Below are 61,067 nucleotides of genomic sequence, written 5' to 3' on the forward strand. Positions count from 1 at the left end.
GCTCCTAAAGGAAGAGACCCTTCAGTGTGTATTGTCTGAAATATATTTATACTTTGAATTCTGTTTTGCTACTGATTTGTGATAATTGTATTTCTTTGACATTTGCTATGTATGTCCATTGAAGCTTGAAGCTAAAAATCATATCCCCTAAAAGGGAGCAAATTGATGTAATTAATTATTCTTTTTTAAAAATTTACCTTCTTAGAAATTATTTTAGGTATAGATTCATTTGTTTTTATTATTACAAAATTTTTTCCAGATTACATGTCAATAAAATTTTTAAAATATTTGTTTTATGATAATGTACAATTCATGTTCTATCTGTCTCTCCCACCTATCCTCCCTCCCTAAGAATGCAGGTGATATGATATTTTACATATGTTATCATATAATGCCCATTTCTATGTGTGTGTAGATAGAATCCACTCCCCAAGCTTGTCACTCCCTAAATTTGTCCTACTTCAAATCCTATTTTGCGTGTGTACATTGTGGGATGTAGGGGCAGGAATAAAAGGTATGGGGGCGGAGCTCTCTCTCTCTCTCTCTCTCTCTCTCTCTCTCTCTCTCTCTCTCTCTCTCTCTGTCTGTCTGTCTCTCTCTCTCTCCTTGACGACTTTGCAGGCTAAGCTGCTTGGTGGGCTTTGGATTCTGGTTTAGAGTATTTTTTTAGATAGGTGAGATTTTCTGTCCCCTTCCTACATTTCCCTTTTTTCATATATCTACATTTTTAAATTAAAAACTTAATTGTTAAGAGCTATTAATGGACTCCTGATTTGAGAGTTAATTTTTTAAATGTCGACCACAATTCTTTTTTAAATTAATATTATATTTAATAATAATATAATTAATATTATATTTAATAAATTTCACTTTCATTTATTAAATATGTTCATCTTGTGAGAGAAGGTACACACACACACACACACACACACACACACACACACACACACATATATATACTTCAGATAGCTTCTTTCCCTCTATCCTTAATCCCTTTGGGATCTGGACCTAGTAATGGTATAACAAAGTCAAAAGGTATGGGCTGTTTGATGTCCCTTTAGGTATGATTTCAGAATGCTTTCCAGAAAGGTTGCATCAATTCACATATCTACCAATAGTGTATTTGTGTTTCAATTTTTCCACATCTCCTCCAACATTTATCATTTTCTTTTTTGCTTATGTTAGTCAATCTAGTGGGTATGAGATGGTACCTCAGACTTAATTTAATTTGTATTTTCTCTAATCAGTCCTGATTTTGAGCATTTTTTCATATGACTAAAAATAGTTTTATCTTCTTTCTCTGAGAATTGTCCATTCATATCTTTTGACCATTTGTCAATTGGGGAATATTTTGTATGAGAGAGACATTCTATAAATATTTTTCTCTCCAGATTGTGGTTTGCCTTTTAATCTTGATTGCATTTTTTTGTTGTTTGTATAGAAACTTAAATTTAATGTAGTCAAAGTTATCCATTTTATATGTCCTTTTTACCATTTCTCAACTGGGAAATACATAAATTTTTGAGAAACGGAAAGTTTATTAGGGAAACAGGATAATTTCTACCCCTGACACCAGTTTTCTGTTTTTCTTCTAGTTTTTTTTTGTCTTATTTATGAAAAAAAACCTTTTTTTTTAATTTCATGTAATCATAATAATTGATTTTATATCTGGAAATGCTCTCTATCTCTTTTTTGGTCATGAACTTTTATCTATAGATTTTTCAGGTACATTTTTTCCATCCTTCTCTAATGTGTTTATGATATTCTTCATGTGCGAATCATTTACTCTTTTTAAATTTATTTTGATATAATGTAGAAGTGCTAATCTGTACCTGGTTTCTGTCAGACTGCTCCCTAGTTTCCTCATAAATCTTTTTAAATGTTGAATTTTTATCTCCAAACTTGACCCTTTGGGATCTTTAAATTCTAGATTAATATGATCATTTATAACAGTATACTGGATTTGTTGGTAGTATATAGAAATGCTGGTATTTTATATGAATTTATTTCCAAATCTGAAATTTGCAAAAGTGATTGATTGTTTTAACAAGTATTTTTAGTGATTCTCCAGTGTTCTCTAAATATGCCATCATATCATCTGCAAAGAGTAATAGTTTTATTTCTTCATTAACTACATTCATTCAATGTATATTTTCTTCTATTACTATAGTTAGCATTTCTAGTACAATATTAAATAATAGTGGTTATAATGGACATCCTTTCCTCACCCCTTATCTTACTGGGAACATTTCAAGTTCATCCCCACTACAGGTAATGCTTACTTTCATTTTAAGATAGGTATTAATAATTTAAGAAAGGTTCCATTTATTCCTGTGCTTTATATGTTTCTAATAGGAATGTATTTTGTACTTTTCAAAGGCATTTTCTGCATCTATTGATACAATCATATGATTTTTGTTCTTGATATAACCAATTAAACTGTCAGTTTTCTTAGTATTCAACCAAGTCTAAAATTTTAAAATAGATCCCAACTGGCAATTATGTATAATTTTGGTGATATTTTGTTGTAATCTACTTGACAGTTATTTATTTAAATTTTAGCACCAATATTCATTAGGGAAATTGATCTATATTTTTCTTTTTCTAAATTTAACACTCCCTAACTTAAGTAGCAAAATTATGTTTTTGTCATGAGTAATTTAGTAGAGCTCCTTCACCTATTTTTTCAATAGTTGATATAGTATTAAAATTAAGTTTTCCTTAAATATTTGGTAGATTCACTTATGAACTCAGGTGCTAGGAATTTGTTCTGAATTAGTACATTGATGACTTATTTAGTTTCTTTTTTTCCAAGTCAGAGTTACTTAACATTTTAGTTATTATTAGTCTCTATTTAATCTGGGTAGTTTATATTTTTCAAAATATTCATATATTTCACTAAGATTTTCACTTTAACTGGCATATAATTGAGCAAAGTAACTCCTAATAATTGAGCTAATTTCATCTTCATTGGTGGTTCATTCACCCTTTTTATTTTTGATAGTGGTAATTTTCTTTTCTTCTTTAAAAAATAAAATTAATTGTTTATCTACTCCTTTGTTTTATCTCATAATATCAGACCTCAGTTTTATTTATTATTTCAATGCTTTCTTTCTTTTTTCAATTTCATTAATCTTTCTTTTAATTTTCAGGATTTCAAATTTCGTGTTTAATTTGATTTTTTTCCTGTTTTTTTTTTTATTTTTATTCTCAGTTGTGCATATAATTCATTGATTTGATCTTTCTCATTTTCATTAATGTACGAATTTGGAGATATAAAATAGTCTGTATCCAACAAATTCTGAAATGTTTTCTCATTGTCGTCATCATTGTGATGAAATTATTGATTGTTTCAATGATTTATTATTGAAGATTAGATTATTTAGTTTCCAATTAGCTTTTAATCTGTGCCTCCATAGCCCTTTTAAAAATATGTCTTATTGTATTACTGTATGAAAAGGACATAATTAATATTTTTGCTTTCTGAATTTGCTTCTGAAACTTTAATGCCTAAATATATGGTTGACTTTTATGAAGGAGCCATGAATAGCTAAGATAAAGGCGAACTCCTTTTTATTCCCACTCAATTTTACTAAACAATATCTTATTCATCATCTTGACTTCTTTCTTATTTTTTCATGGTTAAATTTATCTAGCTCTGTTAGGGCAAGTTTGAGTTCCCCAAACAGTACAGTTTTTTTTTTCTTTTAATTAATTAACTTTTTCCTTTAATAATTTAGATGCAATGTCATTTGATGCATACATGTTCAGTATTTCTATTACTTCATTGTCAATTTTTTTAATGTAATTCCCCTGCTTGTTGCTTTTAATTAGTTCTCTTTTGTTTGTTGCTTTGTCTGAGATTAGGTTTGCTACTCCTAACATTTTTATTTCAGGTAATGCATTGTAAATTATTATCAAATCTTATTTTAACTTTGTATGTGTTCCTTTTTCAAGAATGTTTTTTTTAAACAATATATTGTTGAATTCTGGTTTTTAGACAATTCTTCTCTCCACTTCCATTTTATGAATGACTGAATTCCATTTATATTCAATTTTGATTGCTTACTGCTCACTTTCCTCCATCCTATTTTCATGTTAATTCTCAATCTCTTTTTATCCAGTCCCTCCTCAGGAGATTTGTTTTGCTTCTGACCACTATCTTCTTTTATGTCCCCCTCCCTTTTGTCATGCAAATATCAAAAAAATTTCCCTTTGAACCAATTTAGATGTAATTGAGATTCAAAAGTTGGCTGCTTGATCCACCACTTAACCCTCCACAATAAAAACTCTTCCTTCTGTATCCTTTTTATGTAAGATAATTTCTCCTATTCTTCCTTTCCTTTCCTCCTTCTCTCAGAGAATCCTACTTTCTCACTTGTCTAGTTTATTTTTTGTACATAATTCCAACCTAATGAACTCATCCCTATATCTTCTTTCTATGTAGAATCTGTCCAATTGCCTTAACGTAAAATTGCTTAGAATATATATGTCCCATCTTCTCATATAGAAGGGTATTGTGCTGTTTAAAATTATTCTAAGCCCCAGCACTTCCTGCTACAACTTCCTCCAACACCTCTTGCTTCCTTTGTGGGAGGTGTTGGAGAAAGTAAAAAAGAGAGAGTTTTGGTGCCTTTAGGTCTCTCAAACCAGAGGGAGGGTTCTGGGAACTCTTTTGGCACTCCAGGCACTCTCCTTCCTGGAGGAGCTCTCTCAACCCTGGAGGCTCTTCACCCTGGAGGAGTGCCTACCAGAGGAGACCCTTTTTCCCTACCTAACATTTCCCCTTTCCTAATCTAAATAAAACCTAGCTATTCTAACAATAAGTGCTACCTGATCTTTATTGAGCTCCAAAGAGTTCTGGTCAATTTCCATTCCTGGGACTGGGGGCTACCAACTGGGCTACCTTCCTTCCCTTCTTCTGGCTTTCTACTCTTCCTTTCCCTTCCTTCTCCTATCCTACCTTCCTCCTATCTCCCACACTCACAGTATCCAATTTAAATTTATGGAATTCTTTATGACTTTTCTTTCTTGATTATTTTTCATGGTTGTTTTGAGTCTTGTATTTCAGATTCAACTTTTCTAGTCAGCTCTAGTCTTTTCTTTTTTTTTTTTTTAAACTCTTACCTTCCATCTTGGAACCAATACATAGAAGGCAGAAGAGTTATAAAGGCAAGGCAATGGGGATTAAGGGACTTGCCCAGGGTTACATACCTAAGAAGTATCTGAGGCTAAATTTGAACTCCCTTATCTGGGCCTGGCTCTCAATCCACTGAGACACCTAGCTTCCCCCAGCTCTAGTCTTTTCATCAAGAATGTTTGAAAACATCTATTTTGTTAATTTCTATTTTCCCTGTGATAATGAGATTAAATCTACCCTGCCCATCTTTAGATTTAATCACCAAAGGTGAAAACATCTCCACTTAACTCACAAATTGGGTGGTTTGTGACCCACATGTGCTAGAGTGAGTGACAAATCAGAATTTACTGACTGCCTCCTGGTCAGTCCTAAGAAAAGCATCTGTTGTGATTAGACACACAGACTAAGAGGAAGGCACAGGAATTGAAGCAAAAGAGGCCCCTTTACAAAGAGAGTTCAGTGAGCTGAGGGCTCTCCTCTGGTTCTTGCAAGGATGTGGAAGAGCTTTGGACCAGGGACTCTGAGACCTTGGTGAGACTGCTCTTAAATCTCTCTCTTAGAACTACAGGTGGTGAGTGAAGAAGGCTGACTCCTTTGACTTCTCAGGAGGTACTAGCCTCCTGGAGGCTCCCTTGATTGGGAGAAGCCCCTCTGGTTAAAACCCTTGTTAATTGACTTTTAAGCTCTGACTGGGCCTCTGAAGCCCTGCCAGAGTAAAGCCCAGACTTGAATACAAATCTCTTACTCTATCCTTTTTCATCTCTCTACTTCCACTCTCTCCTAAAAGTCATTTTGACTTGAGGTTATTCTTTAATTGGAGATTGATAATTATTCAATTCTTTTAATATATTCAACCAAAAGACCCTTTTCCCTGCTTACTTTCCCTTGAAAGTTTTGCTGACTAGGTTATGCTTGATTGTAATCCCATTTCTTTTGCCTTGCAGAATATCATCTTCAAAGTTTACCATATGTGTTAATTGCTAAATCCTTTGTGGTCCTGATTATTTCTCAATGATATTTGACTAATTTCTTTCTGGATTTTTGAAATATTTTATTTTTAACCTCCAAGAGTGGACTTTGTCTATAAGATTCTTTGGAGTTTTCATTCTGGAATCTCTTCCAAATAGTATTTTGTAATCCAGCCATACCACTGCTGGGTTTATACTCCAAAGAGATAATAAGGAAAAAGGACTTGTACAAAAAATATTTATAGCCATGCTCTTTGTGTTGGCAAAGAAAAATTGGAAAATGAGGGGATGCCCTTCGATTGGGGAATGGCTGAACAAATTGTGGTATCTGTTGCTGATGGAATACTATTGTGCTGAAAGGAATAATGAACTGGACAAATTCCATGTGAACTGGAACAACCTCCAGGAATTGATGCAGAGTGAAAGGAGCAGAACCAGGAGAACCTTATAGAGAGAGATGGATACGCTGTGGCACAATCAAATGTAATAAACTTCTCTACTAGCATCAATGCAATGATCCAGGACAAATCTGAGGGATTTATGAGAAAGAACTATCCACATCCAGAGAAAGAACTGTGGAAGTAGAAACACAGAAGAAAAAACAACTGCTTGATCACATGGGTCCATGGGGATATATTTGGGGAGGTAGACACTAAGCCATCACACTAATGCAAATATTAATAATATGGAAATAAGTCTTGATCAATGACACATGTAAAACCCAGTTGCCTATGGGAGGGAGTGAGAAGAGGGGAGAGAAAGAACATGAATCATGTAACCATGGAAAAATATTCTAAATTAATTAATTAAGTAAAAATTTTCAAATAAAAAAACAAATATTATTTTGTGGATTTTTTGAATTTCTATTTAACTCTCTTATTTGAGGAAATTGGGACAATTTTCCTTGAACATTTCATGAAATATGTTGTTTAAACTTTTTTTTTTATCATGGCTTTCAGATAATTTAATAATTCTCAAATTATCTCTCCTTGATTCATTTCTCAGGTCAATTTTTAAAATGACTTATTTAACATTTTCTTCTATTTTTTCATTCTTTTGACTTTATTTTATTGTTTCTTGACGTCATAGAATTATTACCTTTCTCTTGTTCAGTTCTAATTTTTTTTAAAAATTGCTTTATTCAGAATTTATGTTAATACAAGGCTCTATTCCTAGTGTGGTAGGGGTGAGGCATGTCTCAAAGCTTCAGACTTTTTTACATTGCTGTTTTCAGAGTTACTTCTGGGGATTTGGAAATTTTAAGTGCTTACAAGGTAGTTCTAGTGGGTACTCAGGAAGGACCCTTTAATCTCTTGGGATTGCAATAGACACTTCTCAGAGTCTTTGTTTCCTTGGCACCAGAAACAATGATATTCCTTGGGATCGCTGACTGGTTAGGACTTGAAGTGACACTTTCTCAGGCTTCCATCCCCTCTTCAGCAAAAGAGTTCCTCCCTGCCCTTGATCTCTGACCCAGAAATGGGCATGGGCAATGAAATTACCCAACAGTTGCCCCTCATTTTTCCTGCTTCTGATTGACCTGAAAGTGCTCCTCTCTATCCTTGAATTCTTAGTCAGAAGTGGGTATAGATATTGCAGTTGACAGTGTCTGGTCTGGTGTCCAATGCTAATACATGGGTAGCCTATAATCTTTCTTACTAGTCACCATGTCTCATTGCCATCTCCCAACTTAAGAATTTCCCAAGTTGCTATTGCTTCTGTCACCACCCCAAAGTTCTACTACTGGCATTTTGTCAAAGTTGGATCCAGTTTAGTCTCCTCCTTTGTGCTATAGAGCTCTCTTTCTGACTATGTTTTCTTGGGATGGAAAAAAAAATGTCTTACTTTGATCTTTTGTTCACTCTACAACTCCAGAATTCAATTTGAGGAATTAATTTAAAGTTGTTTAAAGGGGAGAAGTGAACTGGCTACTTTCCCTACTTGTCATCTTGACTTTGCCTCTGGAAGTCAAAAAATGACCTATGCTGTAGACACTTAGCAGGCTTTACCATGTGACTAATTTTTACCTTGTCAGAAAGCAAAAATATAAAAGATTCTTAGCTAGGATAAAAAGTTTGCTTTAGGAGCAGGCATTTTTAAAAATGATATCTTGTATTTATTGCCTACACTGATTTCTAATTTAATCATATCTTTAGGTTTGACTTCTAAATCAAGTTCATGAGTCACCCCCACAATCCACACTCCCATCTTCTACCTCCTTTGGGTTCTTGATTGCTTCTAATGAATTTCACACACACACACACACACACACAAACATACCTAGCTAGTATGTCCTGGTCTCAGATACTTGCCTGTCTGCCTAATTTGGCCAAAGCTGTCCCTTTAATTTCAACTCGAATATGTATATCTCAAATCTTGGCTTACTGACTGTTGGTTTTAGATGTATTGCCTTGTTTCTACCTCTATTTTCTATAAATCATGCTACTCTTATTATGGCTGACTAAGAGATTTCAGACTTCATCCTGGATCATCTCACAGTTCTCTAAAATAAAATTTGATGCTACTGCTCTCACAGAATCTATGAGTAAGTAAAATTCACTTCAATATTGTCAAGAGATAGCCCATACAACACAACCTCCTTAGTCATCTGCTCTTCTAAGGAAAAAGTAAAATTCTCCTTAACAAGGTTTTTATTTAGAAAAAAGATGTAGGCCATGAGTAGATAGTTTCCATTCACAGTTACTAACTTTAATCCTCTCACGTGTTTTCTTTTTATTCCCAGTGTACACTTAATAATCCATACCTCTCTGTTCCTTATCAATTACAAATCTATGTCTCCTAGGCACAAAACATCCAGGAAAGGAATGACAAATGAACTTGTCTTCCAGAGGTAATATACTGCCTGGTTATCAGAATATTCTGCCTTTATACAATGCATACTGATTACTCTCAGCTCATTGCTATACAATTTTCTTCTGGAAAATACCACCAATGTGTCTATATTTAAAATTATTCAAAGGTAATCAATTCATTGGCATTTATGTGATATATACATATATACAGTATGAACATCTCTGCCTTCTTTTTGATCCTATATCATTGTTCCAATAGGAATAGAGTTTCTCCAATATTTAATGGACCACATTTTTCCCACTCAGGACCCAGAACTTTGGGGAATCATTGGTTACAAAGGAGATATCTGTTTTCTCATCTGGTAGCACATATTTCCAAATATTTTATCATTAGTTTATGTTTTAATTATAGTCAATCAATTGGCCAATAAATAAGCATTTAAAAGCTTAGTATATGTTAAATTTTTTTAAAGTTCCTATACATATATAGTTATTGTATGCATATGTATACATCTATTATGTTTACATATATAGTTATTAACTTTCAAATCCTTTCTATTGCTCAATTCCTTTTAGGAATACATTTTTAAAAGTCCCTTTTAAAAGGAAAGGATATTCAACTAGAGGAAGAAAACCTAATTTCTCTTCCTGAATCTCTTACTCAGTTTTTTACCCTTATATCAAAGGTGGTTGGATTAATTTTTGTTGTTGTCATTCAGTTATTTCAGTCATGCTCAATATTTTGTGATATCATTTTGAATTTTCTTGGCAAAGATACTATATTGGTTTGCCATTTCCTTTTCCATACCTTCTCTAGCTCATTATACAGATAAGGAAATTGAAGATATAGGGGTTAATTGACTTACATAGGTTCACGCAGCTAAGTGTCCCAGGACAAATTTGAACTTAGGGAGATGAATCTTCCTAATTGAAGGCTTGGCAGTCTATCCCTAGCTGCCCCTTTTGATTAGACAGATGATTTGTGAAAGACTATTAAAGTTCTGATCATTTGATCAGTATTCAAGAATTTATTAGATCCTTACAATCCATTAATGTGCTGAGAATATAAAGAAATGAGGTAAAAAGTTTCTTCTCTCAAAATGGGACAGAGGCAATAACTTGTTAATAATTAGATATATGCAAGATATATTACAAATATATGAAAATTAATATTAGAGGGAAAGGTACTAGCATCTTAGGAGTTCCTACAGAAGATTGGCCTATAATCTTGAAGGAAGTCAGGGAAAATTTAGAGGTAGAGATGATGAAAAAGAGAATCACAGACCTGAAGAAGGAGCATTTGTGAGAAGTAGTAAGTATGTCAACTGGATTGTATAGTTTGTAATGGGGAATAAAGTGCAAGAATACTGGAAAGTATGAGAGGATCATATTGGAAAAAGCTTTAAATATCATAAAATGATAAGTTAGATGTTACAGTTAAAAGAAAATACTGAACATTCTGTTGTTTTATAATATACAGTGCCTAGAACATAATAGGTGCTTAATAAATGCCTATTGATTATTGAATTCCATAACAAGTAATACACACAACAATATGATCTCATAGTAGATAAGGCTTAAATTCTAATACAGCCTCTGACACTACGTTGTAACCCTTGCCAAGTCAATAGACCTCTCTCTGCTTTAGTTTTGTCACAAATAAAAATATTTTTGTACTTCGTACATTTGTACTTTGGAAAATGAGGGAATGAATTGTATTAAACTCTTTCTTCTTCGATGCCTCTATTGTAAATTATAAATGCTTCTTTTATTTTATCTCCTATGTTGTCCCTATAGTGTCTGGCTTGCCAAATATGTGTGGATAGTTTTCTTCATTATCTTTATTTATATGTGTAAACCAGTCTTGGTCAACTGCTTAATGTTCTAGAAAAATTAATCTTACTGGTCCTCCTTAGGTGAATTCAATCCTTGACTATGAAACTATCTTTCCTACACATTAAACTCTGGTAAGGAATTCAAATAACATTGTCAGATGTCAAGTTCCAGTCTGTTAATTCCTCAAATGCAGATTTGTCTCTTATGAAGTCCTTAATATATTTGAAAATATGGATGAAAATGTCACCTTAGCCCCAAAGGGCTTCAATTTCTTACTAAGGATGTCATAATCATTAATAATAATGTTATATGTCCCTTAGAATTTTTGTCCATGCAAGAATCATTTGAAGTTAGAATCAGTTCTAATATTTGTCACAACTTAGGATGTCCTCGGTCATGCCCCAAATAACCATGGTTCCAGAAAAACATCAGTCTTCAAATTTTTATGTGATTGTAACAAATACTTGCCTCTGTACATCTTATTCAATGGCTTCACCATTTATCTTCTGTGCTAATATTTACTACATGACCTCTTTCCTTTATTGCATCCATGAGTTGTTGGAAAACAAGAAACTTATTTTGCCTGAGATAATTCAGCTATCTCTTTTAGGAAAATCTTGTCTATTCTCATAGATAATTCCAAATCCAAATGTTCATCAAGCTTTTTTGCCTTTGTTCTCTGTGTTGAAAGGGGATTTTTGGAAGGACATAAGTGACTCCATTTTGCTCTATATTTGATTTTATTTTCTTTACCTTTCTGCTAATACCTCTTTATCAGGGATTGAAAAGTCTCCTTTACTACCTTGCTTCCTCCTTACCCACTTCAAGAGTACTAAAAAAACAAAACAAAACAAACAACAACAAAAAAACTAGTGGATGTTGAATAGGTCCAGGAATTCACATTTTCTTCTCTTGATCCTATCTAATAAAATAAGTAGTAGAAGTAAGTGGGGTGGGGGTGCAGCTAGGTTGTACAATGGCTAGAGTGCTGGGCTTAAAGTAACAAAGACTCATCTTCCTGAGTTAAAATCTGGCCTCAGATACTCACTAGCTGTATACCCTAGGTGAGTCATTTAACCTTATGTTCTTCATCTGTAAAATAAGCTGGAAAAGGAAAGTCAAACAATTCTAGTATCTTAGCTAAGAAAATGAGTTAAGAAAAGTCTAACAGGATTAAACAGCAACAAAAGAGGACTTTATTAAAAGCTAATTAAGTAACTAACTGATAAAGAAGATGTTTTGTTTTGTCTAGTGTAAATGAGTATGCTAAAGGATACATCCTTTGATAAAAATCTAAGTGTCCTCATAAGTAATAATATAAATTAATAACAAATAAAGTATTAGTTAAATAAATTTAAGAATCTTATTTCCCTATCTACTGTATTTGATCTTACCCAAAATTACTTTGTAAAAAACATATCTCTTACGTTACTCTCTCTGGGACACAGTTATATAAGAGAATTTTACATGTATACATACATAATGTGTGCATAATACATCTACATATGTGTATACATGTATGTATGTCTTGCTATTTTTATTCATTTATTTCAGTACAAATAGTGATATACATACATACATATATACATACATGCATACATATATATAAAATGCCCCTTGAATTGCCTCAAATTCAAATGAATTTTTTACATCACCTGCTTGTAGGAAACAAATGATTTGCCAATAAGATGAGTCTGGGATTGTTAGCATATTTTTTTAAATAAATATAAATATATTCCTTTTTCCTGTAATTTGTAGCATAAGTCAATACCTCTGGGTTAGTTCTCAGAGTCACCATTAAATGGAATAGAGTGCTGTTTCCTACTCATTTCTCTTTTGGTTTCCTCTAACTATACCCCATAAGAAATCAACATTTGTACACTGCACAATTATTTTCAAATGAAGAAGAGGAAAAGGAGTTGAAAACCTCTCCTTGGAACATATACTTCCTCTCAAATCTTGAAATTAAAATTTATATAGACACAGGAAGGAAGAACAGATTGAGTAATGCCTACTTTCTTAAGTGTCTGTATCTAGAGAGTACAGAGGTAAAATAATCAGAATTTACATCCCATAGGTAATTAGAAGCTGTCAAAGTTTAGGAATTCATTATGAGTCCAGGTAATCTACATGATAAAGATGATCTGCTATGAGTATGAATGCAAATACAGCATAATAAATGGCAATCAGGGAGTTCTAACAGAGGCACTCCCAACAGAGCCACAAATAAAAAACTAAAATGACTTTTAACCATACCATTATCAGTTTAAAGAGTAAATTATTTCTAGAGTGCAAGGTGTAGAGTAGGGAGTCATAGCCTGAGATCTATTTTTTAATGCTAACCTTAAACTATATTAAAAATAATATATCCTATCTTCTTACAAGATTCCTATAAACGTTACCTAATATCATGGGGACACTCTACCAATTTAGACATTTCTCTCCAAAAAGAAATGGCTTGTGAATAGAATGATGATTAATTAAGTCATTTGTGGTGGACTTGTCTCAAACTTGGAATACATTTTTTTTCTTTGACAACATGCACCATAATGACTACTCAAATGGGTTTATGTTCCTAAGGTCTCACATAACATGCCTGAAGTGTATATTGAACCAACAGATAATCCAAAATATTTCTAGAAATCAACTGCCTCAGTAGTATGTCCTCCCCTAAAATATAAATGATAGGTTTGCTAGAGTTTTAAATAGCCAAACTAACTTCATTAAGTTGGCATTTATGTGAGAGTGACTGAATCTATTGTATATAATAAAGCCTATTTGAATCAAGAAAGTGGTCAAATTTTATGAAGTATACAATCCCCATGGATATCTAGGGAAGTAAGAGAGAAGGTTACTTCTTTCTAAGAACCCTTTTTCTCCACTGCTATTAGTAGGTACAAAAGGTAGGTACACAGAGAAGAGCACATTTCTGAAACTTTCTTTATACAAGGTGTTTTGCAAATAAAAAACAAAATGACTTTTGGCATTCTTATTTAAATTAGAGCCATAGATTCCATATTTTGTTTTTGTTTTTTTTAAGGACTGATTAAAATATTTATTTTTAAAGGTTCCTTTTTCAGGCAAATACTCTGCACTCCAAACCAAATTGGATGAAGGGAGTATTTCTACTCATCATGTTCAGAAGGAGGAGGCACTCCAAATGCCTGGCATTTTTTATTTTATCACAAATAATTTCTATTTGCCCACATCATTCAGTAGTTTTTCAAAATCTATTTATGGTCTCCATTTTATGTTGATTTAATAAGAAGCTCTCCCCCAACCCAATAAAAATGCTGCTTGGGGAGAAATATCAGGAATAAATTCAGAAACATATTTACCTCCTAAGAAATAGCTCACAGAATAAATGAAAAGAAAAGGGACCTTTTCTCTCTAGTGATAGTTATACTCCCCCAAATTTTACTGAGACAAAAGTGAATGTTCCAAATGTATACTCTCTTATTTAAATTCCAACTGAATTCAGTTTAATTCAGAGCTCAAATATTTGTTGAATGCTGACTAGGTAGTACAATGCCAGATATACATGGTAGTACACAAAATTAATATGAAGAACAGTTTCTGACCTTGTGAAAGAAACTTAATCTAGTACTTATAAGTCATGACACAGACAGGTAATTATAATAAAACATTTGATATGAAAAGTACATTTATAGAAGTCCAAAAGAAATTGGACCTCATGAGATTAGAAAAGGAGAGGAAAATTTCTGTGGAGGGCTTCCTATGCTCTATAACATCATTTTCAGAGACTCAAGAGAGAACATTCTCTCAGAATTCCATTTTTTAAGCAGTCAGTTTGTTCTTTTATTCTACTTCAGTAATTTAATAGCTGGACCTTGTAAAGAAACAAAGAGATTTTGCATAGATTAGTAAAGTACAAGACTAGAATCCTAGGATACCTGGTTCAAATCCTTTACCTGATATTAGCTGTGAAGGAAAAGTCATTTGAATATCGTTTTCCTTATTTGTGAAATTGAGATGATACTAATAGTACCTAGCTCCCAAGGTTATTGTGATGATCAAAAGAGAGTGCATCAATAAACTTCTTTGAAAATCTTAAAAGAATATACAAATGCTCACTATTACTTTTATACAACTGATCAGGTTCAAGTCTCAACTCCATCATTTTTAATAATAGAATTAAAGACAAGTGTAATAATTAAAATTATTTGAGGTACTGGTTATTGGGTAAGAATATCACCTTATTGATTAGTCTAGAATATATCCAATAGAATGCTAAGTCAGTGGTCCCCTTGATGACCAGAGACCTGGAAGACTCTCCAGACAGATCTATAAATAGAGTTTTGGGGCTTCATTATTCAGCCCTTCCCTTGAACATCCTTAGACTTCTCTAAAGGGTTAAAAAATCATTAGGAGGTGGTCCATTAAATTCTCAAAACTTCCTCATACCATAGGTGATAGAGGTCATATAGGCAGGAAGGGAATCATTGGCTCCTTTACCTATTAACTAAATTTTGTTAAAAGAAAAACATTCCTTGGAATTCCTAAGGACAAGGAAAATTTAAAAAAAAGAGAGAAAACAAACAGTAGACTGCCAGGATCTCCTCTAAATTGAGACTTTGACCTACAAATTAAAAACAGTATATGAAAAATAAATTCTTACACAAGTAATATCTGACCATTTTTAGATATTTTTTAATCTTCTGAGATGTTATGTTTACATTTATTACAAGAATTCTTTGCATTTAGAAGTTTTTATCTTTGACAAGAGATACATAATGGAAAACTCTTCTGAATAACTCACATTCATATAGGCCCTTCTGTGGAAAGAGCTCTATAAAGTACTTTAAGCAAACAGAATTAAAACACATATGAGCTAAGTTGGAGAAAATTTTGCTCATATGTATGTGTTTATCAAAATGTGAATTAACAGTAAGAAAAAAAAGCTATGGCAGAAGAAAGCAGAGGTGGGATATAAAGGCTAGGAGAGCATTGGCTCTGGAACAAGAGACCTTTAATCAAGTTCAATCTCATTCACTACGTGTGATCCTGGTAAAGACTCTTAACACTGAATGACCTCAATTTTCTCATATGTATAAAGAAAGGATAAATGATGATGATAATAATAACTAATAATTATATAAAATTTAAATCTCACAAGTTTTTTACAAATATTATCCCATTTCATCTTCATAAAATCCCTTGGAAATAGGTGCTATTATTATCCTCATTTTACTGATGAGGCACAAAGAGGCTAAATTGCTTGCCTTAGGGTCACACAGCTGGTAAGTACTTAAGAGGGATTTGAAATCAGGTCAGAATGATTTTAGGTTCAATATACTAACCATTGTTCTACCTTGCCAGCCAAAGGATAGCACTAGCTTATCCTCTGAGGTCCTCTGGAGCTCTAGAATTATGATGTATGAATGTATGAATGTAGCATTAACATTATTAAAAGTATAACAACATTATTAAAAGAATAACAACAACAACAGTTACTAAATAGGGATAGGGGGATATTAGGGAGAAGATAAATACATAGAGATAGAATATTGGCACTAAATTTGGAGCTGGCAGTTTACAGAAAAGATACCTGTGGGAACACAGGACAAAACAGTAAAAATACCTGAGGGAGATGGAGGAGGAAAAGAGAAAAAGAGAAAAAGAGGAAAGGAAGAAATTCTTACGAGAAGATCAAAACTAATAGGTCACCTATAAATCCACCAATAAGGAAATGTTCAGGGATAGAGAGTATTATTGATAAGTATTTGTCAAATATATGAAGCTATCACACACACATACATACACACACACACACACACACAATTCCCCAAACAAGAAGTAAAAATCAGCCTCTAGGTTTCTTTTTATGTTTATTCAGTTCAACATATACATATAAGACTGACATTCCTTATTTTCTCATAATAGGAATGATTTAGAAGGGTTATTTGTAGTGTTGTTCCATTCTATTTTTATTCCTTTTTATTTCTTTTCTGCATGTTCAGGTTAGTTACACAAAGGATCATTGTAGGGAAACTACAATTTTCACAATGTTAGAATTTTCTGTAACAGGAAGAGGACAATTTGGGGAATGTGTTCTGCCAGATTCTGACCAGTAAACATAGGAAAAAAAACATATTGTTTATCTGTGAATATTTTATTTTAATTCTGTTTTGATTCTTAGTAAAAGTTGATAGAGCCACAATTTGGAAATTTTTACAATTGTGACAAATGTATATGATCTGTGTAGAAAGTGGGAAGTTCAAGACCTCACTCTAGTCTTATCATTTAATATCTTCCAATTGAAATGATTTTTCCTTAATAAGAAGTACTGAACTCTATTGTTTTTTATGCTTCAATAAGTTGTTCGCACCCTCTAAATTTGGTGCACTCGACCAAAGTCGATTGCCTATCTCACTTATAGCTGGAATTGGTCACAATAATTTTAATTTTATAGTTAATTTTCATAATATTCAAAGCAGTTAATAGCTATGACCGAAGTCAATCAGATAGGGGCTTTTTTTTTCCATGAAGAAAATAGATTTTTAGAGGTCTTCTGTAATCTTCATTAGTTTCTTTTGTCTTTCCATTCCTCCTAGATATGCATTTGAGAACTACTCAATAATAAAAGGTATCATATAGGATCATTAATGTGGCTTTAATATTTCTTCCATCATGGAATAAACAAATAATTGGTAGATAAATAAAGAGAAAAAATAAGGGAATGAAGATAAGATAAAGGGATGAGAAAAATAGAAAGCAATGAAAGACAACAATAGAAAATGGGAGGTAAATTACATCTCATACAATACTATTAGTTTGTTGGCCTTGATTACATCAGGTGACAAAAGTTGTGTGTCCTTGAGATAATACACTGAATATCTCATAAACATCTGTGAAATTGAATTTTGGGGCAACACATAGACTTTCTTTACCCTCCTATCCTCACTTACTAATAATCTATTTTTTATTTCCTCAACAGTCACTTCCAACTTATAAATCTATAAATTACCAAACCATAGTCTCTGGACATATTTGAATATGAGGTCAGGAAAAATGTAACAGACACAAATATAAAGCAAAAATAAAAACAAGAAAACAAACACACACATACACACACATGTGCACACACACACACACACAAACACACAAACACACTGATTTTCCAGCCTAGAATTCATATTCTGGCAAAACTCTTTGAGCCCAGCTCTAAAGGGAACTTCCTGAATGAAGAAAATAGAATGAAACATGTTTGTGTCTTAATTTGACATGGAAAAACATAGAAAGTAAGTCCTCATACATACTTAGTTTAAGCATAAGAGAAGCAATATTACTGACATCTTTTGGTATTTTGGTATGGGATAGTGTACATCAGTAGTAAGTTGTGCTCTGGAGGAAACAGAACCTCTCCAAAGGCTGACATCTAGTGATTTTCAATTTACTTGTGTCTTCCTTGAATTGCTTCATAAATACAAACTTAATTAAATGTGAGGCCTTGGTCAGGGGTTTGAAATAAAGGCTTTCAGAAGCAAGCTTGCACTGCCATTTTCTGAAGCTAAAGTCAGTTAAGATTGGTGGTGGTTTTCAAAAGTTGCTACAAAGAACTAAATCAGACATTACAACCCTTTTGCTGTAATATCTAAGGGCACAATGAAAATATAAGTGGCTCAGTCCCAACTCGCATCATTCTCAGTTCTATTTTACAGGTTCCCTTGCTCCAAAAAGTGTCTGGATGACTTTGTTCTGAGTCCCTTTCCCAAAACTCCTGCCCCTGGTCCCAAATAATTATTGAGGAGTCTGCCATGATGTTCCCTTAACTCCTGGCTCAATTTCCTCTCTACTATGCTCCATCTCTTTATGAGATAGGACTCTTACCCTTCTACCTTCCAACTTCCCCTCCCTTTTTATTTGTCTTCTTAATTAAAATGTAAGATTAAAAGTAGGGACTATTATATTTTCTTATATAATAGCAATATTAATAAATAGCATTTGTATAGTGCTTCAAGTTTCACAAGGCACTTTACAATTACAGTCACATTTTATCCTTACAATAGTCCTGGGAGGTATTATTATATCCTTCTTCTACAGAACAAGAAACTGAGGCAGACAGGGGAGAAGAGATTGGCTCTGGGTCATTAAGCCAGTATTTATTAGAGTGAGGACTCAAACACAGACCTTCACCAGATTTTAACTTAGGTATACAACCAGTTCTCATATTTGAAATGTCTACCTTATCTGTCCAGGGGCCAGGCCAAGGTATCATTCTTTGTAGTCTCGTTGGATACCTTTCTCACACCAGAACTCCTTTATGTGTTACCTTCCCCCCATTAGAGTCCAAGCTTCTTCAGGACAGATTCTGTTTAGTTTGCTTGCTCCTAAGCCATTAGTAAAGCACCTGTTATATAGTAATAATGAAATGTTCTATCTATCAATCTATCTATCAATCTATCAATCTATCTATCTATCTATCTATCTATCTATCTATCTATCTATCTATCTATCTGTCTGTCTGTNTCTATCTATCTATCTATCTATCTATCTATCTATCTATCTATCTATCTGTCTGTCTGTCTGTCTCTCTTTATGATTGTTTCTTTCCATTTCACCATGTATGTAGCCTTGTTGGTATTTTAAAAACAAATAATTTCCTTTCACTCAGAAACATTATTCAGAGAATTCTAATGGAGATTATAAGGGATATTGGTATATTTTCAATCCTGGACCTCCTAACAGTACTAGAATGCAAATTGATTGACTGATTAATGAGCTCATTAATCCATTAAGTTTATGCCACGTTCAAGGAAGGTACCATGAAAGGCATTAATTAAATTCAAAAAGACATTTTAAGTGCCCACTGTCAACCATGCACTGTCCTGAAATCTAGAGTAGTTATGGGAATAAAGAAGATATAGTCCTTGAATTAAAAGAATTACAATCTTTTAAGAATAACAATTATACCCAAACAAATAGTAGGCAAATCACATTGTTAAAGGTGAATAAAATTACAGAAAGATAATTTGTCATAATAGATTGAGTGCTGAAGTTGGAGTCAGGAATATCTGGACTTAGATCCCTCTTTTTTACACTGACTAGTTATGTAATCTTGAGCACACAGCTAAAATTAGAAAGTCGTATCTACTTAATGTCTGAACCAAGAAGAGAGCCTGTAATTGTGGAGGGCATGCCCACAGGATGATATTTCTGATGTTATTCTGATACTTAAAAGGAGCAAATATTACTAAGAAATTAGATGACAGGTCATCCCTACCTCTGAGTCTTGGTTGTTGGTGGTGATAGAGGGAAGAAATGAATGAGGATAGACTTCATGGAGGAAGAAGTACTTGAGCTGTGTCTTAAAGATGGAGAAGATACCAATAGGTAAATCTGATATTCCAGGAGGAGGGAAGTGTTTGAGTCAGTCAATAATGATCCAGTATGGAATCCCAGAATCTTTCATTTCAATCCATTTTATCTCCTGTGAAGTTCAAAAGAAAAGTCTTTCTCAAATCAAATGTGAGTGTGTGAAGGAGATAGTGAAAAAGTTTTAGAAAATTAAAGAAGCAAGCATAAAGTCTTGATTAAAGAGGCTGTTTTTCAATAGCCCAATTGTTTTGATGAGATATTCTGAAAGACCATTTCTTCCAAGGCAGAATGGTGATCAGTCCCAATTATCAGTATGTCAGTCCCCAAACTCACATTGCTTAATGTTGAGACATAAACATAAATTCTATCTGGGGTGGCTAATAATAACTTACATTTATATGAGATAGTTAACTTACAGTGTGGACAAGAGAGTTCAGTCTAGAGTTGAAAAGACCCAAGTTTGCATTCAGCCTTGAACATTTACTATCTCAGTGATCTAGATAATTCACTTAAGCTCTGGTTGACTTCAACTGTACAGTGGGGATAAGAGCATATATTTAGCTTACAAGATAGTTGTGAAGATCAAATAAGATAAATTTGTAAAGTGCTTAGTAGAATGCCTTGCATGTGTATATTAGGTGCAATATTAATACTTATTGTTCCTTTCCTTCCCATGAGAAGCTTTAAATTTTGCAAATCACTTAATCCATTTACCACAGTAGCTTTTCTAAATCTTTTCATCCCTTTTCAAAGCTTCCTTAGATCTCATTTCTCCCCATTCTCTAAGCTGATAACCTTGTAATTAGAAAAAAAAAAACAAGTTATTATGCAAGAGCTTTTTCTTCTCCCCTCTTCAACTCACATCTCCCAGATGCCTTCAACCAGTATCTTCACCTTCACTCTTCCTAACATAATATGGTGGTCCATCATTTTGCTAAGGAAAATGCCTTTACACAAGCAAAAGTTAGTCTATTCCATTTTGTCTTCTCCAGAAGATTTTCTTCTTTTTTCATCTCTCTTTCTCATTTATATTCAGTCTTTCCCTGTTTACCAGTTGCTTCCCTACTACCTACAAACATGCTCATATCTCCCCCATCCTCAAAAAATCCTCACTTGATTCTTCTATCCCCACTTTTGTTTCCCATCTCTTTGGCTTTTTGTGGTAAACATTCTTAAAATTTATCTTTCTTTTCTTCTTGTTACTGTTACCTCAACTCTTTACGATCTCATTTCCAAACATTCAACTGAAACTCCTCTTTCCAAATTTATAATCTCTTAATTATCAAATATGGATTTTTCTCAGTCTTCACTCTCTTGACCTCTCTGCACCCTTTGACACTTCCACTCAACCACTTATTTTCAATATTCTCTTTACTCTAAGGTTTTATGACATTATTTCCCTTTGAATTTTTCTATGTATAAAACACATACACTTCTCAATATCCTTGTTAAGCATGAATGTCCCATCAGACTTTATCTTGGTCCTTCTTTTTTCCCTCCAAACTATTACACATGATGATCTCATCATCTACCATGGATTTGATTATCTCTATGTTGTTGATTCTCAAATCTACTTATCCAATCTTATGTTCTCTGATAACTCTAGTACTTAAATATCATTTGGGTCCCTCATGCTGGATATCCAGTAGACATTTTAATATCAATCTAAAAAAAGCTGATCCCTGTCTTTCTCTCCAAATTATCATTTTCTTAGTTTCTGAAACACAAATGAGGATATAAACACATTCCCAGTTCCCTAGGCTTGCATCCTAGGTATCTTCCTCAACTCCTCATTCTCTGCTATCATTATATCTAATCAATTGCTAAAATTCTTTGGTTTTACTTCTGGAACATCTTTCATATATATCTTTTTCTCACCTCTGACATTGCCATTACCCTGCTAAAGTCCTCATCACACTGTACTTGAACTATTTCAATCACTTTCTGACTTATCTACCTGCCACAATTGTCTCCTACTCTATCCTCCACTCATTTGTCAAAATGATCTTCCTTAAGCACTCTTCTGAACATTTTAGCCCCTCCTCTCCGGCTACCATCCAATAAATTTCAATTGTTGCCTATAACTTATAGCATCAAATATTAAACCCCCTTTTTGGCAATGAAACACCTTACCCAGACCTATCACCTCACTTTTCAAATCTTCTTACAACCTATCTTTATATGTGCTCTGCAGTCTAATGAGACTGACATCCTTACTTTTCCTTGAACATGGTACTCCACCTCCTGTCTCAGAAATTTCCACTGACTGTCCCTCATGCCTGAAAGCTTGCCTTCCACATTACTTACTACCTTTAGCTTTCCTACCTTTTTCCCAGTTTTGACTAGTATCCTATCTTCCACAAGAAGCCTGCCCTAATGTCCTTCAGTTCTTTCATTGTTCCTTAGTAGATTATTTTCAATTTATCCTGTAAAAACTATGCATGATGTATGTTTGTATGTTGACTCCCCCATTAGTTTTTGAGCTCCTTGAGAACAGAAGTGGCTAATGGCCTTCTTTATCCCCAGTTAAGCATAGTGCCTGGCATATAAATTAATTTTAATTAATCTTTATAAACTGACTACACATTTTCATGTATGAAGAGAAGTACTACTTTTTAAGTAAAGAGATACATTTTGAGTAAGAAGAAGCCTGAGCTCATGGTCTGTGGCCCTAAGCAAGTTTCTTTATTTCCAATGTTCTAGAAAATTCAAAGACTATAAATTTCAAAGAAAGTACTGGTCTTCATTGGTACAGGAATTTCAACACCAGGAGCTCCTCACATTGATGAAATTGTGGTTCTGGTTAGGAAAAAAAAATGTTCTATTATCACCCTTAAAGAGATGAGGTGATTTACAGCCTGGAATTTAGTCATACAACCAGTAAATATCAGAAATACAATTTGAAATCTGGTCATCTTGATTTTAAGTCCATCAGTTTTACCACGATTTCATGCTTTATTAAGGAATTTCTGCCATAAAATTTTATTTCTTTGTTTCTTGTATAGAAAGACATCTCTATCAGACAGATTGATTGTGTAAACCTGAGGGTATTTGATTTTCAAAGTCTTTGAATGCCAAATAAATTGAAAGACCTAAAAGAAATCCTCAGTCCTTTAAATAGACACTAGTCAGTCTAAACTCCTCATCTTAGATAACCTCCCTTCTCATCCTGGAACATCCCATAGACATACTGACCCTCTTCTAATGTTGGTGAGGTTCTGCCAAGGGCCTTCGTTTGGAGGAAGAGCCCAGGCAGATCTACTTCCATTCTCTTCCTACTTTTGGTTCTGACATTCATGATTTGCTTATAATCACAGAGAAAATTTCTAAGGTCAATTTTTTCTAATTCCAAATCCAATATCCTCTCCAATATAGCAACTACCTCCTGTAAGATGGAATTTTTAGACCATAAACAAAGTGTAAATAATTTGAATGTTTAAAACTTCAATCCCTCTAACTTTACTTACCTTGCCTCTTTAAATTTTGTTTGTTAAAACAAAATAATGATGGAAATAGGCCTATCAACCAGATGTATTAAAAGCAGTAATGAGCTAGCATCCAGATAATAACTGATAATTTGACAGAATTCCATTATTTTACTCTAATGCTGGTTTCTATAGGCAAACAGATACAGTCTCTTCTCTAATTATCACCAGTTCTGAAGAATTATAGTTAGTGATAGTATATTCATTTTCAGTAGGATGATATCATAATTTTTGGAAAGTGTCAGGAATGGGGAGAGAGAAGAACCTGATCGAGATAGGGGATTCAGAAATAGAGAATAATCATTCTTATAGAAAATAGATTTAGTTTTCAAAGTTGCAGAGGGCAAAGGGAGACTCTTCTGAGATTTTTGTACTGGGTTTGTCATATTTATATATGCTCCAGTTGGGAGTGGGGTTCAAATTTGAAGAGCTCTCAATGACATTATGAAATGGAGAATTTTAAGAGCCTCTGCTATAATCAGATCTATATTCAATTAATCAAATCATAACATATATTAACACCAACCAGATACAGTGCTAAGTGCTGAGGATACCAAAAAAAACCTACAGAAACAAAAAGAAACAAAAGACAGTTCCTGACCTCAAGGAGCTTACAATCTAATGGAGGAGACAACATGCAAATAAATGTGTACGAATAAGCTATGATCATGATAAAAAGGAAATAATTAAGATTTAGAAGGCTTTAGATTAAAGAGGAGCTGGGGAAACTTTGTGTTAAAGATGGGATTTAAGTTGAGAGTTAAAGAAAGCTGGGCAAGCCAATAGTGAAAAAGGAGGAAGGAGAACATTTCATGAACAGCTATAAAAACTGTCTAAAGCCTGAGATGAATATTTTGTTTGTGGAAAAGCCAGGATATCAGTGTCACTGCATTTGAAAGGTCATGTTGGTCAGTAAGGTATTAAGAAAACTGGAAATATAGGAGGATGCTAGATTGTGAAGGGCTTTGAATGCCAAAAAGAGCATTTTGTATTTAATCCAGGAGGTTATCAGGATACATTGGAGTTTATTGAATGGAGGTAGCAGATGGGGAGGCACATAATTTATAACTGTGCTTTGGAAAAATCATTTTAATACCTGAGGGGATAATGGATTGGAGTGAGGAGATATACTTGAAGTAGACACACCCTCCAATAGGCCATTGTAATAGTTAAGGCTAGAGATGACAAAGGCTTTTAAATTGGCCAAAATATCAGAGGACAAAAAGTGGTACATTCAAGACATGGGGAAAAATAAAATCTGGACATGTAGATGGTACAAAAAATAGTGGCTGGTCCTGAAGCCATTAAGATTCATATTTGTGAATTCAAATCCCATCCCAGACATTAACTGAGCAAGTCACTTAACCCTGTTTGCCTCAGTTTCTTCTGAAAAATGAGATGGAAAAAGAAATGTTAAACCACTCCATTATTTTTGCTAAAAAAAAACAAAACATCATTTGAAGTCCAAAAGAGTCTGATTGGACTCAACAATAACAAAGTTAAATCTACAGACCTTATCAACAGATTAGATAGGAGGAAAGAGAGTGTGAATGATAGTGAGAAACCTATATAAATTGCTGGGAGAATGGTGTTGGCCTTCTATAGCAATAGATTACATAGGATGAATAGCAGTAAAAACATAAATCTTTGCCAAATCACCTGATTATCCAGAAATGCTGTATCTATATATTTCTGGGAATTATTCTGTGAATTTATTACTTTTCGATGGTGGTTTGCTTCCTGGACATCAAGAGATGAAATCATTTCCTATATGGAATATCTGCTTTTAGATCTTGAGTGAGATATATCTGAGGAAAAGTACTGTTTTCAGGCAAGCCTAAGGCAAAACTGTGAAGCTGGCAAAACTGCCTCCCATTCCTGCTTCTCTCTCTAGCTATTGTGGGATACCCATAGCTGTTTATTACTTAAGCCTTCACTTCTTGGGCAAGCACTCCAAACATTGTACCTCCTGCTAACCTAAATCCAAAAGTGCCTGTCTCCTTTTATATATGCTTAGGTCAGATATGCCTTAGGTCAGAGAGCTTAAATTTTGATATATCTGCTTTCCCATTTGAAACTCAGGAATTTTAGAACAGACAAGAGACTTAGAGGCTATTCTATTCAACTCTTCCCCTCTCCTTTTCCAGTCAGATGAATAAATAAAGGTAAAGATTATTTACCTAAAAATAGGCAACACTGTGTGTTTGGGTAGCTAACTGGCACAGGAAAAAGGGCAGCTGGCCTGGAGTCAGGAAGATCTGAATTCAAATCTAGCCTTAAGCATTTGCTAGCTATTTGACTCTAGGGAAGTCACTTAATCCAGTTTATTTTAGTTTCCTCAAATGTAAAATGAGCTAGAGAAGGAAATGGCAAACTACTTCAGTATCTTTGCAAACACACACACACACACACACACACACACACACACACACACACACACAAAACAATACCAAAATGGGGTAAGGAAGCTTTGAGCATGATTCAAAACAATAATAGGCAATGTTGGTTGAATAGAAAGAACATTGTCATTAGATTCGGAAGGCTTGAGTTTGAGTATCAGGTCTATTATTCACTAGTTATGTGATCTTGGATAATTTATTCAGCTGACCAACTGATTAGGGAATTTTTTTTTAAATACAATTTTTTTTTTACTTTTGGAAAAAGAAAAATCAAACTACACTTCCCTAATTACTTTTCTACCTTTTTCTGATAACATCCTTTTTCCCAATAAAGAAAAATAACAAAACAAATAAATCAAGGATTCGGTCACTTACAACATATTCCTGACTTCACACTATAGATGCCCCTTTCTCCTCTGAGAAGACATACTTCACTATTTGAGTTTTGATGTCTTTCCACATTTTTCTTTTAAACATGATCAATATGTAAAATATACAGCTTCATAGAAGAGCTTCCAAATTTCCTGAAGTCTTCTTTATTGGCTTTTTCTGATGATATAATAATATTCCATTACAATAATATATCATACATTCTCACATATTCCTCAATAGACATCAGCTTTGTTTCCAATACTTTAATATTATAATAAAAAATCTGTTTTAAATATTTGTGCGTAGATGGGGAATTTTGATGGAGATTTTTGTTTGGGGGGAGCACTCTGCCATTTCACAAATAAAACTGACTAGGAAGTCATCCCCATTCCTAGTTCTTTCCTCCCCCTCCCCCAAGATGAAATTAATTGTATTAACCTTGTACATATTTTACCTTCACTTATTTGTGTACTTGTTTCCCTAATAGAATATAAGTTCCTTCAAAGAAGGGATTCTTCTATCTTTTGTCTATATTACCAGAATCTTGCAGTCATTGGCACATAGTGGGCCCTTAATAAATGCTTATCAAATGATTGTCCAATATAGGATCAGGTTTGCCATTGATGTAATTTGAGGATAATGAAAAACAGAACAATTTGTATATTTTACCTATTGTAAGTATTTTTTCTTTTCAAAGATTTTTTCTTTATTGATATATCTCAAGGGCATAACTAATTTAGTACATAAATTATTGTGTTATAGACCTAGATGGAACTTTAGAAATCAGGGCATCTAACCCATTCAGTTCTCACGTGAAGAAAATGATGTGCAGGGAAGGCTAGTATCTTGACGTTTATCAAACTCAGGTCCCATGATTCTAAGCTGAGAAGTATTTACACAGAATGACATTGTTTCACTTATGATAAACTGTTGCTGGGTATTAGTACTGGATTCTGTTTCTGGAAAATAATTCATGTTTCCTCTAAATAATGACAATCTTTGTATATTATTGGTATTCAGGCTTTGTGTTTGGTAATGAGGCTGTTACCAAGTCTTAAAATTGTGCTTAGAATGCATGAGACTCCATGAATGCTCCCTGTCCCTCCCATTACATGTATATACAATTTTAATAATTATTTTCTAATATTTTGCTATCCAGTCTTGATCAATGACACATGTAAAGCCCAGTAGAACTTCCCATCGACTATGGGAGTGGGTTGGTAGGAGGGGAGGGAAAGAACATGAATCATGGAACCATGGAAAAATTTTTCTTAATTAATCAATAAAAAATATTTTAAAAAATATTTTGCTATCCATGTTCTCTCCCCTTCCATTCCTTCCCCTGTTCTAGGATGGTAGGTAAGGTGATATAGATTATACATATGCTATCATGCAATATATATTTCCATGCTCATCATGTCGTGAAAGAACAAATATATCTCTTACACTAGAAAAAAAATTAATGAAACAAATAAAGTGAAGATTGGTATGCTTCAGTCTATATTTAGACTCTACCAAGTCCTTCTATGGCACTTCCATATGTACTTTTAATACTGCCCAGTAGTGAGAATACTGATTTATTATTTTTTAGAAATTGCTCAGGAAGGATAAGCCACCGTTGTTTCTTTGGGGAAGTTGGAGAAATACTGATGTACTAACCAAAGATCAAAATATTGAATATATGTAAATTTGCCCTTTTGCAATATTAACTCCATTGTTAGTCTTCACACAAACAGGGGTGGAGGGAGAAGGTTTCCTAGTTCTTGAAAAGCTTTAGTAGTACATTGACAGCTCCCTGACCTTTCCAAAGACAGAGATGTTAAGATGAACTTGATTTGTTTAGTCACTGGGGGTAACTAAGATTGATGGTGTCATGGTGATGTATACTAATGAAGGGGATAAATGGTGGGAAATGGAGGGTCAGGATCACATAAATACTGAAATAGTCTCTATTTTACATAAATGAATTTCAATAGCTGATGAAGTAGATTATACTCTGTACTCTCCATTTGAAAGTTAATGATGAAGATTAGATAACCAAGCAAAGAATGTGGAAGAAAAATATTAGTGAAGAAGAAATGTTTAATCCCTGCAGAAAAGAGGGAGTTCACTGGAGTCCCTGAGAGTAAATAGAATCAAGAGTATTCTGAATCATAATATATAATAATAATAACTGACATTTATATAATTCTTTAAAGTTTGTGGAACACAACTTTATTATCTCATTTGATGCTGACCATGTCTTATGAAACAGATAGTGTAGACATTATTCCTATTTTAGAAATGAATAAATGGAGGTTGAGAGAAGTTATGTACTATTAAGTCCTCCTCCTCCCTACCCCTTTGCTTTGTATATGTTTTGCACTTATTTATCTATGTATGTTAGGTGACCCTCTTAAAGGTACACATTATTTTTATTATTTTTGTATTTGTAAATGTAAGAGGTAGCTGATGGCTTAGTGGATAGAATGCTGGACCTGGAATCAGGAAAACCTAAATTCAAATATGGTCTCAAACACTTACTAGCTATGTGACCTTAGGCAAGTTACTTAACCTCTATTAACTTTATCAGCTAGAGAAGGAAATAGCAAACACTCCAATATCTTTGCAAAGAAAATTCCATGGACATTACTGATGTAGTATGATTGATGGGGTAAAACAGGGCAGCTAAGTGGCACAATGGATAGAGTTCTGGGTTTGTAGTCAGGAAGATTCATCTTCTGGTTTCAAATGATTCCTAGCTATGTGACCCTGAATGAGTCATTCAACCCTGTTTGCTTCAGTTTCCTCATCTATAAAATGAGTTGGAGAAGGAAATGGCAAGCCAAAGTATCTTAGCCAAGAAAACCCTAAGTGGAGTCACACAACTGAAATGACTGAACAACAATAATTTGCTACCTAGCATGCTTCCTGATATATATTCTAACTTTATATATTAATGGAATCAAAATGAATTCAATTAAGCAACTTTCCTATCACCTCATATCTAATAAGTAGTATAACAGTTAAAATTAAATTATGAGGCTATTAATAGCTTTAATAACTTTATTACATCAAAGTAGTAATAGTAAAAAGAAGGAAATGTAGGAAAGATGTAGAGTTACTTAGCTCACTACTCTGTTGGCTACCATGATGGATTGAAGCTCATCACTGATGAGTTCCTCTTGGATCCACCCTCCAACCAGAAGACCCCCGAACAGGACACTGTCACATCTCTGGAATCAGTCATAGTTTTTTAATTTACCAGGCACCATGCAGTGGGGCAGTGCCTGTTGGATTGATTTCCTGTCTCATTGGTTCCTTGGTTCTTTTAACTTACTTTCTCTAAGGGCTATCTATACCTGAATTACTCAGTTGTAGATGACCTCCAGGTCACTGATTGATGATGTTAACAGAGTGACATAATGAAGAGAGAAATTATCTTTCAACAGTAGTCAGAATTGGGATTCTTTGTCAATATTTATTTATTTAAAGTTCATGATTCTAGTAATCCAGTATAAGGAAGCAAAGAACACAAAAAATAGTAAAAGCAGCCAACTATTTTTGTGGGAATATCCTTAGAGTATGAAAAGTAATTAAGAAAGAGGATAGAAACAAGTTGTGTCTGGGTAAAATGGGCACCACAAACTAGTAAAGTCTAGTGAGTTGTTTTATTTTTTTACATTTTTAATTTTTAAAATTAATTAATCCATTTAGAATATTTTCCATAGTTACATGATTCGTGATTTTTCCCACCCCTTTTACCTCCACACTCCCAGAGATGACAAGCAATACCACTGAGTTATACATCTATCTTTTTTCAATACATATTTCCATGTTATTCATATTTGCATTAGAGTGATCTTTTAAAGCCAAAACCCTAATCATATCCCCATCAAACCACTTGATCAATCATGTGTTTTTTTTTCTGCATTTCTACTCCCACACTTCTTTCTCTAGATATGGATAGCATTCTTTTTCATAAGTTCCTCACTATTGTCCTGGATCATCGCATTGCTAATAGTAGAAAATCTTTTACATTTGATTGTGCCACAATATTTCAGTTTCTGGATGTTCTCCTGGTTCTGCTCATTTCACTTTGCATCAATTCCTGGAGGTCTTTGTAGTTCACATAAAATTCCTCCAGTTTATCATTCCTTTCGGCATAATAATATATTCCATCACTATCAGATACCACAACTTATTCAGCCACTCCCCAATTGATGGGTATCCCTTCATTTTCCAATTTTTTACCACCACAAAGAGTGCTGCTTTAAATATTTTGTATAAGTCTTTTTTCCTTATTATCTCTTTAGGGTACAAATCCAGCAGTGGAATAGCTGGTTCAAAGGGCAGGCTTTTAAAAAAGCCTAAAAGAGACTTTTAAACTCTTTTGGACATGATTCCAAATTGCTTTCCAGAATGGTTGGATCAATTCACAACTCCACCAGTAGTACCTTAACGTCCCAATTTTGCCACATCCACTCCAATATTTATCATTTTCCTTTGTTGCCAAATTGGTCAATCTGTTAGGTATGAGGTGGTACCTCAGAGTTGTTTTTATTTTCGCATTTCTCTAATCAGGAGGGATTTAGAACACTTTTTCATGTACTTCTTTTCAGGAATGCTTAGAGATATTCTATTTTATTAAATGAGAATACATTGCCCTGAAAGAATATAGTCAGCTTTGCTGAGTAGTTCATTCCTAGTTGTAGACCCATTTCCCTTGCCTTCCAGAATATCATATTCCATGTCTTCTGGTCTTTCAGTGTGGATGCTGCCAGATCTGGTGTAATCCTAATCAATGCTCCATGATATCTGAATTGTGTCTTTCCAGCAACTTTCAGTATGTTTTCCTTGGCTTGGGAGTTCTTGAGTTTGGCTATGACATTCCCAGGAGTTGTCAATTGGGAATTTAATGCCAGAGGTGATTTATACATTCAGTCTCTATTTTGTGTAAATGGAATTAGCTCATCCTCATTCATTCTTTAGACTTTAGCCACCAGGAATAATGTCACCTCACCCAACTTAGAATTAAGTGGGGAGGGGGAGGTCTGTGACCCACACGTGATACTAAGTGACAAATCAAAAACAAGTGACTGCCCCCCCTGGGCAGTCCAAAACAGTTTTGGGGCTGCCATTTGTCCATGTGAAACTGAAGGTAGATGCAGGAAGTGATGAAAGCTGCTATCTTTTAAATATGATGTTAACTGCCTGTGCAGGGCTTTTGGAGCTTTGAACTTGGTTTTGAAGGAACTGGTGAGACCTCAGACTGCTTCCCTTTGAATTGTCACGTGGGTAAGTTAGGCTGACTCTCTTTCTCTTCCTTTGGTGTTTCTGGAGGCTCTAGCCTCAGGGGGGCCTCTCTTCTTAGAGGAGGCCTTGTGGCTAGAAGCCTTGTTATTCAACCTCTGTGCCTCTTCTGCTGGGGTCTCTGAAGCCTTCCTGGTCCAGGCCTCTAGTCTGGGCCAGAGTTTCTCTCATTTTCACTATCTTCAATCTTCCTAAGTGTAAATAAACTACTATAAAAGTCATCCTGACTTGAGTCTTTTATTTGAAATCAAGTGATCAGTTTCTGTAAACCAAACTTTAAATATCCAATCCAACCATAATCTTTCCCATTTTTCTCCTTTACAATGTTACCCTCATTTTCAAGGATTTCAGGGCAATTTTCTTGGATAATTTGCTGTAGTATGAGTTCTAGTCTTTTTTCCTTTTTTTTTTTTTTTTTTGGTCATGATTTTCAGGTAGTCCAATGATTTTTAAAGTGTCTCTCCTGGATCTATTCTCCAGGTCACTCATTTTCTCAATGAGGTATCTCATATCATCTTCAATTTTTTTATTCTTTTGATTTTGTTTTATTCTTTTGAATATGTCTTGGTGTCTCATGAGTTCATTAATTTCTAATTACCCAAATCTAAATTTTAAAGACTGAATTTCTTCCACCTCCTTTTGATTCTCCTTTTCCCTTTGGTCCATTCTTCTTTTCAAGTCATTCTTTTCTTCTTCTGATTTTTTTTCTTTTTGTGTGTGTGTGTGTGTGTGTGTGTGTGTGTGTGTGTGTGTGTGTGTGTGTCATTTTCCAACAGGTCAGTTCTGGCTTTCAATGCCTGTGATTCTGTTTCCAGATGACTTATTTTGCTTTTCAGGCTTTTTTTTTTATCATTTTTCAACCTGTTTTCTTTGATTTTTAAATTCCTTTTGGAGCTACTCCCCAGCCTGCATTGAATTCCCTGTTTTGTTTTGTTTTGCTTTGTTTTAGGCTTTGCTTAATGTTTCCTGGATCTCATCTTCATCTACTGGTTGTATTCTTTGGTCCTTATCCCCATAGAAACTTTCACTTGTAGCTTTTTTTCCCTCTCTTGTTTGTTTTATTTACTTATTTTTCCTTCTGTCCTATGGACTATATAGACTTGCCCCTCTGTTGATTTACTAAACCAGAGTGTTTGAGATTTTCTGTCCTCAGACTGAATCTTCTCTTTTCTCAATCCTTTGCTGGTATACTGGATTCAACTGGTTGAGCTAACTTGCTGAGCTGGCCTACCCTGAGTCAAACTCTTCACTGTAGCCAGCAGACCAAGGGTATCTAGCTTGGTGGGCCACCCCTGTTACTCCCTGCCAATCCTTGTTAGAGCTCTGGACCACATCAGAGATGAATCCTCAGGCTACAGTCTCTACTCAGGGGCTCACACAGTTAAGCCAGTCTTATTGCAGATCTCAGCACACTGGCTGAGGGAAGATTCCTCTCCCTTTCTCAATGAAAATAGATGGACGGTGCCTACCTTTCAAACTGTTTTCAGTAAGAGAGTTTTATGACTTCTTCTTCTTGGGTTTTGGATTTATTTTTTCTTTGAAGCACAATATAAATATTGGTTTGGAAGGATTGTTGGAGAGTAGAAAAATATAGGTATATTTAAGAGGGTTTGGTATGGAAAGAGTGACAGATCTGGGTGTGAATATCTGTCAACTCCCCTCTCAATACAATACTTTTACTAAAAACTACAGAGGAGGTTTCTCTGGAATGGTGGAGGTCCAGAGAATGGGAGCTGGTCCTGGATGCTAAAGGGAAGGCTTTTTTATTTGGAGAGGTGGGTGGTAATGCTAGTTGATCAAGCAGAGACCCTCTCCCTACAGAAACCTCCCCACAATCAATGTAGGCAGTGCAAGGGGTTTCGCTCAAAATGGAGTCTGAGCAAAGCCACTGCTCAAACCCCTTTTCCCCTCTTTGCCTCGTGTAATAACTTTTCCTTGATCTGACTGTGAATTAGTTTATTTTGTAGATGAACAAGGTAGCCGGAGAATGGAGAAGTTAGAGGAATCAAGGGGGAACAGATTTGAGGGAAGAGGAGATCTTATTTGGGGCTTCTTGTTTTCTTCAGCAGAGCCAAGGGGGCTCCACTCCAACTTAACTATCCTCCTCTTATCTAATTAAAGTCTCTCTCCTACCTTAACCAATGGTGAGTGTCCTTCTTGGGAAGGTCAAGAGAAGGAAAGGATCTTCAGGGTGACCCCCTGAAGTAAGGGATCAGACCCTTCTCGGCAGCTGTTGCTGTTCATTCTTCCTCTAATGGAGGCTCTCGAACAACAGGAACCTTCTTTCTCTTCTGGGCAAGGGAAATGGAGGCCAGGCTTATTACACAGGTTGGGATCTAAAGCTCCATGACTTTGCTCCTCACTCGACAGAGTTCAGATGGTAAAAGACCTTTCAGTTAGCCATTACTCCCACAATCCTCTTCTTTCACTCCAATTGTCAATGCTCTTCCGGACACATTCCAACCACTGTCTGTTACTTCTTAGTGGGTGGAAAAACCAAAAGCTTGATTCGATTTTCCTTTCCACAAGAGTTTATGGCTTTAGGTGCTCCTAAACTTCTATCTTGTTTCTGCTTCCTATCTAGTGAGTTCTAGGTTCTAATTTGGCTCAAGCAGTTAAGCAGGATTAGATACTGGGGTGAGAGAAGGGATCTGGATATGGGGACCATTGCCAAATAATGTTAGCCGGGAAATAGGAAAGGGAAGAGTCTCAGGAACTGGTGGTTAGTTGATATTCAAACTCCCTGGGGTGGAAAATTTTTTTTTGTTTGTTTATTTTTTTGCCATTACAGGGTAAGCCAGGGATTAGAAAATTCTGGATTCCTAGTCTAGAATTCTACCAATATAACATATTAAGCTGTCAATATTTTTAGAAAGCAAAAATATGCATGTCAATTTGTTGAAGTATTCTGCAGTACCAGTTTTAGCAGCTATTCCTATTACTTTATAGGAAAGTCTTTGCATATTGAACAGGTACTATATGATCTTTAATCTTTTTTTTTCTTTTTATTCTTGGTTTTTATCATAGAAAACTTCAAACATAAAAAAAATGAAACTCTTCAGGAAATACTGTACAAATGATTTTGTCTTGATTGTTTACTATAGCTTCTCATTCTCTCTCTCTCTCTCTCTCTCTCTCTCTCTCTCTCTCTCTCTCTCTCTCTCTCTCTCCCCAAACAAAAGTCTCAATCATTTATTTAGATTACGAATGTGAGATACTGTTCATGCCACCTTCAGCTGATCAAACAGCTTCTGTTTCTACTGTTATAGGGTTTGAATCTGGACTCTTTCCCACTCAATTCAGTTCTGGAGCCCAACAACTTCCCTAGCCATCAGTGGGGCTGCCAGGAAGCTTCCCTGGGTCTTCCAGACTCTGGGACAACAAGTACCTAACCAAGTCAGGGGATCATACTAAGGAGATGGTAAGGAGGTGGGCTATGGACACATTCTTCAGGGTTGGGGCTGACTCAGATGGCTGGGAGGAAAGGGAACCTTGAGCTCCATCAACCCTTGGGTATCTTTGGGGTCCTTGAACATCACCTGAAACTTGAGCTGCCTGGGCTTGGGCTCAGAGGTGCTGACCTGGAAAAGGGAACCATGGAGGAGTCTTCCTGGAGGGGGCCACAACCTTGGCACCCATGATGTAGCAACTTTTGAATAGGGAGAGCTAGCCCTCTTCCACTCTAGCATTCAAGGCAACCTTCTTTCGTTCCAGCTTCTAGAGGTCCAGGACCACCTACAGAAGGCTGGCGCCGAGCTTGGCATTTAGGGCTGGCAAGGTCCTGTCTATAGTGATCACTGAGTTTAGTTGGCTGTGACTCTGGGCTGCCACTCTGTGGCAGGGATGCCTGGCTTATGGCCTTTCTTTTGATGAAAAGAAGAAACGCTATTTTTACTTTGACCCAAACTTTACTATCCAAAGGGACAAAGTTTCTATGCTAATGTGTACATTGTGATAATGAATATTTTATTGGCAGTTTGTTAGACAGTTCTTCATATATGAGTTAACTCCATTCTCACATTGCTTCATAGAATATCCAACTTCCTTTAGATCACTCTTCCAGTTTTAGCTTCTATGGAATGCTTTTCTCCCGTTTGGTAATGTTCTCTTCCTCTCAAAATGTTTGTGCATACTTTTTATTTTCTTCTCTGTGAGCATGCATATGTCAAATGAAATACAAGCTCTTTAAAGGCAGGAACAGCTTTGTCTTTTTTTTCATATTCCTAGCACCTAAAATAGTGCTTACTATGTAAAAGGTCCAGAATATATTTGTTGGATTTAAAAGAATTAAAATATTTTAGGTCTAGCCTCCACTAAGGCCCTATTCCAATGCTTCCTGATAATATAGGTTTTGCCTTGACTTCCCAAAGTTTATGATTGGAACTCACAAGGTTTGTCAGGTTAAACAAATTGGAAAGTTTTTTGAATAAAAGATGAGTAATGGACATTTATTATCAAGAACATACTTTGTCCAGAAATTATGCAATTATGAAATAGTGGGAAGAGTTTTAGACTCTGATTTAAGGGTTCAGATCATGTCTCGCATAATATTTTATATATGATCCTAAATGGGCCACCTAACTTCTACATGGTTAGAGAAAGCTTCCAAACTTGAAATTCCCCAAACATAGATAGATTCCTCATAGAAAGGAAGGTAATATGACCAAATTGCATTTTGTGACTATCATGCAGTGTGACATAATGTGGAATTTCTCTTATCTTGGATTGCATTAGGAAAAGAGAGCATAGAGATCCTTTGAATTCACTGTTCCAGAGTGTGGCTGGCTATTTCAGCTTCTGGCAGATATTACAGTACCTTTGAAGGGTGGAAGTGTTTTTTTTTTTCAAAACTGTTATAGATTTAAACTTACAGTTAGAACCAACCAATTAGTCCTCCAATTCCATTCAACTAATTATCCACTGGATAGATACACTTCTCACCTCCCAATGGTCTGGTCTTGAAACTCATTCAACAGGGCCATGAAACCTGACTTGAACTTCAAATCCCAGACCTCAAATGACTTGCTATTCCAACCTTTTGAAGTTCATAAGTTCAGAAACATCTCTAACCTTTGTCTCTGCCCAAAACGAGGAAGAATAAACTCAAATAGGCAAAAGACAGGTTCATATTCAAAAGTTACATCATTTTCAGATAGGGACAATCCAGGACTTCCCCCACTATAAAATCGTCTCTCTCATTTGAGTAACATTTAAGTAGAGAAAGATTCAGGGCAAATCTAGTGACTAAGTTGTTGATTAGTGCCTTCTGAAAATCTTCTGGTTTTAGTAATGCAGCCAATAACTAGCCTATCTCTTCCTCATGTTGTTAGTATAATGAAACCTGTTAAAAATGCCTTCACACACTACAAATCTGGGAGTGGGGCACTTCAATTACATGCTGTTATACCTTTCTATGAAATAAGTTCCTCCTCTCTACCTCATGAAGATTACCTGCCAGTTTAAGAAGAATAACATCTAAGAATAAGGAGGTGATAGTTTCAATACACTCTGACCAAACTAGACCTGATCTCAGTTAGTAAATTCTTTATAAGACATTGATAAGCTAGAGTGCCCCAAAGAGAGCAACCAGAATACTGAAAGGACTTTTTTATTTGAATACAAAGGAACAAGATAGGAAATTGAAAGAGCCAAATTTGGATCTGTTGTCAGAGAAACAAACAAACACAAACAACTTCTTAAGCTGAAAGAAACTTTAAAAATCATCTAGTTAGCCTTGTCCCTTCACATTATAGATGAGCAATGTAAGAAGGGAATCCTGGGGCCATAATTCTGAGCTGAAAACTGACTTCATTTGTGGGAAAATATAGTCAGAGGCCTCATCACAGCCCATTTGGGAGGAAAGACATCTTGCAGAGATTCACAGTTGTTTTTATAGGCTTTTGAAAATTGTTACAAATAATCGATTAATAAATCCCACATATTTGAAGTATTTTAGCTAATAGTTCATAAATTCTAGTATATGGTTGATTATCTTATTGATCTTGTAACTAATACACTCAGAGAGTCTTTAAGTCAGAAGAGACTTAAAGATTAACAGAATTGTCCCTATTAGTTGTAAATTCTGAGGACCCTGTTATTGACATAAATTCCTAGAAAAATAGATATTATTCCTACTTTTACAACTGACTCTATGATTGCTTCTGTTATCTTTATCCAGAATCAGGATTTAGTCAAGCTATGTACTTAACATCCCAAGACTGATAACAGGAGCTCTTAATCTAACTTTTCTCCTTATCTATCACTGCTTATACACAGTTAATTAACAACTGGGACTAATCTTTCCATCTTCCTAGCTATATATATATACATATATATATATATATAGTGAGATGACTTGATTTTATAATAAATGATATAAAAGCAATAAATACAATTTCATCTTTTCAGCAACCAAGGTCCAGAAAGGTAAAAGGACTTGAAAAAGTTACATTATCAGTAAATAAAGGAGCTTGGAAACCAGGTCCTCTTATTCCAAATCAAGCATAGGTATAAGTACAGGTGATCACATTGATTAAATTAATCTTTCAAAGCTTCCCTTCCCATCATCAGTCTCATGGAGGGGGCAGACATTTACTGACCAAATTTGCTTAAATTATACTTAAATTTCCACTCACAGTCTCCTTGGATTATATGTAATTAAATTGAAGTAATCTAGAGCCAGTGGAGTGTAAGATCCTTAAGGGGAGAAGAAAAGATACCATCATGGGGGTTATAATATGCAATCTGACCTATACCACTCTATCTTCTCTAAGGAAATTGCCTTTCCTCCCTTATAAAGAGTAGGAAAAGGGCTGTACCAGCACCCTCATATGTTAACTGGGTTGTGCAAACACTATTCAAGATAGCTGAGATAGGGCAATCTCTGCTTTTGGCTTCAAGAGAAATATGTGGATAAATTCTGATATATTTTATAAATCTATTCTAAGGGTAACAGTGTAGAATCAGAAATAAAGCCATTTTCCTGACCTCTCTGAAGAAGCAAGGTTGCCCTTAGCTTAGAAACTGTTGTCACTATTAAACCCCTTCCCAACAATTTATAGTTACACAGATGACTAATAAGAAGAGAAAATCTATTTTTCTATACAATATAGCTAACAGAAATTAGTGGTTTTTATAGACTAGTATATAACAAAGAATACAAAAGAGTAAATGAGCTCATCATCTGGAAACAATAAAAAATCTCGGTTCAAACTGAGAAAAATGAAGACCAATCTTACCCAGGGAAGGTCCACTCCAGTAATCTCTACAATTGCAAGCCCCAGAAATCAAGAAACATTATGAGGCCAGCTCCCATACATGGAAAAGTCTCTAAATCCTTCACTAGAAAATATCTTCTTCCTGTCTCTCTCTGTGTCTCTGTCACCACAGCTTCCTCTCACCATATAAATCTCTATTGTCTCTCCCAAGTGTCTATGACAAACTGAAATAAATATTTAAGGGAAAATGGCAATGCTTCAGCTTCCTCTGTCAATTAGGAGTCCTATCTTTCTCTGTTACGTTAAAATACAGCACACAAGTGTCCCTCTTCCATGCTACCAAAAGATTATGCAGAAATAGTTATATTCATCTTTCATTAGTCCTGTGTCAAAGTAATTGAAGTTCAGTTCTAAATTCAATTAAGCAAGCATTTATTATTCATATTAAGCATGGGTCAGACAAGGTAGGAACAAATACAAAAACACAGCAGTAAATGTCCTCAGGGTCCGTAAATTCTACTGAGGAGTAAATATAAAGTTTTGTTAAATGGGTAAAGGGAAGCCCTTGAGATGATGTTATAATAGTTAGTTGGTTGGTGCCAAGGATACTCCCAAACCCCCCTCTAATGAGCTATTGGCTGCCCTCTGTGCCTAACTGAATATGGTGATGGTAGAGGAAAATACAGAGGTTTGAACCAGATTAAGGAACACTGAAGGAATGGAGATTATCGTTTGTTTTGGAAATTTTGCTTAACCTAACCTTTCCCCAATGCCCCTTTCTGTTCACACCCCTGCCATAGGTAAACCATTTTCGGAAGACTTAGGATTTGACTTAACCTAAGTCTTAGGAAAGATTTCCCCCCCAATAAACCTTTTACCCTTAAGCCTCTATTCCTCTCTTCTTCAGGTATCTGACTGCTAATTTGTAAACAACAAATGTTTAGGATAGGATAACAAGGGTGAAATAAGGGAAGAGGTCAAACAGGAGTTCCCTATGCTAAAGTCACAGAGTCATGCAGGATCCTTTCAGCTTTGGCCCAAAGCCAAAAAGACCATCCTGGAAGCTGTCTCAGTCTCCTTGATTCCCTTATGCTGGCTAACCTAATCTAGTATTATAGAAATACAAATGTCTTTAGGTGTGGCTGGCACAGAAGATGTTTCTCTCTTGCCCTCCAGGGAAAAACCCTCTCAGACAGCTGTATGTCCAGTCTGTCCACTCAGGTGCTAACAGAAGCAATTTACTGTCAATGTGGGCAATGGATAAGATTGGGAAATCCTCTGGAAATGATGGGGTTTCAATCTCCAGGTTGGATTTCGAGCTGAACTCAGTTCAGGGTTCAAAATTGAATTCCCTCAATCACTCCTCCTCTCAGAAGTCCTTGCTTCCAACTACCACTCGCTGTCACTCTTGCTTCCTCAGCATTCCATTTTCACTCTGTGTTAAAATCCTTCCTTTCAGTATATACAGAATAAAATACTAAGAAAGCAATAAAAATGCTAACCACTAGGATAATCTGGAAAAGTCTCATGTAAGAGGTGGCATTTGAGCTAAGTCTTAAAGCAAGATGCAGAAAATTAAGCCTACAGTGTGGACAAAGGCACACAAATCATAAAGCAAAGTATTATAGAATCTCGAGGTTGAAAGGACCATACAGTTATTTAATCTAACTCCTTCATGTTATAGACGTGGAAACGGAAGCCCAGAGAGTCAAATGAATTGTCCAAAGTTCACATGAGTAGTGAGTAGCAGAGGTGACCCTTGAACACAACTCCTCTGATTTCAAATCCAATGTTGATTCTACTAACTAATCCTGGTATTTATTTTGATATGAAAAACTCTACTTCAGTAGCCTCCACTGATTTCACTCTTTAGATAAATTCTTAGCCCTCTCTGTGTTTTGTCTGAGTAACTTCAGGCTGAAAGGATTGTGAGGTTACTTTATCTATAAATAAATGCCTGGTATCTTAAAGATTCTAAGATATCTTAATGAGGTCATCTCTTTAAGAGATTCTATTATTGAATAACCATTCTACAAAGGGATTGATTTATTATCATTATTAACATTAATAATAACCTGAATATTATTTATTAGACATACCTATTTCTTATCCTGTCTTCATGCTTTTTCAGGTCTATTTTATAATTCCTTTAATACATCTATTAAAGTTAGATTGCATCATTTAAAGAGAGCATCCTCTATGATATTCATTTCCTTCCCTCCCTTTTCCTCACTTGATGTTTCTAGAAAAAATAAATGGGGGTATTGTGGGCTCTCCTATCCCCATTTGCTTCCAAACTAACTAATGGGTATTTGTATAATATTTCTAAAGAAATTTACAGTGAATTCCTTCCCCTGTCCCACAAAGGGAGGAGTCATGGGGGAGGGAACTGCAACACTAGATACTTCTGTGTTTAAAAATCTTAGTCTACACATAAAAAGCTTTTCTAGATTTCTTTTTTCTTGAATGGTGTCAATGGTAACCTTAAAAACGATAAATCTCCAAAAAGCAGCCTGGCAATTGAAAATAAAACTGCCAGTAAGTGTTATCTTATATGCAATCTCCACACACAGATGTATTAGGAGCTTATTTTATCATGACACGAATTTATTTTACCTAGATGAATCTAGACTATAAAACAGACTGTTTTATGCTTTTAAAATATTTCATTAATTTTCATTTTTAAAATTTAATTTAAAAATAAAAATAATGTATTTTCTCTTTCTCCCACCCTCTTCCTTTCATTAGAAAAAAGAACATAAAAATCTTTATAATACAAATAGATATAAAATAGATTCCCATAATGACATTTTAAAAGATATATATATATATATATTCTATAATGTGAATCTAATATTTTTTACTCAGTAATTGGGAAACATAGTTCTTCATCAATACTCTGAAATTGTAGTTGGTAATTGAACTGATTTTTATTTTTTCCCAATGGAAAAATTCAGTAATTCAGTGCATAAAGTTTGTGTTCATTTAGGTAATGAATATTTATTAAGTGCCTACTATGTGCAATGTACCACACTAGATATTCAAGAAGATTTAAAAAATATCAAATAACATATCTTGTTTCAAGGAATTCTGAATATTTTAAAGGAATAATACATATATCCAAATACACATCTCTTGTTTAGAATACAAATATATAAGAAAAATGCAAATTACGTGCTATGAGTCCAGTAAGAGGTAGATAACTATTAGCTATGAAAATTGAGAAAGACTTTTTTTAGAGTAGTGATGTTTGAGATAGACTTTGAAAGGTTAAATAATTCAAAAATATAGGTGTGAATAAAGAGCATTCAGGTGATACAAAATGGCATGAAAACAATCCTTGAAGTAAGTAAGCCACAGATGAGTTTTCAGGATAGTAACTAGTCTTTCTTTTTATAGAGCATTTACTATATGTTAATAATAAGGCAATAAAAATGCTTAGTATATGAAAGGTACTTTTTGAGTTAAGACTAGAGAGAATTAGGAACTGAATTATAGAGAGCCTTGAAGGATAGGATTATGAATCAAAAGACTTTTAAAGCACCTACTTTCTGCCACGAGCTATGAAAACTGCTACAGATACAATAATAATAAAAACATAAATGAGGAAGCTATATGGCTGAGAGGATAGAGAACCAATCCTGGAGATATGAGGTCCTCAGTTCAAATTTGGCCTCAGACACTTGCTAGTTGTGTGACCCTGGGCAAGTCACTTAACCTCAGTTGCCTAGCTTTTACCACTCCTTTGCCTTAGAAACAGATGCTTAGTACTGATTCTAAAATTAATGGAGCTAGAATCAATAATATTTGGCAAATGGTTGGCCATATGGGGTAAAGGGAATAAGGAATTGAGAGCGTCTGAGGTTTAAAACCAGGGTTACTTGGAGAATGTTAGAACTTCAATAGAAAGAGCAGAGTTTGAAAAGTTTAGCTTTCAGGGGAAAAAGATAATGAGTTCTATTTTAGACATATTGAATTTGTGATGCTTATGAGACATCCACTTAAGTGATGTGCAGATGGATGGTGTTTATGTGCAACAAGAGTTCAAAAGAGAAAAGACAGATATAAAAATTTGCTTGTCCTCTGCATAGAGATCATTGAGGAATCTAGCTCCTAAAAATTATTTGAACCTATGCCTAAGTTTCTAAATAAAGTATTTTGTGAAGGGCTATAAAGGGTCAGTTCTTAGAGTTAGAAGAATACTTAAGAAATCCTTGAAGTCTAAATATCTTATGTAATAGAACTGAGAAATTGGTATCTAGGGATATAATATAAGCTAGTAGATTTTTAAAACCTCACAATGTGACTCCAGCTTTCCTTTTTCAGTTTTATTGCCTAGGCAAATAGTGTAATGCAGGAGATTCATAAGATCTTAGTTGTATCCATCACTTACCTTATGACTGTCAGCTGGCCAAACACTCAGCTTAGATTTACACATCTGTAAAATGTAAATTCTGCTTGCCTGATTAATGCATGTTGTTAACATCACATTACATGATGGATGTGAAAAGATTTTGAAAGTAAAGATGATTTTCCTATTAGAAATAAACACAATTATATAACAATGAAAACGAAGAAATAGGTAGGTGAAGATAACTGTAGCTCTAGATCTAAAATGACCATCCCTGCAGAGTTTCAAACCTCATATTAAACATACAAAAGATAGTTCATAAAATAGTACAGGCATGAAATTTTTTGAACTATAGTTATTTTAACTTCATGTTCTGAATATGTTTGGGGATTTGTTTTGTTTTTTGGACAGATTTGAGGAGGTAAGGAAGGTAAATGATTATTATTTGTAATAATAAAAAATGATCAAAATAAACCCAATTTTCATCACTTTAAAAATATTATTCTACTTTCCAATCAAAATGGTCTTCTTCCTGTTATCCCATCCATTTTCTATATATCTTTAATTTTTTCAATCAGTAAAAATGTGTTTTCTTTTCATTCTCTTTCCTTCCATCCCAAATGAGAGAGAAAAACAAAACCCTTTACACACATCTCATCAAACAAAAGAAATTTCTGTATCTCATTGGTTATATTCAAATAGGCATACACATATCACAGCATTATCATATGGGTATATATATATATATATATAATGATATATGTGAAATATACTTTTTGTTGTCCAGTTGTTTCAGTTGTGTCTGACTCTTTGTGATTCCATTTGAGGTTTTCTTGGCAAAGATACTTGGTATGGTTTGCCATTTCCTTCTCCAGCTCATTTTATAGATGTTTCAAAGAGTGTTGGGATATTTGTTCAGGGTCACACAGCTACTTAATATCTGAAGCTTGAGATGAAATCATGAAGATGAGTCTTTTTGACTCTAGGCCTGGAACTCAAATCACTATGCCATCTAGCTGCCCAATAGAAGACATGATAGAACATTATCATGTATATGTGTATATGCATACACACACAATAATGTTCTATTAATATACATGCATCATGATGCTGATCAGAGTACGTGAGTCTTTCAGGGCTATTTTAACATTATTGTTTTTATTGTATAAATTGTTCTCATGGTTCAGCTTCCTTGACTCTGCATCAGTTCATAGTTCACACAAAGATTTTACTTTGCAATTATTTGTAGCTTTGTAATTAAATGATAAAATATATGATTTTATATAGCAAATAGCATTCTATCACATTTTTATATCTTAACTTTTTCAGCCAGTCTTCTGACTCTTCAGTTTCCACTTATTTGTCTTTGCAAAGAGTTATATATAGTTTTGTACATTCTTTATTAGCTTGTTTTGCTTAGGACCAATATCTCCCTCAAACTCTTCTAATTGTTTTTTTTTTTTTTACCTTTTTCCCTTTCTCTTCCTATCTCCATGTCTTTGTAGAGACTCTTCTCAATATTTGGAATTAATTCCCTCTTCATGCCTCATGGCATTCCTAGCTTGCTTCAAGTGCCACCTTATTCAGGAAACTTGTTCTGACCTCCTCTCATCCTCTTCTCCATACCACTCAGACTTACACAGTTGCTAGTTTGCTAGTATTTTCTAAAAGGAAATCGTTCTCTCTCTATCTCTCTGTCTTTGTCCCTGTCTCTGTCTTTCTCTGTCTCTCTCTCCAATCTAAAATATTTAATGAACTTAGGCTTCTTGAGGGCAGGGATTGCTTCATGTTTCTCATTTAATTTCTAGCACTTCATACAGTTCCTAGAATACTTAATATATGATCACTGAATAAATGAAACAACTTGTCAGAATTTGGTCAACTGGTAAGTAGTAGAGGAAAGGCTAAAATCCAATTATCCAGACTCCAAACTAAGTATCTCTGCAGTACAATGCAGTAATTTGCTAATGACCATCATCATAGACTTTTTATATTTTCTTCCAAGACACAAGGCTGTAAGCTTTTGTTTAAATTTCTCACAAATTTTGAAGAAAGTTATTGGCAATTTCCTCAAATATATGTGGTAAATTATAGCCAATGCTGCATCTATTAGTTGAATGAAAGGGAACATTATCTGACATCACAAAAATAGCACAAAATTATCTCAATTTTTCATCTTGTGAAGAGAAGACAAAAATGAAGCCTTGGAGAGAATTAAGCTGTAATATTAATTCATTTTCAATGGGAGTAATTAGAATAATTTTTCAGTCAATCTAAATTTCATGGTCTTGTACATGTTTACTTATCGACATTTCTTTTTACTTATTTTTGGGGGCAGGGCTAGAAACTATTTCCTAGGCTGAAATATAATTTGAAAAAATGGTAGCTATAATGCTTCTTTACACATTAAAGGAATTGGAAAAATTAAAATTATTTAGTCAAGAATCAAACATGAAATCAAGCCATTTGGTGAGGGTGTAAGAATGACTATTATCAAGGGAATTGGGTCCAAATGAAAGTGTCTATAAGGAACAAGATTTCTAAAACTATATATTTTTGCAAAAAATCCACATAAGATACATGACAATGGATTCACTGGGTCAATGTATCATACGTAGAGAGATATTAGGGCCCTTAGACATTGCTAGTCCAACTCTTTAATGACACTTCCAGAAGGTGTATCATTTGATCATGGCCTCACAGAGAATAAGCAGAATATTTGTGATAATCTGTGATAATCTGTGATGATTCCAATTATCAGAGATTTTTCCATATGCCACCAGCAAAGAAATGTTCCAAAGAGTATAGCTTGCTATTTTAGCATAGGCCTCTTGAATATCTGCACCTTGATAAGGTCACAATAAATCCTCTGCTTTTCTGGTTCAGGAATTGCATTTTATCAATACATCTAAGAGTGATTAAGCCCTAGGACTGGGTGACCATATCACACTAATCAAACTAAGTAAAATTTAATAAATAGGCCACAATAACAATAAATGCATTTACAGTGTCTTTCTTTTAGCTCTGAAGAATCCAGGGCTATCAACATGTTCATTTAATGACTTCACCTTGGGAATGTTATAATTAATTAGATTTCAGTTTATTTTACATCACTTACTGCTCTCATTGAATCATAGCCTAGATGACCACCTGTCAGGGATGTTAGAGAGCAGATTACTATAACTGGTGAGAGATGACCTCTAAAATTCATTCTAGCTCTAATATTTGTGATGCTGGTTATTTTTGTCTCATTACTGAGGTTTGGGGTACACATTAGTCTGAATGGCAAAACATTTTTAAAATGTGTCTTCAAATGCTGAGGGTACAACTCTGCATATCATATTCTCTTATGAGACAACTATATGGATGATATATTTTGTATATTCAGTTACTGTCAGAATTCTACAGAAAAAAGCATTATTTTTTAAAAAGCTTTTAGACTCACTTCCTTAATTTAATTTTTCCAGCCATTTCTGATTACACATTCTGATGACACATTAAAATTATAGAAAAGAATAACAGTAATGAAAGATCATATGCATCCATAATAAAAGAGCATAGAATCAAGTAAATATGGAGTCAAAACAGCAACAGTCATTATATTTTCCTCTTTATAAACACAATGCAAATGGGGGCAGTTGGGTAGCTCAGTGGAGTGAGAGTCAGGCCTAGAGACAGGAGGTCCTAGGTTCAAACCTGGCCTCAGCCACTTCCCAGCTATGTGACCCTGGGCAAGTCACTTGACCCCCATTGCCCACCCTTACCACTCTTCCACCTATGAGACAATACACCGAAGTACAGGGGTTTAAAAAATATAAACACAATGCAAATATCTGAGAGATGAAATTATTTTTATTTTAGTTTCTTGAATGCTTTTTAGTGATGAATACCAGTCTATAATGATTTTTTTAATTGGGAAGGAGAATTGCATCAAATGATATCTTAAGTGAATTATTTATACCTCCTGTATCTGTAGATAATGGCACTCCCTTGACATTCTCTAAGACAGGCAGTCATCTGTTGTCCAATCAGTATCTCAGTGGGAACCAGCACTTTTCACAGTTACCCAGAGCTTCTTTTTTAGTTTTCCTCAAGGTTATACAATCCAGAGATTACAGAACTTTGGCTCAGTAGCAAGACTACATTAACTATTTTTTTTTCTTTTTTCCTTGGAGGAAATCTCTGTGAAATGTTCCACAGATGTTAGAGTAAGCTCAAACTTTTTCTTAAAACTTCTACTTCAAACACACAAATATATACTACCATTGATTAATTTCTACTTTTTTTTTCTTCTCACAATAATTTGTTTCATGTCAAAATTTCATTTGCAACCTGATACTTCATAATTAAAAAAAATGTTTTGGCTCTGTAAGGGAGGATATGGGATTTTATACCCTTGATAAAGGACATGATCATGCAAGGTACCTCCTCCTGTCTCATGAAGGAGTGTTATAACAACAACAACAACAAAAAAAAACCATTTCACTTAGTATGCTTAAAAGCAGTGACTTCTATCATCTTCATCTATTTCTTTCCAAGACTATTTGAAATCTTGAGCTCTCTCTTGAAATTCCTATCAGAGGGAAAGGAAAACTTTCTCTATACTCCACTCCCCAGTCATAAACCAAATAGATTGACTATGTGTGTTAAAAATAAAAATGGTATTTTGTTTCTGAGAGAATTGGGTCCATAAAAGTTTCACAATTTCTCAAAGTCTTCTACCCATCCTGTTAATCCTGAGTTTAACTCATCTTTTGGGTACTGTCTGCAAAACTGTGGGCATTGACGAGTCATCAATTTCATGGATAACCTTCTTTTTCAAAATGCAAAAAGTAAAGAATAAAACAACAAGACATCATTCAGAACTTAGTCGCTAGTGAGTCATTTAGACTGTACTGGGAAGTAGGCACCTTAAATGACTATATTGTGAGCAGGATATATTAATTTTCTAGGGAGGGTGATGATTGGGTGATGAGGGAGAGCTTTAAAAAACCTTATAATGTACTAAAATTAACTTTCTTAAATATATGTACTTCTATATATGTATATATATATATGTCTCTCTCTCTATAGAGAGAGAGAGAGAAATAGAATGACTTTAGAAACATTTTCTAGAGGATTTGATATTGACCTTTTTCTTTGTCACTTTTCAGTCACTTATGAGGAAGCATTATATTGACCTTAATCTCTCTTCTGGCTTTTTGCACTTCTTACAAATGGGACATTGGGGAAATTGAGGCAAGGGGGTAGGTGGGAGGATGGCCTCAATTTATTGGTGGACAGAAGAAGTTAGGAGATTATTTTTCTGAAAGGTGGAGAAGATGCTCTATTGCTACCCTTTCCTCTTCTTTTGGGTGTATATATAGGGGTGTTCATTGCTAGGAGCTCTATTACATCATACTTATACAACATTTATGGACTTGGGACAAATATTAAAGCTTTGTGGTCTTCTTTTTCAAGAATAATTGTCAGATATTTTTTAAAAGAAAAACTTTGAGCCCAGAGATGGTAAAGAATTCTAACAGCAATAACAAAGGGACTATAGCCAACACTTTGTTGGCATTATATGCAGCTAATGCTGATTGACAACTTTATTGTCCATATACAGTTCTGAGATAAAATGTGGTCAGCCAAAATGGAGGAAGGAACTGGTCATAGTCTGGGAGTCAGAGAAGCACTTGTGGCTTCAGGAAAGAAAGGGAACTTCCTGTTTAAAGACCAGATAGCAGACCAGGAGAGCAGTGATCTCACTTATCTCTATATCATTCCATTTTAGAAGCATCAAAAACTTTCAGACCCACAGAACCAGTTCTGAAAATAAAAGCATGAAAACGCCTGAAGCTTGACATAGTGCCTCCCCATCCATAGGGAAGCAAAACCTAACTTTAACATAGATTTCAAAGTCAAGAAACCACCTGGAAAAATGAGCAAACAAAAGAAAATTAATGCTATCATATAAACTCAGAAAAAGACAGTGTCAAAACAGCAACATGTAAAGACTTGAAGACAAATACTTATTAATTCCAAGCCCATCTTACAATTCATTAGAAATAATTTTATTTATTTTTTCCACTTCTTAAATCATTTTTGGCATATTCTTTCTTTTCATCCCACCCATCACCCCTCCCTAAGATGGTTATACATGTGATGTTGTACATATAGGTTGTACATGTGTCATTACATTTTGAAAAAGGGGATAAAAGGGGAAAACAGGAAACTACTCACTCTTTCTGTCTTTGGTGTCCTGCTAAGAAAGCTACTGCTGGAGTTCATGTTGAAGTCTTCACATGAGAGCTAGATTAGGCTACTTTATCTTTCTACCTATTTCTCATATTTTACCTATCCAAGTAAGTCCAATAAATTTTATTAAATTCTAAGAACTAGAGTCCTAATTTTAATATGACTGTTGGCTGATCCTTAGAATTTAATATAACAATTTGTTAATCAATAGACTGGAAGGAGGCAAAATGTGTATGAGTGACATCTACACTATTATGTTCTTTCTTAGAGCATTTTTTAAAAAGAAACTTCAAACTACTATAGTGTGCCTGACAGATATTTTGGCCTATAAAGTGAAAATTAAGACAGGAAAACTATATTGTTGCAATAGTCCATACAATCAGATGGTATTCCTTAAAACTGACCCAAAGAATGTGTCAGGGGAGGATGCTGTAGAAGCAGAACCATTGATGAGTATTTGCTGAGGTGTCTCTTTTAAAAATGATCTTTACACTAAATGGCTTTCATTACTGCCTATGTAGTTGATAGGCAATTACCTCTCTTATAATTTCATTTCCTTCAAGACATCTTTTCTCTAGGATCTCACCTTTTTGGCTTTCCTTTACCTTGTATTGATGGGATAGTATATTTCCATTATCTCTATAATCTTTTTCCATTCCCTTAGAAATTTAGTTAAATTTAGTCTTCTGTTCCAGACATGAAATGTTGACCCAACTTAGTTATTTAAACTAAAAAGAAGCAAAGATCTTTCTATAAATCTAAATGAATCTTTATGTATAAAAGGTGTGTCAAAGTTGGAAATGCAGGCATTTTTGCATAGACTAGAAAGCATAAAATTTATTATATTTATAAATTTATCATAATTTTTATTGAGATAACAAGGTGAATTTAGAGAGGTTTCAAAACTGAAATTATCAATATAATTTCAAATGATTCAATAACTATAATCTACATAGAATTATAAAAAAGATTATGTATGACTGCCACAAAATAGATGCTTAATAGATGCTTATTTATTTATCATATGGTTTTCAAAGCATATTTGCAAATTACTTCTCAGAGGAAATACCTTCTGATTATGTCTTATAGAGAATGGGTTATGCAAAATTTTGTCCATATTTGTAAGTGATGTGGACTGACAGTGAGTGGTGAGGGATAGTAACAGGAACAAGACCCTCATACTATGAAATTTTGCGTTTCTCACTAGTTAGCACTGGTTAAACATCAGCTGAAAAATCTGTAGTTTCAACATTTAGATCTATAATATTCTATACTGAGTATTAGCTTTATGCCTAATCTGTTATATCAGTTACTCATATTGTTCTTAAAAATAATTAGTTACCTGTAGTGATCCTCCAATGTGCCATATCCCCCTCCCAATATTCTTATTTTAGAAGGGCAGCAAGACTTCTCCCACATTGACAACTGATGGCAAGATGACAGTGGGGGAACATGGAACCTCCACATGTGGACTTTCATTCCAGAAAAAAAGCCCCAATCTTGCACATACTCCTAATTCCCTATGGCAATAAACCCCCAAACATAGCTCTACCTGAGTTTAAAATAGGAGATACCAAGATTCCAAATTCCAATAAATATGTCAACTCTGATCCACAGAGGGTGGAAGCTACCCCTCTACAGCAGAACTGTTACTCCATACTATCATCTCCAAAGAGGAACTACTAGCCCCTGGGTTTATCCATCAGCCTTAAGGCTACCTGATTAGCCCCCAGACTATTCTACCTGCTATTAGGCCAATATACCACCAAAAAACCACTTCTTCAAATAAAATTATTTTCTTACTTTTGGATTGATTGGAATTTAAGTCTACTGTTCTCAGGAAAAGAACCTGCTACAAATTTCTCCCACATCATAAGTAGTATAAACTTGAAAAAAAAAGAAAATTTTCATTATAAAAATTTGTAAATGTCCTTTCACTGAGTTCAATAGTACTCAGAAATGGCTGTAGGCTGTAATGATAAACTTCAAATTTGCCAAAAGGGTAATACTCCTAAATATAACATCAGTCTAAAATTAAAGAACATTGGTTTCATATTTTAAGTTATTAACCTTTAGAATGAGAAATATTTCATATGGAGGGAGAACATTTTCTTAAAGAATATTAATCAAGAAAAGGCTTCTTTTGCTGAAGCAACTTGGATTAAAATCCTAATAGTGTATATGTTTTTATATGGGCCTTTTCAAATTAGTGAACATTTCCTTTCAGTTGAGTGAATATTTACTATGTGCCTTACCTGTTCTAGGCACTTTAAAAGATTGAGGATAAGTAAAGACAAAAATAAAATAGCCATTGTCCTAAGAGAATTTATATTTTATTGGGAGTCATAATATATAAATAGAATTAGAAGACAGTTTTTCACTGGTCAAAACATAGCATCAGACTTAGCTACTAAGAGATAAGCAAAATTAAAACAAAAACAAAATCAAGCATTCTAGCAAGGTGAGTGGTGATACATTTACTTTGCCACCTTTAGTCTATATATTGTAGGTCAAATTTATTTGATGTTAAGTCAGAGAGGTTTGGGGAGTGTTTAAATGTTGTTGTTGAGGTGTTCAGCCATATCTGGCTCTTCATAGTCCCATGGATAATAGCATGGCAGGCCCTTTTTTTCTCCACTATCTCCTTTATTCTCTCCAAGTTCATATTGTTTCCATGACACTATCTACCTATCTGAACCTTTGCCATTTTTTTCTTTTCCTTCAAATTTTCCCCAAAATTAAGGTATTTCCTGTTGAGCCCTGTTTTTTCATTATGCTACCAAAGTATTTTAGCTTTAGCTTCAGTGTTTGAACTTCCATAGTTTTAATTAATTTAAATATAATCCAATTTGTTGTCCAAAAGAATCATAATAGTTTCTCCAGCACCATAATTTGAAAGTCTTAATTTTATTCTGCAGTGCTCATCTTTCCTTATATTCCAACTCTCACAACTATATTTTCTCCTGGACAAAACAACAACATAGTTTTGATAATATAAATTTCTCTGCTTGTGAGTATGATGTCCAGATTTACTCTAGTGTTCTTTCCAAGAGGGAAGCATCTTTTAATTTCATGGCTGTTAGCCATTTACAATGATCTTTGAGCCCAAGAATACAAAATTTGATTCTGCTTCCAGTTCATCTCCCTCTATTTGTCAGGAAATGCTGGAACTAGTGAACAAGATCTTAGTTTTTATTGTTGTTGTTAATCTTCAAGACAGCTTATAGAATCTCCTATTTCACTCTTATCAAGACACTTCATGATTCTTTTTTACTTTCTGCCATCAAAAGAATATCATCTGTGTATTTGAGACTTTTTTTTAATCCGGCAACCTTAATTCTGGCTTTTAAATCTCCAAGCTGGCATTTTGCATGATGTTCTCTGCATATAAGTCAAATAAATACAGTAGGACAGTGACAATATATAGCCTCATATTACATCTTTTCCAATTTTAAGCCAATCAGTTGTTTCATATTTAGTTCAGCCTGTTGGTTATTGGTCCACATAAAATCTACTTATTGTCTTTGAAAGACAAGATGATCTGGTACTCCCATCTCTTTAAGAACTGGCCACAATGTATTGCGATGCACACAGTCAAAGACTTTAGTGTAGTCGATGAAACAGAATTAACTATTTTCTAAAACTTCATTGCTTCCTTTATATAATCCAGTGAATGTTGGAAATTTGGTTTGTAGTTTCTCTGGCTCTAGACTAGTAACCATACCATTCTGGCTATCTTGGTGATATTAAGATCTTTCTTGTATAGTCCTTCTGCATATTCTTGCATTTTCTTACTTTTAATAGTTTTTTTTTTCAGTTACCTGAAGAGACAATTTTTGATAACTATTTTCTAACATTTTAGGATTCAGATTTTCTTCCTTCTTCCCTGTCTTCTTTATGATTTAGTAAATAGTCTAATATGAGTGATAGCAGTGCTTTTAGGCAATATATATTTCCATATTGTTCATACCATGAAAGAAGTCATATTACACATAACAATAAAAGAGTCATGAAGAGAATAAAGTGAAAGATGGAATGCTTTGATGTACAATAAGCCTCCAACAATTCCTCATTTACCTGTGGGTGGCATTTTTCATTATGGTTCGCCTGTGGATATTTTTGGATTTTGGTTTATTGATAACAGTTTAGTCCTTCACAGATGATTTATTATATATTTCAGTTACCATGTACATTGTGCACCTCATTCTGCTCATTTCACTTTGCATCATTTCGTAATTCTTTCCAAGTTTTCCAGAACTCATCCTGTATATCATTTCTAACAGTATAATAGTAGTATACAATATATAATCATATACCATAACTATTCATCTATTCACTACATAATAAATAATCCCTTAACTTCCAGTTTTTGCCACTACAAAAAGAGATGCTAAAAATATTTTTGTACAGGTAGGTTCTTTTCATTTATCCTTGATTTCTTTGGGATACAGACTCAGTAGCCGTATTGGTTTTTGGCCCTTTGAGCCTGATTCCATATTTCTCTCCGGAATGTTTGTATCAGTTCATAGTTCCAGCAATAATGTATTAATGTCCTAATTTTCACACATCCTCTCCTTTTATTATTTTCCTTTTTGGCCATGTTAGCCCATCATCTCTTCTTAATCTCTTTTACTTCTGTTAAATTGCTACCATTTTTTATCTTTTTACATGCCCATTTTTATGGAATATTTCTTTGATCTCTTTATTTTCTTGATTTCTCAGCTTTTAAATTATTTTTTGTATATCTCATTTATGAAAACTTTCTTATTTTTGCTTAATATTCTTTGGAATTCTGAATTCAATAAGGCAATTCACTTTCTTAGTTTTCTCAACTATATTGAAAGCTTCATCAGATAATTATTTGGCTTTCTTATTTTTTTATTTTTATTTAGAAGATTTTTCCATGTTTACATGATTCATAATTCCCCCTCCCCAGATCTCTCCTCCCCCTTCCCAAAACTGACAAGCAGTTCCACTGGTGCTGGTAGAAAAGTCTATTACATTCAATTGTCAATAATAATATTTCTTCAGGTTCTGCTATTTTCAATGGAGGCTGTTCCAGTTCATATGGAATTCCTCCATTTCTTTATTCCTTTCAGCACAATAATATTCCATCACTAACATATACCACAATTTGTTCAGCCATTTTCCAATTAAAGGCATCCCCTCATTCTCCATTGTTTTGCCACTACAAAGAGTGTGGCTATAAATATTTTTGTATGAGACGTTTTCCTTCTTATCTCTTTGGAGTACAAACCCAGCAGTGGTATGGCTGGGTCAAAGGATAGACATTGATTTAAATCCCTTTGTACATAGTTCCAAATTGCCCTCCAGAATGGTTTGACCAATTCACAACTCCACCAGCAGTGTATTAAAGGCCCAATTTTGTGTCCCCTCCAACATTTATCACTTTCCTTTGCTATCATATTGGCCAATCTTCTAGGTGTGAGGTGGCACCTCAGAGTTGTTAGGTTTTGGTATGATATCTTCTCATTGTCATTCTCTTTAATGAAATCTGTAATTGTTTCTATGATTTCATCTTTGACCCACCTGTTTTGAAGAATTAGATTTTTTTAGTTTCCAATTAATATTATTTTTTTAATTTTAATTTATTTTTATTTATTTTAAACATTTATTAATATTCTTTTTTAACATTTTTGGGTAGTTTGATAGGTATGGCGCTAAATAGGTAAATTAATTTGGGTAGAATTGTCATTTTTATTATGTTAGCTCATCCTACCCATTAGCAATCAATGGCTTTCCAATTGTTTAGATCCAGTTTTATTTGTTTGGAAAGTGTTTTGTAGTTGTTTTCATATAATTGCTGTGTTTGTTTTGGTAGATAGATTACCAAGTATTTTATATTGTCTAGGGTGATTTTAAATAGTGTTTCTCTTTCTACCTCTTGCTGCTCTAATGTGTTGGAAATGTATAGAAATGCTGATTATTTATGTGCATTTATTTTGTATCCTGCCACTTTGCTAAAGTTGTTGATTATTTCTACAAGCTTCTTAGTTGATTCTCTAGGATTTTTTAAGTAGACCATCATATCATCTGCAAAGAGTGATAGCTTAGTCTCCTCTTTGCCTATTTTGATCCCTTCAATTTTTTTTTCTTCTCTAATTGCTACTGCTAGTGTTTCTAGTACTAAGTTGAATAATAGAGGTGATAATGGGCATCCTTGTTTTACTCCTGATCTTATTGGGAAGGCTTCTAATTTATCCCCATTGCATATGATGTTTATTGATGGTTTTAGGTATATACTGTTTATTATTTTTAGGTAAGGTCCTTCTATTCCTAACTTTTCAGTGTTTTCAATAGGAATGGATGCTGTATTTTGTCAAAGGCTTTTTCAGCATCTATTGAGATAATCATGTGATTTTTGTTTGTTAGACTTTTGATATGGTCAATTATGTGAATGGTTTTCCTAATGTTGAACCATCCTTGCATTCCTGGTATAAATCCCATCTGATCATGGTGGATGATCTTCTTAATTACTTGCTGGAGTCTCTTTGCTAATATTCTATTTAAGATTTTTGCATCTATGTTCATTAGAGAGATTGGTCTTTAGTTTTCTTTCTCTGTTTTTGATCTCCCTGGCTTTGGAATCAGTACCATATTTGTGTCATAAAAGGAATTTGGTAGGACTCCTTCTTTGCTTATCATATCAAATAATTTGTATAGTATTGGGATTAGTTGCTCTTTAAATGTCTGATAGAATTCACTTGTGAATCCATCAGGCCCTGGCGATTTTTTCTCTTCCTCAGTTGTATACCCATGTGCACTGGTTCCCCACTCAGGGTTTCAGAGCCTTCGCTGACGTGCGTGCACCTGTGTTCGCCTTCACCTATACTTGCACTCCGTGTGGGCGCTCAAAATCCATGCGCGTTCTTTAGCCTTTTGGGGTCCTAAATCTTGCTGCTCTCAGGGACAGGCCCTGGAGCTGCCAATGACTCAATGCGTGCCCCAAACTTGCTCTATTTCTCTTGAGCTGACTTTGGCGTTGTAGGTGGTGTGTGTGTGTGTGTGTGTGTGTGTGTGTGTGTGTGTGTGTGTGTGTGTGTGTGTGTTGCTCAGCTCACGATTTAGTGAGAGCTTTTTCACCCCTTTATAGCATGGAATGCTCCAATTCCACATACCTTCCTTGCTGCACCCTGTTGTGAAGTCCCTCCTTTAGTCTGGATTTGTTTTTATGTCCCCTTGAGGAGTCCTGTATGTTTTGGTTAGGAGAGGTTAAATGCTGCTTTTTACTCTGCTGCCATCTTAACCAGGATATCCTCCAATTAATTTTAAATTTGTCTTTCCATGAATCCTTGTTAATTATAATTTTTACCACATTATGATCTGAAAATTGACATTTATTATTTTTGCTTTTCTGCATTTGTTCCCAATGTTTCTATGCCCTAGTATATGGCCAATCTTTGTATATATACCATATACTGCTGAAAATGTATATACCTTTTTTATCCCTGTTCATTTTTCTCCAGATATCTATTAACTCCATTTTTCTAGCATTTCATTTATTTCCCTTACTTCTTTCTTATTTATTTATTAGTTTGATTTATCTAGTTCTGAAAGAAGAAGGATAAGATTCCCCACTAGTATGTTCTTAATATCTATTTCCTCCTTGTGCTCCTTCAATTTTTCTTTTAGAAATCTAGATGCTATACCACTTGGTGCATAAATGTTTAGTAATGATATTACTTCATTGTTTATAATACCTTTTAATCAGATTAATTTTTACTTTGGCTTTGTCTGGTATCATGACTGCTCATCCTGTTTTTTTTTTTTTTTTTTACTTTAGAAGATGCATAATATATTTTGCTCCAGGCTTTTACCTTGGATCTGTGTGAGTCACCATGCCTTAAATGTGTTTCTTGTAAACAACATATAGTAGGATTCTGTTTTCTAATCCACTCTCCTATCTACTTACATTTAATGGACAAGTTCATCCCATTCACATTAAGTGTTATGATTACTAACTGTATATTGCCCTCCATCATATTATCCCCTTTGGATCCTGCTCTATTTCCTTTCACTCTATTTTTCCTCATTAGTATTTTGCTTTTTGTCATGCCCCCAGTCACCCCTCCCTTCAATTACCCCTGCACTTACCTTATCTGGTTTCCCTTCTACTTCTCTATAGGGTAAGATAGATTTCTATGTCCCACTGAGTATGCTCATTTTCCCTCTCTGAGCTAGTTACAAAAAGAATAAAGTTTAAACATTGCCCATCACCACCTTTATCCGCTCCTCTCTGTATTGATTTTTCTCACCTCTTTATATTATATAATTTACTCCATTCTTTCTCTCCCTTCCCTTTTCTCTCAGTACAACCATCTCTTTCAGCCCTTGATTGATTTTTACATGTCATTCATATGCATACATATCATATCATACATACATATTGTTCCACACCATCACATATATATATACATATATATATATATATATATATTTATATATCATCATACACATCATATTATCATAATAAGCTTACTTTTCCACCCTCTTTCTGAGAAAATTCCTTCTATCTTCTCTACTACTGAAAGTAATTTTTGAGAATTATACAAATCTTCATACATACTGTAGTATACAGAATTGGGGGTTATAGTTTTTTCTAGCTTTGGCTGAGTTCCAAAAAGCTATTAGAGGTTTTAGAATCTTGAGGAGGGGCAGTTGACTGGATCTTCCGTGGAGGGAGGAGGTCAATGATTGAGCTCTTAGAGTATCTAGCTTCAATATTGAAATTTAGCCTAGCATTGATAGATTTACTTAAGAAATTATTATTTTAGATAGACCCTTTATATCTTCCTTTCCTAATACCACCCTGCCTTCCCTCCCTTACCTTAGTGGCTGTGGAGTTTATAAGGAGAGAAATTAGAGAGGAGTTAAATCTGTGAAGAGTTATCTAATTGACAGCATTATTTATAATTTAATCAAATCATCATTTATTTTCTTTAGATAGATTTTGTAAAACTGAGTAAGGCAGGTCCTTACTTAGATTCCATCTTTACTTCCCTTCCCCCACCTGAGGTTCCTGAGATAACTGATAGGGCTTTCCTTTAATCCACCTTCCTAACCAACATCCTTCAAACAAGTAAACCCTTTGTGTTTCAATAGTTCTATTTAGTGTATTTTGTCTGTTAGTTATCAAGAGGGGAGAAGAGGGAAAGAGACAACATACTCTGGGCTCAGAGGGTAGCTGGGGCATTCATCTTGAAAGGAAGGTGTTACTTCAAAATAGGTCCCTTCCTGTGAAATTAACTAAAGCCTGTTTGTTAATTTCAGTCTAGTCCATTTCCCTCAGCTTGTGTTTGAGTCTAAGTCCCAGTCTGTAAGCCTGCAGTGTTAGTCTGTTTAGTTTAACTTCTTTCTCCCAAGAAGATCTCTGTTTCCCTTCTGTGTTATACTCCTGACTTCAGTCCTATTATACCTTGAATCTCCTTTAATCCCAGCCTACCTGAAGCCTAATTTATCCACTTACCAAGTCTCCAACATCCTCCTTTCAATTCCGTTATCCCAAACACCTTTCCTCAAATTACCCCCATAACAATACATATAGACATTTTTACCTTAATGAGTCCCTTATTTACCTTTTTTTATTTACCTTCTTATTTACCTTTCTGGGCTTCTCTTGTGTCTCATATTTGGCTTTCAAATTTTTTGTTTAGGTCTGGCTTATTCCTCAAGAATGCTTGTAAATCTTCTATCTTATTGAATGACCATTTCCCCCCTGAAACAGTATATTCAGTTTTGCAGGATATGTGACTCTGGATTGTAAATCCAAATCTTTTACCTTTCTGAATTTCATATTCCATGCCTTCAGATATTTTCATGTAGAAGTTGATAGTTACTGAGTGAGCTTGATTGTACCTCCATGGAATTTGAATGGTTTCTTTCTGCCTACTTGAAGTACTTTTTCCTTGGCTTGGTAGCTCTTGAATTTGGCTATTTCCTGGAAGTTGTCAATTGAGAATTTCTTTCTGGAGGCAATTTGTGAATTCTTTCAATTTCAATTTTATTTTCTTGTTCAATGATCTATGGGCAGTTATCTTTGACAATTTCTTGTAATATGATATACAAGTATTTTTTCTTCATCATGGCTTTCAGGTAATCTAATAATTCTCAGATTGTTTCTCCTAGATCTATTTTCTACATCTGTTTTTTTTTCAATAAGATATTTCATGTTTTTCTCTATTTTTTCATTCTTTGATGCTGCTTTATTGTTTCTTGATTTCTTATAAAATCATTGGTTTCTAGATGGTCAATTCTGATTTTTTTTCTGATTTTATTTTTTATATTTTTTTAACATTTATTAATATTCATTTTTAACATGGTTACATGATTCATGCTCCACCTTTCCCCTTCAACCCTCCCTCCTGCACCCCCCCCACCCATGGCCGATGCGCATTTCCACTAGTTTTGTCATGTGTCCTTGATCAAGACCAATTTCCAAATTGTTGGTAGTTGCATTGGTGTGGTAGTTTCGAGTCCACACCCTCAATCATGTCCACCCCGACCCATGCGTTCAAGCAGTTGTTTTTCTTATATGTTTCCTCTCCTGCAGTCCTTCCTCTGAATGTGGGTAGCTTACTTTACCATAAATCCCTCAGAATTGTCCTGGGTCATTGTATTGCTGCTGGTACAGAGGTCCATTACATTCAATTTTACCACAGTATATCAGTCTCTGTGTATAGAGTTCTTCTGGCTCTGCTCCTTTAACTCTGCATCAGTTCCCGGAGGTCTCTCCAGTTCGCCTGGAACTTCTCCAGTTTATTATTCCTTTTAGCACAATAGTATTCCATCACCCGCATATACCACAGTTTGTTCAGCCATTCCCCAATTGAAGGACATACCCTCCTTTTCCAATTTGTTGCCACCACAAAAAGCGCAGCTATGAATATTTTCGTACAAGTCTGTTTATCTATGATCCCTTTGGGGTACAAACCCAGCAATGGTATGGATGGATCAAAGGGCAGGCATTCTTTTATAACCCCTTGAGCATGGTTCCAAATTGCCAGCCAGAATGGCTGGATCAGTTCACAGCTCCACCAGCAATGCATTAATGTCCCAATTTTGCCACATCCCCTCCAACATTCATTACTCTCCCCTTCTTTCATTTTAGCCAATCTGCTAGGTGTGAGGTGATACCTCAGAGTTGTTTTGATTTGCATTTCTCTAATTATTAGAGATTGGGAACACTTTCTCATGTGCTTATTGATACTTTTGATTTCCTTACCTGAAAATTGCCTATTCATGTCTCTTGCCCATTTATCAATTGGGGAATGGCTTGATGTTTTATACAATTGCTTTAACTCCTTGTATATTTGAGTGATTAGACCCCTGTCAGAGTTTTTCATTATAAAGATTTTTTCCCAATTTGTTTTTTCCCTTCTGATTTTGACTACATTGTTTTTGTTTGTACAAAAACTTTTTAGTTTAATATAATCAAAACCATTTAATTTACATTTTGTAATTTTCTCTAACTCTTGCTGGGTTTTAAAGTCTTTCATTTCCCAGAGATCTGACAAGTATACTATTCTGTGTTCACTTAACATGTTTATAGTTTCCCTCTTTATATTCAAGTCGTTCACCCATTCTGAATTCATCTT

At 34.5% G+C, this 61,067-nt stretch overlaps 2 pseudogenes; both read right to left on the reverse strand.

Moving 5' to 3' along the window:
- LOC123233498 overlaps positions 1–27,327 on the reverse strand; it is a 110,530-nt pseudogene extending 83,203 nt beyond the window's left edge.
- Positions 27,328–34,865: 7,538 nt separating this feature from the next.
- LOC123233500 lies at positions 34,866–36,626 on the reverse strand (annotated as a pseudogene).
- Between the last annotated feature and the right edge of the window lie 24,441 nt (positions 36,627–61,067).

The sequence above is a fragment of the Gracilinanus agilis genome, chromosome 2 (genome assembly GCF_016433145.1).
Source record: "Gracilinanus agilis isolate LMUSP501 chromosome 2, AgileGrace, whole genome shotgun sequence".
NCBI lineage: Eukaryota > Metazoa > Chordata > Mammalia > Didelphimorphia > Didelphidae > Gracilinanus > Gracilinanus agilis.